We start from the raw sequence: 50,720 nt of genomic DNA, 5'->3' as shown, positions 1-50,720 counted from the left end.
CACCCCGGGGCCAATTGAACCCGAGACCCTGGAGCTGTAAGGCAGCAGTGCTAACCACTCTGCCACCCCGTAACCGTGTCTGCGTGGGTTTCCTCCTGTTTCCTCCCACAGTCCAAAGATGTGCAGGTTAGGTGGATGGGCCATGCTAAATTGCCCCTTAGTGTCCAAAAGGTTAGGTGGGGTGATGGGGGATTGGGTGGACCTGGGTAGGATGCTCTTTCAGAGGGTCGACGCAGACTGGATGGGCCGAATGGCCTCTTTCTGCGCTGTAGGGATTCTGTGACTGTGACAAATTGCTGTTTTCCTGGGACCCATGTTTTGTTTGAAATGTGGAAGTTCTCACTCCAAATCCTCTCGTGGGCTGGAATCCAGAACGTTCAACTCCCTCACTAACCCTGGCCAAAAAAAAACCAACATCCACTTCCAACCAACCCAAAGAAAATGTACCAGGAAAGTGAGAAGCGTCCATAAATCTGCGGAGAATACAGCTGGTGATGCAAATCAAGCGATTGGAGCTGCCATTGCAAGGACAATGATTTTTATCAGCTCTGGTTTTTAAAAATAGTTTGGGCTGGATGTGATTGAACTTTAACTCTGTCTGCAAGACGTCTGAATCTAGACTTGTTTTTACAGTTTGCTGTTCAGTATTTTCGCCTGGGATTTAAATGAAGCTTTATCGGTATAATCACTAAGTGTATTTATTGTGGGTCAGCCCCATTCTTAACGAAATGATCATTTGTAAATGCATGAGGCTAATTGGGGGGGAGAGCGGGGGAAGAACTTGTTTGACTGTAAAATTGGTCTGTATTAAAACCACTGGGGTTGCTTAATCAGCCACCAGAACCCAGTCTATATTCCCAAACCCTCAGTTGAGTCGGGTGCGCAGGTTCACAAAGCAGTGGTGAGGATTCAGAAACGCTCTTCTCGCTCCCGCTCGGGTATTGCCAGAAACTTTAGATGGAGGAGGGTTCCCGAGAGTCATGTTCTGAACAGATCCGAGCCTAGACTTCCCAGCCAGCAAGAACTAATCTTGTTGCGCGTTCTATTGCAAAGTTAGTTTTTGTTTCCCCTCTCGAGTCAATTGTCAGAGATTCAGAATTCGTTCTCACCCTGAAGGACATTCTGAAGCCCAAATCCTGAATTATTCGAATACTCGGCATTTCAATCAGAAATTTGCAGCAAAATGGGACGTGGGAAGCTTCTTTATCGACGTTTCCGTCTAACAATGGACCGGGAGACAGCGGGAGATATTGGAAATCTGTGTCGGGGAATAATCAAAAACCATAAAGTGGCTACAGGCAAATGTAACCGGGGGGATTTCCCACCCAGGCAGAGCCCAGTAACATATTCCAGATCTGATCATTTCCTAATTACTGGGGGCATTAAGATTCACTATCAACTCAGCCCCCAGTTTGTGTCAGTGTTTAGCAAGTGTGGCCTGTGCTGTAAACGGTTCGAGTTGTTCCAACTCAAACAACATGTATTACAACAGTAAAAATAACCAGTTTGATGGTAAGGAAATCCAGTCTGTGAGAACCCGGGTCAAGGAGAATAGCCGAATTGCAGTAATTGGTGGAATCGTTTGAATGAAGCAGAGTGGACAAAATAATTCGATTCTTTTCTGTTATTGGGGGTAACAGAAATTCGGTGGATAACATGTACTGTGTATATGGAACAGTGTGAAGTTGTTCAGTCAGATGTTGTCCTGCATGTAACGTGGGGATGTTACACAGCCAGGATTTCAGATTGTGTTCATGTCGAAAACTAGCAGTCCTGTGCCGACCATAGAGCATCAATCCGGATGACATTTGGTCTCAGTTAGACCGAGTAAATCAGGCTGCAGCTCAACTTACTGGCGCGCACAAACCCATTCTAATTCCCACCTTGCAGGTCTCCTAAATATCGATGTTGCTGCGGCTGAAGTTAATTCCTGATCGCTGTGAACCATCACAGAACCCAATAATTCACTCGTCCACCCCAGGAAGGTGGTCATTTCGATAGAGAAATAGCTCGATGCAGGATGAGGGGATCCAGGGTTTGCAGACATGAAATCCAAGTGTATTTGTTTAAAGGAAGTGTCCAGCGTTTCAATCCGGAGAACATTCTGGAAACTTCTGTGGAATAACTATGACTGTTTGACAAGCAAAGTGTGTAGGCTAATGACCCTAATCAGGCTGGGAATATTACAGGAATGTATATCTCAACAACATGAATCAATACAGCGACAGCACGGGCTTCACTTAATCAGTGAGTCCAATATTCAAACACTGAAAGTTGTCCCATTTTCGCGGGGAAGATACTGAAATCCAATAAGCCCTTTTTAAACTTGGTTGAACCCAAGAGAAAGCTCAAGCCCATCGAGGTTAGCCGCCTTTTCCCGCGGGTGTACGCTTTTCACTGAAGTGATATTAATGGAATATTAATTAAAAACAAATTACTGCGGATGCCGTAATATTATTACACTTACCTTTTCAAAATCTGATGGAATTATTGTGAAGGCGGCGACAGATACCTGGTCATCTGGAGCCGCTCCCTAATTGTAAAGTTTGCCCTTTCTAATAGCACTAGATTGTAGGATTCATTGTTTAGGATTCATTCACCTACAAATGGTCAGGAATCAGCGAATAACGAGTGACAACCAGTTTTGTAGATCCTGTAAATTGTAACTTTAGCAAAAATTACATAAATTTTCATCTAATTATGTGCTGGTCACGATAAATGTTCTCAAGACTTGCGTTGAATCGTTCTGAAATTATGTTATTCCACCATAGGAGGGGGATTGCAAATGCAGTTTGTCTTTAAAGGGTGGTCTCCACTAGAGCTGAACTGGGAATAGGACCTCGAAGCCCAGATATTCCCGCTCATATCAGCAAATAGGATTTGGAATGGAGTCAAACGATTCATAGGCGCACTTTGTGCAGAGGGTCGGAGTCACTCTAGCCAAGACACACACACGTTGCAGGTAAAGGTGAGTGAGAGGAGGCCAGATTACTCATATAAACAGACATTGCAAATTGGCCAGCGAGCCCCGAGTAAGTGACTGACCGGAGACTGAGGGTGTTCATTCATTCTTAAATTTCAGTTCTGGGGCACAAAATAAACTCCCCGGTAACTGCATACATTAATTTGGTTTATCTGGCTGAGTTTTAGTAAACGCGCTCAAACATATGCACACTCCAACAAAACATAACCCTGACCCAGAACCAATCGGGACTGGAAACATCCAGCCTCTCCCGGGCCTGCTGGGATTGAACTAAATCGGGCAACTGGGTGAGGATGGAACTTGTGCCTGGCGCTATGTTTGTCTCATTTAAAAGGAAACGGATGCCTGTGAATTGACTCCATTATTCCAGATAGGAAGCTATTGACCCATCTGTAGCGATGATGTGGAGATGCCGGCGTTGGACTGGGGTGAGCACAGTAAGAAGTCTAACAACACCAGGTTAAAGTCCAACAGGTTTGTTTGGAATCACCAGCTTTGGGAGCACTGCTCCTTCCTCAGGCGAATCCTCCTCACTCACCTGATGAAGGAGCAGTGCTCCGAAAGCTAGTGATTCGAAACAAACCTGTTGGACTTTAACCTGCTGTTGTAAGACTTCTATCTGTAGGGACACAGCGTTCCAGAATGTCTATATTCCTCATGCTAGATTCAAGTCCTCTATTCTTTCATGAGAGATGGCTGTCGCAGGCACAGTCAGCATTTGTTCCCTTCCCCAATTGCCCTGAATGGCTTTTTAAGAGTTAATCACATGGTCTGGAGTCACATGTAGGCCAGACCAGGTAAAGCCGACAGATTTCCTCCCTTAAAGGGCATTAGTGAACCAGATGGGTTTTAACGACAATCGGGAATGGTTTCATGGTCCTCATTAGACTTTTAATGACAGGTTTTTTTTATGAATTCAAATGTCACCATCTGCAATGCTGGGATGGGAACCTGGGTTTCCAGAGCGTTAGTCCAGGTCTCTGGGTCACTAGCCCAGTGACAATACCACTACAACACTGCCCCTCCCCATCGGGTAACATTAATACCCTTGAATGGGGGATTGATTGCACTGAAACTCCAGGACCGATATCAACGCTAAATGGGCGAGAGGAAAATGACAGATATTTGCTGGGAACACGAGATATCATAGAATTTACAGTGCAGAAGGAGGCCATTCGACCCATCGAGTCTGCACCGGCTCTTGGAAAGAGCACCCTACCCAAGGTCAACACCTCCCCCTATCCCAATAACCCAGTAACCCCACCCAACACTAAGGGCAATTTTGGACACTAAGGGCAATTTATCATGGCCAATCCACCTAACCTGCACATCTTTGGACTGTGGGAGGAAACCGGAGCACTCCGAGGAAACCCACGCACACACGGGGAGGATGTGCAGACTCCGCACAGAAAGTGACTCAAGCCGGAATCGAAGCTGGGACCCTGGAGCTGTGAAGCCATTGTGCTATCCACAATGCTACCATGATTAATATCAACACAAAAACAGTAATCCAGCCCAGCATTCTGGCTGAAACAACTTGGGATTCTGCACAAGTGCTGGTAAAGAAACATTTTCTGCTGTTGCAGGGATGGTTAACGTTACTGATCTACTATGACAAGGTATGTGGGTGGCAATGGATTTACTCAAGTCACGCTGCAGATTACGGCGTCCACTCTGTAGGTTTTGTTTGATTGGAAATAAGTGGACACTGATTAACCAGGCTGTTCATCGGGACTTGGCAACTGACCTATCCCCCCCCCCCCCCAACCACCACCACCCCCCACCTCCACCCCCAGAGCTGCATTCTCACAACCTCAATGTTGTCCATTCTCTCCAGAGCCCAGATCAAAGGCTGACCTAACGAGTTGTGACAAAACCTCAGGATATTCTTCAAGCTCAAAGGAGCTGACACCACAGGCACCGCCAGACAGCACCCCCCCCCCCCCCCCCCGCCCCCACTATATCTGAGGAAGATCAATAATATTAATATCTGGAGTTATGGAAAGGCAAGAATTCATTCATTGTCACCCTGCTCCTAGATGTGTCTGGTTTATTAATTCAATTATTGTGTACTCTCAACCATGGGATTTAATTTAGGGATTTTGATGCTCCCATTAATTCCAAAGCCACATTTTATCGGCAGTTGATGGGGGAATATCGTCCGAGTCTTTATTCAGATCAAAGGCTCCCTATGAACCTCGGCGGGGGTTTAACATTGTCTAGATTGCAGCTTATTCAATACTGTACAATATTGAAGACAAGCTGCTGGTTTTAGTTGGAAGGGGTTAACATGCTGTCCTCTGACCATGAGCAGCATTTGCTCCCTCCTATGAGAATGATGAACTGCTGACGCTTTGAATTAGAGTTTGTTTTTTCGCTGCTAAATAATTTCACCTCTAACCTGCATCCACAGGACCTGCCTGTCCCACCCCTCCTGTGACCACAGCCGAGAACTGCCCCCCTCCCCCCAAAAAAACCCATTGCTCTGTCCAACAAGGACACAGGACAGGACCGGGACTTGGAGCCAGTGCTGCTTGGAGAGGTGAAGAGGGAATGTCCCCTGCAGCAGGATCCGCTCCCAGTCCAATCCCAGGGAGCTGCTCCCTACACTCCGGGAAGATTTGGAGAGGAGCCCAGCCGCCCACTGGCCCCGGCATCCAGCGAATGGCGACCATGGCCCGGGGCCGGTTTGCAGCTTTTTAACATGAGCCCCTGGCTCCGGGAGCTGTGGCTGGCGCTGTTGGCCATCGCGGTGTGGCTCCCACCTCCAGCCCACTCGTCATGGTGGTAAGTGACTGAGAATAGCGAGAGATGCCCTGGCAGTGCCCAATGCCCCGGTCTGCCAGCTTGAGTGGGGGACAGTGGGCAGCCTGGATCTTTACACCTTAAGGGGGGGGGGGGGGGGTTGACCTCCTTCTGGCCCCTAACCCCGAACGCTCTCCCATCTGGACAGTGCTGAAAGATATCCAGAGTTTAGGAACAGCCAATGCCACCCACCCCGGGGCTCAGAGACACCCACCCTGGGGCTCAGAGACACCCACCCCGGGGCTCAGAGACACCCACCCTGGGGCTCAGAGACACCCACCCTGGGGCTCAGGGACACTCCCCGGGGGTCAGGGACACCCCCCTGGGGTCAGAGACACCCCCCCGGGGCTCAGGGACACCCCCCTGGGGTCAGAGACACCCCCCCCCCCCGGGGCTCAGAGATACCCCCCGGGGGTCAGAGATACCCCCCTGGGGTCAGAGACACCCCCCGGGGCTCAGGGACACCCCCCGGGGCTCAGAGACACCCCCTGGGGTCAGAGACACCCCCCGGGGTCACAGACATCCCCCGGGGTCACAGACACCCCCCGGGGCTCAGAGACACTCCCCGGGGGTCAGGGACACCCCCCCGGGGGTCAGGGACACCCCCCCCCCCGGGGGTCACAGACACCCCCCGGGGCTCAGAGACACCCCCCCCCCGGGGCTCAGAGACACCCCCCGGGGGTCAGGGACACCCCCCCCCCCCGGGTCAGAGACACCCCCCGGGGCTCAGAGACACCCCCCCCCCCCGGGGCTCAGGGACACCCCCGGGAGTCAGAGACACCCCATGGGGTCAGAGACACCCCCCCCCCGGGGGTCAGGGACACCCAGTTTACTGTCTGCTGCAAAATGCGCTGCAATCTGCCCAGACTTTATGTGAAAACTTTCCCAGTTTGTGCGATTTTAAACGCTGCCTCCAGCCCAGCGGGAATGTCAACTTGGGGGGGAATTCCGCTTCCACACACACAATCCGAAAAGACAGGAATGTCCAGGAACCCCTCCCCCCACACACACACACCAGACCCCGGGGGGGGGGGGGGGGGGACACAATCCAGAGGCTGCAGTTTGACCCGGGGCAGGGGCTCCTCCCGCAGGCTCCGCAAACCCCCTCCACACAACCGGCTGGTGTCCAATTGTGGCCGGACCCTGGACCCTGGACCCCATTAAACACTCTCCAGGCTGAATTCCGGGCTGCAATGTGTTGGATTTGGAATCTCAGTCAGTCTGGAGATTGTGTGAAGTGGGAGACAAGAGGGAAACTTCTAGATTCAGGCAACTCCTGGTCCCGCTTCTCTCATCTTCCTTGTCTCCCCCGGGACTGGATCAGTGTAGAGGGAGGTGTGACTATTAGACCTTCATCCCGGGCCTGAGGTTTTCCCTTTAATCTGTCAAATTCAATATACATCAACGAAATTCTGGATTAAAATGAAACTTAACCAATGCCTGCTGGTAGACAGAGCCTGTATTTCATAATAAATGTACAATGTGTGATCTGAATCTGCTGGAGCGCCAGGACTGGGAGCTGAGGGCAGGATCCAAACTCTCCTGGTTAATATCTGCCACCTTCAAACCGGTTAGAGAGAGGAGCCCCTCTCCAGACCCTCAAACCACAAACCCTCAACCCACACCCTCAACCCACACCCTCAATCCACACCCTCAACCCACACCCTCAACCCACACCCTCAACCCACACCCTCAACCCACACCCTCAACCCACACCCTCAACCCACACCCTCAACCCACAAACCCTCAACCCACAAACCCTCAACCGACACCCTCAACCCACACCCTCAACCCACACCGTCAACCCACAAACCCTCAACCCACACCCTCAACCCACACCCTCAATCCACACCCTCAACTCACACCCTCAATCCACACCCTCAACCCACAAACCCTCAACCCACAAACCCTCAACCCACACCCTCAACCCACACCCTCAACCCACACCGTCAACCCACAAACCCTCAACCCACACCCTCAAACCACACCCTCAATCCATACCCTCAACCCACACCCTCAACCAACACCATCAATCCACACCCTCAACCCACACCCTCAACCCACACCCTCAATCTACACCCTCAATCCACACCCTCAATCCACACCCTCAACCCACACCCTCAACCCACAAACCCTCAACCCACAAACCCTCAACCCACACCCTCAACCCACACCCTCAATCCACAAACCCTCAACCCACAAACCCTCAACCCACACCCTCAACCCACAAACCCTCAACCCACACCCTCAATCCACACCCTCAACCCACACCCTCACCCCACACCCTCAACCCACACCCTCAACCCACAAACCTTCAACCCACACCCTCAACCCAAACCCTCAACCCACAAACCCTCAACCACACCCTCAACCCACACCCTCAACCCACACCCTCAACCCACACCCTCAACCACACCCTCAACCCACACCCTCAATCCACACCCTCAACCCACACCCTCAACACACACCCTCAATCTACACCCTCAATCTGCACCCTCAACCCACACCCTCAACCCACACCCTCAATCCACACCCTCAATCTACACCCTCAACCCACACCCTCAACCCACACCCTCAACCACACCCTCAACCCACACCCTCAACCCACACCCTCAATCCACACCCTCAACCCACACCCTCAACCCACACCCTCAACCACACCCTCAACCCACACCCTCAACCCACACCCTCAACCCACACCGTCAACCCACAAACCCTCAACTCACACCCTCAACCCACACCCTCAATCCATACCCTCAACCCACACCCTCAACAAACACCCTCAATCCACACCCTCAACCCACACCCTCAACCCACACCCTCAATCTACACCCTCAATCCACACCCTCAATCCACACCCTCAACCCACACCCTCAACCCACAAACCCTCAACCCACCAACCCTCAACCCACACCCTCAACCCACATCCTCAATCCACACCCTCAACCCACACCCTCAACCCACAAACCCTCAACCCACACCCTCAACCCACACCCTCAACCCACAAACCCTCAACCCACACCCTCAACCCACACCCTCACCCCACACCCTCAACCCACACCCTCAACCCACAAACCCTCAACCCACACCCTCAACCCAAACCCTCAACCCACAAACCCTCAACCCACACCCTCAACCCACACCCTCAACCCACACCCTCAACCACACCCTCAACCCACACCCTCAATCCACACCCTCAACCCATACCCTCAACACACACCCTCAATCTACACCCTCAATCTGCACCCTCAACCCACACCCTCAACCCACACCCTCAACCCACACCCTCAATCCACACCCTCAATCTACACCCTCAACCCACACCCTCAACCCACACCCTCAACCACACCCTCAACCCACACCCTCAACCCACACCCTCAATCCACACCCTCAACCCACACCCTCAACCCACACCCTCAATCCACACCCTCAACCCACAAACCCTCAACCCACACCCTCAATGCAAACCCTCAACCCACACCCTCAATCCACACCCTCAATCCACACCCTCAATCTGCACCCTCAACCCACACCCTCAACCCACACCCTCAACCCACACCCTCAACCAACACCCTCAATCCACACCCTCAACCCACACCTTCAACCCACACCCTCAATCCACACCCTCAATCCACACCCTCAACCCACACCCTCAATCCACAAACCCTCAACCCACAAACCCTCAACCCACACCCTCAACCCACACCCTCAATCCACACCCTCAACCCACACCCTCAATCCACACCCTCAACCCACACCCTCAACCCACAAACCCTCAACCCACACCCTCAACCCACACCCTCACCCCACAAACCCTCAACCCACAAACCCTCAACCCACACCCTCAACCCACACCCTCACCCCACACCCTCAACCCACACCCTCAACCCACAAACCCTCAACCCACACCCTCAACCCAAATCCTCAACCCACACCCTCAATGCAACCCCTCAATCTACACCCTCAACCCACACCCTCAATCCACAGCCTCAACCCACACCCTCAATCCACACCCTCAATCCACACCCTCAACCCACACCCTCAACCCACACCCTCAATCCACACCCTCAACCCACACCCTCACCCCACACCCTCAACCCACACCCTCAACCCACACCCTCAACCGACACCCTCAACCACACCCTCAACCCACACCATCAACCCACAAACCCTCAACCCACACCCTCAACCCACACCCTCAATCCAAACCCTCAATCTACACCCTCAATCTGCACCCTCAACCCACACCCTCAACCCACACCCTCAATCCACACCCTCAACCCACACCCTCAACCCCCTCAACCCACAAACTTTCAGCAGCTCCAACTCGGTCAGTACTAAATGTCAATTTAAACACAAACGTGTCAGGAAACAAATCTTCGACCAAATTCGGCAAATGATACAAATTCTTCCCCAAGTCCCTGAAATTGAGGCGATGCTGTAATCTCCTGAAATGTGTCCCAAAAACCCTGGGTTGATCAGGAATGCTTTATCCCGCTGCAATTGCGTTTAACAACACTTCTGTTTTCGATGTCGCGAATAACCGACAGCAAAGCAGCCAACAGCAAGAGGAGCAAAACCGGGGTTAACACCGTTGGATAGGTCCCTGTATTAGGCACTTTCCACAGGTGTACCTGAAATACTGAGATATTTAAAATACATTATTACAGATATTGTATAGCATTACATAGGATAGCACTGCATATGATAGCATTGTATATGATAGATAGCATTGCATATGATAGCACTATGTAGCATTACATAGGATAACTACATTAGATGGGAAAAACGACGCAGAAAAAGGCCATTTGGCTCAACCAATCCGTACAGATATTTATGACCCTCTCACCTTCCCTGATCTAAATCTCTCATCATAATCCTCGATTCTCATCGCCCTCAAACATGTGTCGAACCTCTCCCTAAATGCATCCATACTATTCCCTTGCACAAGTCGCCTTGGCAGCAACTGCATGCTCACCACACTCTGGCTGGGTAAAGATGTTTCTTCTCTATTCCATAATGGATTTCTTGCCGATTATCTTATAATGAGGACCTCTAGCCATGCTCTTCCCCACATGAGGAAACTTTCTCCCTGTACCCACTCCATCAAAACCGTGAATAATGTTAAATACCTGAATGCGACCCAGCCTGGCAATGCTTTCCCGATACGTAAACCCGCGCATTTCTGGCATCATCCTTGTATGAAAATTAAAATGAATGGAAATCGCTTATTGTCACAAGTAGGCTTCAAATTAAGTTACTGTGAAAAGCCCCTAGTCGCCACGCCTGTTCGGGGAGGCTGGTAAGGGAATTGAACCGTGCTGCTGGCCTGCCTTGGGTTGCTGTCAAAGCCAGCGATTTAGCCCTGTGCTAAACCATCCCTCTCTGTAAACCCTCTCTGTACCCTCTCCAGTGCATCTATATGCTTTTTATAATATGGCAACCACCCAGGGCCAAGGTTTGACACATGTTGGGGGTAATTTCTATACCTTTTCACTCTATGCCTCTGGAAATAAAGTTCAGCATGTGGTTCAATACTTTAAAGGACTTGCTAACCTCTGATCAACCTTTACTGACTGGTATCTTTGTAATCCAAGATCGCTTTGTTCCATGCCCCACCTGGACTTGCACCATCCAAGTAATAAATTACCTCCCTCTTCCTCCATCAAAACGTACAACCTGAAATGTATCTTAACTTGTCAGCTGTTTACTCGTTAGCGTCCTCCTGCAATTTAGTAAAGTCCTCCTCAGTATTGACTATCCCACCACCCCCCCCCCCCCCCCCCCCACACACACACACACAATTTTGTGTTAGCTTTAAATTTAGAAATTGTGTTTTTGATGTCAGAATCCAAATCATTAATGTAAATTGTAGGGTGGGCATGGTGACACAGTGGTTAGCACTGCTGCCTCACCGCGCTGAGGACCCGGGTTTGATGCGGGCCACAGTCCGTGTGGAGTTTGCACATTCTTCCTACGTCTGCGTGGGTCTCACCCCCCTCCCCCCCCCCCCCAACAAATGATGTGCAGGGTAGGTGGATTGGCCATGCTAAATTGTCCCTTAATTGGAAGACAAATAATTGGGTACTCTAAAAAAAATTTTTTTATGTAAATTGGGAATGGCAGTGGTCCCAGCACCGACCCTGGAGAACATCTCTTCCCATCTTATGTCCACATTCTGGATAACTACCCTTTCTTCCCACTCCACTCTCTGCTTTCTGTCTTGAAGCCAGGTATCAAACCATTCTGCCACTTTCCCCCCGACTCCACATTCTCTGACCTGATTTATTAGTCTATTATGTGACATCTTATCAAAGGCCTTTGTGAGTATCCAGATACGGATTCTCCAGTCCCCCAGCCATGTGTTTCACAACGGCGCGCCGTCCGCTGGCGGCAGGATTCTCTCTTCTCACCGCTTGTCAATGGGATTTCCCATTGAAGCCATCCCACTCTGCCGGGAAACCACGGGCAGGGCTGCCCTGCCAGTGGGAAAAGAGAATCCCAAATGGACAGTGAATTCTGACCAATATCTACAGCATTAGCATTATCTGTTTACCTTGTTACTTCCTCAAATAAACACTAAAATTGTTGAGCAAGACTTTCCCTTTTGGAACACTTGCTGACTATTCATTGTTATCTTTTTAATTTTTAGGTGTTCTTCTATTCTTTTCATTAGATTTAATTCTATTATTTTACCTAATGTCGATATTAAGCTGACTGTGTTCCAATTCCCTGGACATGTTCTGTCCTCTTTCGTAAACAAAGGAATGATATTAACTATCTGCCAGTCTTCTGGCACTGCAGCTTTTTTAACGAATGACTAAATAGACAAAGTCACCTCTGCAGTAATGCTTCTGCAACCTTTTCGATAGATCCTTTTAAAATATGTGGTTGCATTGCAGGACCACGAGCATTATACTCTTTAATCCTTACATCCCCTTTTTATCTTAACTGCGTTTATTTAATTTTTCATCTCATCATTCGATATCATTTCTGTTCTCTCGCCCTGACATACACTGAAGTGAAATAATGAATTAATATTTCTGCCATCTCTCTATTGTTACCTGTGACATTATCCTGTCTGACCCCCTTAATGTTCCTATTCTCATCACAGTCTTCCTTTTTAAATTATATGCTTGCAAAGTATTTTAGGATTTTGTTTCATGTTCCTTGATAATTTAGTTTCGTAGTTGTTCCTTGCTTTCCTAATTGAATATTTTAAACTTGGCTCCAAATCTCTGTTACCATGTTCTCCTCGGCTGTCCACATACTTAACATACGCCATTTGCCTAACCCTCAATTATTTCCCTCTGTGTTCATTCATCCGCCGAGTCTCACTAGCTTAGCAACAGTTTGCCATTTCCTTTTCGTGGAATTTATTCTTTACCAATTCTGAATAATGGCATTTTGAAAACTCGAACAGGAAGAATGGAAGAAACAGGGAAATTGAACTTCACACCGTCGCAAATTGACATTCTGACATTGCTCATTCTCATTTCCTATCTTCTTTATGTCTTTAAGCTGCAACCAGTAACTTCAGGAATGTCCTTGTAAATGTCCCTTTCCAGGCGAGAGGGCTTTTCCTTCCTCAGCCACACAAGAATACACTCATGTGCTAGTTTTGTTTGTCTTCTGGCCAGCACCATCAATCACTTGTACACTAATCTCACGGCTGCAGGATGAAGCTTTTTTAATTGTGATATGTACTGTCTGATTTCAATAATTCAATTTGTAACATGTTCATTTCTCTAATTTTCAGTCTTTCATTCCGCGTGCTCTTCATTTACTCCTGGTTAGGTATTATCTTCCATCTGTTTCTTTTTAACAGCACGGTCATATGCCAGAATGAGCTAAGATTATTCACATTCTGATTCTTTCTCTTCCTCTGGGAAGGAGTGATATGATAATGTAATGGCCACATTCTCCACTTTGATTGGGACGGCATGGTGGTACAGTGGTTAGCACTGCTACCTCACAGCGCCAGGGACAATTCCGGCCTTAGGTCGCTGTCTGTGCGGAGTCTGAACGTTCTCCCTGTGTCTGCGTGGGTTTGCTCCGGATGCTCCGGTTTCCTCCCACAGTCCAAAGATGTGCAGGTTAGGTAAATTGGCTATGATAAATTGTCCCTTGGTGTCCAGGGATGTACAGGTTAGGTGGGATTACGGGGTAGGGCAGGAGAGTGGGCTTCTTTCTTTCAGAGGGTCTGTGCAGACCCGATGGGCCAAATAGCCTCCTTTTGCACTGTAGAGATTCTATGATCAAGTCACAAACTCACCCTACGATCTGGAAAAATGTAACAGAGCAGATTGCTGTCTGTCAATACATTTTCACTTTCTGTTTTTAAAATAAGCATACATTGTATTTATAATTACTTTTCATCTTTGGAGGACAGAATGGAATGGCATAGCCTGATGCAAAAATATAATTTAGTTGGTTCCAACAATGTGCTCTAGAATGAACAATCTGCTTTGAGAACTCAAACATTTCTGGGGCATTTTTATATTTTCTTTATTTGTCAAGGAGGTGAAAGTGAATATTGAAGAAGGGGTTAATTTTCAGCATCGCAGCAATGAGTGGAATCCCAAACACTTCAGATGCATCATAGCTGTGGAGCACAGCTTGAGTTTGAAGTACTGTCAACTGTGTGGATTTCTTGATAAGAGCAAGAAATCATTTGAACAGATTCTCCAAAAAAATTCAAAACAATAATTTGCAGCTACCAAAACATACTGGTAAACAAAAATATGGATTCCATTGACCTGATACCTTGAAGGAAAAATTATTTCTACTGAATTGTAGTCTGAATCGGGGAATGGCAGGAGCATCTCCATGTCCTCCAAGGAGGAAAATAGGACCTAATGCTGCTTCACCAATGATTGGTTCTATGTTTATTATCGCCATGCCCCACATCAACAGAGCACCCATAGGGCCATTTACTCATATTCACTTTTATCTGTAACTAAAGGATATATTAATTTTACTTAGGGCCATTGTACCTAACAGAACAAGAAATCTTTCAGCAATGTTGTATATTTACATTCTTACATGGGGGAGGTAAAATAACAATCTTTATTGTCACAAGTTGGCTTCCAGTAACACTGCAATGAAGTTACTGTGAAAAGCCCTTAGTCGCCACATTCCGGCACCTGTTCGGGTACACAGAGGGAGAATTCAGAATGTCCAAATTACTGACCAGCATGTCTTTTGGGACTTGTGGGAGGAAACTGGAGCACCCGGAGGAAACCCACACCGTTACCTGGTCTGGTCTACATGTGACTCCAGAAGATTCTTACCTGCCTTCTGAAATGGCCTCACAAGCCACTCAGTTCACGGGCAATTAGGGATGGGCAACAAATGCTAGCCTAGCCTGCAACGCCCACATCCCATAAAATATTTTTTAAAATCCTGTAGCCCCTTGTGCGGCAGGTGTGGGAAAGTCGTAACCTGCCTCGACACAAAGTCCCTGACCTGCAGATACCAGAACCCATTCCCACCTGGCAACTCAAACTCCTCCAAGTTGGGAAGCCCTCATCAACAAAGAGATTTCCAAATCTCTCGATCGCTGCCTGCTGCCGCCTCCGAAATCCCCCATCCAGCCCCCTCGGAGCGAACCGATGGTTTTCACGTATCGGTGCCCACACCAGTGCCCTCTCCAACCGCATGGGCTGCCGCCACTGTCCCCACACCCTCAGGGCTGTCACTACTACTGGGCTTGTGGAGTGCCTGGCCGGAGAGAATGGCCAAAGTGCCGTTAACAGTGCCTCCGAACTCATGTCCTTACCTGAGGCTGCCTCCACCCGCTCCCACACCAACCCCTCCCCCACTACCCGCTTCCTGACCATTGCTATATTTGCCGCCCAGAAATAATTTATAAAATTCTGAATCGCAAAGACCTCACTCTTGCCCATATTCAATTTATTCCCCGAAAACCAACCAAATTACTCTAATATCCCCATAATCCCTCTGGTTTTGAGATTTGTGTTAACTTTCTGGTGATTCACAAACGCAGGTTAGTATGTTTTCCTCGACTATGATTTTGCCTAGTGGAGCCAAAGAGAAAATGCTGGAAAATCTCAGCAGGTCTGGCAGCATCTGTAGGGAGAGAAAAGAGCTAACGTTTCGAGTCCAGATGACCCCTTTGTCAAAGCCAGAGGCAGAGAAAGTGGCAAATATTTATACTGTGGAGTGAGAATGAAAGATGAGTCATGGCCACAGAAACCCAGGGAAACCCATCTTTCATTCTTGCTGCCAGAGTTCTATCTAAGTAAGGCACCAATCATTGGTGAAGTACCATTCGGCCCAAACTTGCTTCATGGGATAGGAGGGGTCATTACCGTCAATCCTCAATCGAGACCAGAACTTAGTTGAAATTCATTCTCCTACACGGCAGCAGGTAAATGGAATTAATGTTTTAGTTTACCTGTAAGTTGTGATAACTGCAAAGTATTGTCAGGATTTTTTGGATGATCAGTTCAAATTATGTCGCGGCCTTATCAAAAATGCCACATAGATGACAATACCTCAGCTTCAATCGACGCACTTTCCATATGATATCAACAAGAAGTTCTCCAGTAAGTGGATTTCTGAGTCTGAGCTGAATGGATCCCATTAGATATTTACAACATGGGCCTTGGTGCTTTAGACTTGATTTTTGTTTATTTAGTGAATGCTGGAGGTTAGGGGAGGAGGAGGGATGGGAGGGGGAGGGATGGGAGGGGGGGAAGGGGTTGGATGGGACCAGGGATGGGTGGGATGGGACGGAGGAGGGGAAAGCAGCTAGGGATGAGCGATAGAGGACAGGAGAGTTGTACATGAGGTTTAATGCGGTGGAAGGCGGTATCAGGCTGATCAGCCATGATCATAATGAATGGTGGAGTAGGCTCGAAGGGCTGAATGGCCTCCCCCTGCTCCTATTTTCTATGTTTAGTGGCTTAAGATCATAACTAGCTGTAATGTGCAAAAAGGTTTAGCTCTCCAGCAGTGTTGGGTTTTTTTTGTACCTTGAATTTGAAGTCTTCGATTGTTTCTACTATTTCTGGCAGGTATATTGGTGCTCTTGGAAGCCGGGTGATCTGTGACAACATCCCAGGCTTAGTGAGCAGACAGCGACAGCTTTGTCACAAACATCCCGATACAATGCAGTCAATTGGAGATGGTGCCAAAGAGTGGATTGCGGAATGTCAGCATCAATTTCGCCATCACCGCTGGAACTGTCGCACCCTGAACAGAGACCACACGCTTTTTGGTAGAGTCATGCTCAAAAGTAAGCAAAATATGGAATCTAAAGCCAAACTTATTTCTGAGATTATCTTCACGACGACGATAGTCTTTGCAGGCTGCACTTCCATTGTGGGTGCTGGTTACAGGCAATGCAATGGTAGCTGAGAAATGGGACAGAAAGCTGGCAAGCCAGAGTTATACTGCTGGCTGCGCATCTGCCCAGGTCACAGGAAGGTCAGCCACAAAGAAACTCATGTTCACATACTTGGACAGATGAATAGTATTGGGCTGGCAATCTCTAATGCCAGAGGAGTGTGCCAAGTTGTTTGCCTGCATTCTTAAAAATAAAATCTACAGTGCAAGGTCTTCTTTTGCTCTCTTTACAAAATCCAGGCTTGCTTTACGTCCCAAATTATTTCTAAAGTTTTGGTAAAGTGTGGATGATGCAAAGGCGATAAAAACAGACACTAAAATTCTACCCTCTCCGAAGCAGTGAATTATGATTGCTTTCGATTGAGAAAGATGGATTCAAGTTATTTGAGAGACTCGGGAATTTACTTAAATAATAATGAAACACAAACCTGCAGACAGTACTAGTATTGGACGATCTTTAAAATCTTTAGCCCCCCTCCAAGTTTCTTAGCGTGCAGAATCATCTCAATTCCATTATGGAGTCAAGCTGGGAATGAGTTACAAATGAGGAAAATAAATGATGGTTCCAACAGTCAAAATAATGAGGGGTTTACAATCTGATGGTATTAAATGTAATCTCCGCAGTTTACCATAGAACCCCGACAGTGTAGAAGGAGGCCATTCAGCCCACTGGGTCTGCAGGGGCCCTCTGAAAGATTACCCGACCGAGGCCTACTCCCCCGCCCTATCCCCGTAACCATATGGAACTTTCCATATGGGAGAGGGCAGCACGGTAGCACAGTGGTTAGCACTGTTGCTTCACAGTGCCTGGGTCCCAGTTTCGATTCCCGGCTTGGGTCACTGTCTGTGCGGAGTCTGCATGTTCTCCCCGTGTCTGCGTGGGTTTCCTCCGGGTGCTCAAGTTTCCTCCCACAGTCCCAAAGATGTGCAGCTTAAGTGAATTAGCCATAATAAATTGTCCTTAGTGTCCAAAAAAGGTTAGGTGGGGTTTATGGGGATAGAGTGGAGGTGTGGTCTTAAGTGGGGTGCTCTTTCCAAGGGCCGGTGAAGACTCGATGGGCCGAACGGCCTCCTTCTGCACTGTAAATTCTATGATAACCTCAATTAACCTGCACACCTTTGGACACTAAGGGGCAATTCAGCATTGCCAATCCACCTAACCTGCCTAATCTTTGGACTGTGGGAGGAAACCGGAGCACCCGGAGGAAAAGCACCAAGACACGCACGGGGAGAACATGCAAACTCCACACCGTCACCGAAGGCTGGAATTAAACCAAGCTCCCTGGTGCTGTGAGGCAGCAGTGCTAACCACTGTATCACTATAACTCAGATTCCCATTAACATTTAGAAATGATTTTTTTCTGTATCTTCATTTGCAGAGTATTTCTAATCTTGATGACCATTGCAAGATTAATTTATACCAAGACATCTGGCATCAATTGTTTTCGAATCTGTAGTTCCTTTTATCATAATTTTTAAACTATTTATTTCCATTTTTGTGAAATCAATGCTTAACCAACAAAACTACTCTTGATATTTAAGTACGTTCAGTATTGTAATCTTGTTTGTTTCAGTGTCATACTACTGAAACGTAGAAAACCGTTCAGCTCAGGGAGAGTTGAATTTTCTTCGTTCTGTTGGAGCTCCCACCATTGAAGTTAATATTAGGCCATTGAAAAAATTAAACTTGAATGGATACTGGTTACAAGGGAGAAATGCGATGTCCACTGGCACCTTTGAGACCTCCCCTGCCTGTTGGGCTCTGCAGGGGGCTGGGGGTCACAGCACCATGGCTGGCTCTGCTGCACAGCAGGGCAGGAAGAAATGGCAGGGCTATAGTGATAGGGGACTCAATCGTAAGGGGAATAGACAGGCGGTTCTGCGGATGCAATTGAGACTCCAGGATGGTATGTTGCCTCCCTGGTGCAAGAGTCAAGGATGTATCGGAGCGGCTGAGCACATAGGCACCAACGATATAGGTAAAAAACGGGATGAGGTCCTACAAGCGGAATTCAGGGAGTTTGGAGTTAAAGAAAAAAGTAGGACTTCAAAGGCAGCAATCTCAGGATTGCTACCAGTGCCACGAGCTAGTCAGAGTAGGAATGTCAGGATAGATAGGGTGTATGCATGGCTCAAGAGATGGTGCAAGAGGGAGGGATTCAAACTCCTGGAGCATTAGAACTGGTTCTGGGATAGGTGGGACCAGTACAAACCGGACGGTCTGCACCTGGGCAGGACTGGAGCTAGAGCTGTCGGGGAGGGTTTAAACTAAAGTGGCAGGGGGATGGGAACCGATGCAGGAAGTTGGAGGGAAGTAAAAAGGGGCCAGAAACAAAAAGCAGTAAGGGGGAAAGGCAGAGAAGCAATAGTCAAACATCAAAAAGGGGTACAGTGACTGAGGAGAGTGCGAAAAGGGAGGTGGCCAATGCAGGATTGAGGGTGTTGTACCTAAATGCGCGCAGTATACGGAACAAGGTAAATGAGCTTGTTGCGCACATTGAAATTGGCCAGTACGATGTTGTGGGCATCACAGAGATGTGGCTGAAAGGGGATCAGGGCTGGGATCTAAATATATGTCCTATCGAAAGGACAGGCAGATGGGCAAAGGGGGTTGCATTGTTAGTAAGGAATGAAGTTACATCGATAGCAAGGAGCGATATAGGATCAGAAGGCATAGTGGGTAGAGTTGAAGAATCTCAAAGGTAAAAAGACCCTGATGGGAGTTATGTACAGGCCCTCAATATATAAAAGGTAAGAGAGAGGCAAAAATAGACATTGGACCACTAGAAAATGTGACTGGAGAAATAATAATAGGAAACAAAGAAATGGCAGACGAACTGAATAGTTACTTTGCATCAGTCTTTGCGGTGGAAGACACCAGTGGGATACCAGAACTCCAGGAGAACTTGGCGGCAGAAGTGAATGCAGTGACCATTACTAAGGAGAAGGTTCTGGGGAAAGTGAAAGGTCTGAAGGTGGATAAGTCACCTGGACCGGATGGAATACACCCAGGGTCCTAAAAGAGATAGCTGAGGAAATTGTGGAGGCATTAGTGATAATCTTTCAGGAATCACTGGAGGCAGGAAGGGTCCCAGGGGACTGGAAGGTGGCTAATGTAACACCACTGTTTAAGAAGGGAGAGAGGAGGAAGATGGGAAATTATAGGCCGGTTAGCCTGACTTCGGTCATTGGTAAGATTTTAGAGTCTGTTATTAAAGATGAGATCGCGAAGCACTTGGAAGTGCATGGTAAAATAGGACTGAGTCAGCACGGCTTTGTCAAAGGGAGGTCGTGTCTGACAAATCTGTTAGTGTTCTTTGAGGAGGTAACAAGCAAGTTAGACAAAGGAGAACCAGTGGTTTATTTAGATTTCCAGAAGGCCTTTGACAAGGTGCCACATAGGAGTCTCTTAAATAAGTTAAGAGCTCATAGTGTTCAAGGTAAGTTCCTGGCATAGATAGAGGATTGGCTGACTGGCAGAAGGCAGAGAGTGAGGATAAAGGGGTCTTTTTCAGGATGGCTGCCGGTGACTAGTGGTGTGCCTCAGGGGTCTGTGCTGGGACCACAACTTTTTACAATATTTATTAATGATCTGGGAGAAGGTACTGAAGGCACTGTTGCTAAGTTTGCAGATGATACAAAGATCTGTAGAGGGATAAGTAGTATTGAGGAAGCAAAGGGGCTGCAGAAGGACTTGGACAAGCTAGGAGAGTGGGCAATGAAGTGGCAAATGAAATACAATGTGGAAAAGTGTGAGGTTATGCACTTTGGAAGGAGGAATTTAGGCAGAGACTATTTTCTAAATGGGGAAATGCTTTGGAAAGCAGAAGCACAAAGGGACTTGGGAGTCCTTGTTCACGGTCCTCTTAAGGTTAATGTGTAGGTTCAGTCGGCAGTTTAGAAGGCAAATGCAATGTTAGCATTCATGTCGAGAGGGCTAGAATACAAGACCAGGGATGTACTTCTGAGGCTGTATAAGGCTCTGGTCAGACCCCATTTGGAGTATTGTGAGCAGTTTTGGGCCCCATATCTAAGGAAGGATGTGCTGGCCTTGGAAAGGGTTCAGAGGCGGTTCACAAGAATGATCCCTGGAATGAAGAACTTGTCGTATGAGGAAAGTTTGAGGACTCTGGGTCTGTACTTGTTGGAGTTTAGAAGGATGAGAGGGGATCTTATTGAAACGTACAAGAATACTGTGAGGCCTGGATAGAGTGGACGTGGAGAGGATGTTTCCACTTGTAGGAAAAACTAGAACCAGAGGACACCATCTCAGACTAAAGGGACGATCCTTTAAAACAGAGATGAGGAAGTTGCCTCACATCCTTTAAAAAGCAACTGGATGGTACCTGGCAGGTCTTAACATTCGAGACTATGGACCAAGTGCTGGCAAATGGGATTAGGTAGATAGGTCATGTGTCTTTCATGTGTCAGTGCAGACTCAATGAGTCACTGGGCCTCTTCTGCTCTGTAATTTCTGAAATCTGTGACACCCATTAATCACATTTTGGTTTGATGTTTCAAGTCTCATTTGCGATTTGCTTTTTGTTTTAGGCAGTTTAAGGCATGTGTGTGTTTGTGTGTGTGTTTGTTTGTGCTTGTGTTTGTTTGTGCTTGTGTGTGTGTGTGTTTGTGTGTGCGTGTGTGTTTGTGTCTGCGTGTGTGTGTGCATGTGTCTGTTTGTGTGTGCGTGCGTGTCTGTTTGTGTGTGCGCGTGTCTGTTTGTGTGTGCGTGTCTATGTGTGTGTGTCTGTTTGTGTGTGTCTGTTTGTGTGTGTGTGTCTGCATGTGTCTGTTTGTGTGTGCATGTCTGTGTGTGTTTATGTGTGTCTGTGTGTGTGCATGTGTTTGTTTGTGTGTGAGTATGTGTGTGGACCTGCCTTGTGTCAGTAGGCATTTTAACTAACCATCTTGTGCTTTCCTGGTCCAGGTAGCAGGGAAGCCTCCTTTGTTTACGCCATCTCCTCTGCTGGAGTTGTGTTCGCCATAACCAGAGCCTGTAGCCAGGGAGAACTCAGCTCCTGTACCTGCGACCCCCGGAAGAAAGGCACCTCCAAGGACAGCAAGGGAACCTTTGACTGGGGAGGATGCAGTGATAACATTGACTATGGTATTAGCTTCGCTAAAGCTTTTGTTGATGCCAAGGAAAAGAAAGGAAAAGATGCCAGGGCACTGATGAACCTACATAATAACCGGGCTGGTAGAAAGGTATGTTCACCCTTAATCTGCAGCTCCTTTGAAATATTGGATTGTGTGATTGTTACATATGTTTTGACAATGGAAAGTTTTCTTGTTGAAGAAAAACGTTGGCAAAACCTTTTGCTTTTACATCAGAAAAGATGCACAGCAGGTTGTTCCTGTGAAGTTACAGATGTGAAATGACAAGGATTTAAATGTTTTGGTGAGTTGTTGTGCTTAGTGATATTTTCCCATTTCAGGCAACTAGAGTCAACATCAAAGGAGCTACAGGTTTAATTGGTTGCATTCAAAGTAAAGCTCCCTCTATTTTATCCTAACGATGTATGTACTAACCTCTGCACCAGTCAGGGTGAGATGCCTAAAGATTGTCCATGCCTGTTGCTTCATGGTGTCAAGGTCCCGGGTTCGATTCCCATTTGGGTCACTATCGGTGCGAAGTTTGCACGTTCTCCCCATGCCTGCGTGGGTTTCCTCCGGTTGCTCTGGTTTCCTCCCACAAGTCCCGAAAGATGTGCTTGTTAGGTGAATTGGACATTCTGAATTCACCCTCAGTGTACTCGAACAGGCGCCGGAATGTGGCGACTAGGGGCTTTTCACAGTAACTTCATTGCAGTGTTAATGTAAGCCTACTTGTGGCAATAATAAATATTATTATTATGTATCCCCCTCAAGATGTACATTCGCTCACATTAGCCCCATTGACAGCAACATGTAAACTTTTGTGCTGGGCAAAAAGACACATTTGCTGCAGTAATCACCGTGTGTGCTGTGCCCAAAGACAGGCCCTTGGCTTAACGCAGTCTTTCCATGCCTCTCTATCCTTGCCAGTCTTTTCATTTGCCAATAACACCCTTCAATGTTCCATCTATCCAGCATTACAATTCGCTTCCTTCCTCTTTCCTGGAAACCGTCCCATTTCCTCTTAAGACGTGCCTGCCCAGCCTCTCTGCATTTTCCTAATTGCCTTCAGCACATGGCTTTGTTCGTCCAAACTTCTCAGCCCTCCATAATTTCTTCCCGTTTTCTGGCCATCTGATCCTTTCCATTTCTGTTCAAATTCCACGTGTGGATTTTCTATGGTAAAAGACATCCAAATACCATAAACTCAAAAAGATTGAAATTTTTAATCCAATTACCCCAGTTAGATTAGGGTCCAATTCATTTCCGTGCTGGAAGTGGGTTGGCATATCAACTGTGTGGGGTGGAGGGGGAGCCGGGGGGGGGGGGGGGGGGAGCGGGGGGGGGGGGGGAGAGCGGGGGGGAGCGGGGGGGGGGGGGGAGGAGGAGCAAACGTAAAATGCTATAAATCTGAAATGAAAACATTAAACCAAACCAACATCTGAAATGCAGAAAGCTCATCGTCAGTTTTGATGACGGGCCCAATCCTGAAAGGTTAACAGCTTTTCTCACGTTGATGGATCGACTTATGTGTTTCAGATATTATCAGGTTTTATCCAACATGTCAACTGTTCTGTTTCACACCCACGCAGTGTTAAAATCACACGGTGGTGCTCAGCTCAGAATTAGTGTGCTCTTGAGGATGAAGTGTGTGACCGAATTGTCAGGCCACTGGCCAAGTATAACAATCAATTAATTCTCCACCCATAGGTTAGCGAAGAGATCAGTCCCCTTGCAATAAATTATCTTCCAGCCCTGTGGCTAGAAATGTTGCTGACAACCCTGTGAACAGCGGCAGTGAGAATTCTTGGTGGTAACCATCCTGTTTCTTCTGCTCATTATTCCCAGGATTCCAGTGAAAACACAGACAGAAAAAACACATATTTTAAGTGCTTTATAAAAAGTAAATAAAACTATAATTCCAACACATGGGTTCACAAACAATAGGATTAGAAAACAGCGTTGTACCTATTTTTGGCATGAGTTACGACAAGAATTAAATAGCAAGTTTTCAACAATTAAGGAGTGTACTATTTAATTTGCAGTTGGTTTTGTTTAGTACTAGTTCCATTCCAATTCTCTTCAGGCACCTAGTGGTGCATTAAGGCAGACCATCGTCTGTTTGCATAGCTAGTAATTCCTGGGACAAGTTGCTGTTCTGCCGCCAGGGGGCTTATAGCTTGAGGGACACCACTCCACATCAAGGGTGGCTGACCAGGTGTCTTTCCTGCTCTTGCCGGCAGCCATTGTGTGTTTGTAAGGTATTAGAGGTTGACGCTCAATCTCTTTGGCCGGGTTATTGATGCCCCTTCCTTGGCCACTCAGTCCTGGGGTGGGACTTGAACCAGGAGATTCTGGCTCAGAGGTAGGGGTCGCTATCCACAAAACCGCCTCCGAGGGGGCAGCACAGTAGCATAGCGGTCAGCACAGTTGCTTCACAGCTCCAGGGTTCCAGGTTCGATTCCCGGCTTGGGTCACTGTCTGTGCGGACACTCCCCGTGTGCGCGTGGGTTTCCTCCGGTTGCTCCGGTTTCCTCCCACAGTCCCAAGATGTGCGGGTTAGGTGGATTGGCCATCCTAAATTGCCCTGAGTTAAGTGGGGTTACTGGGTTGCGGGGATAGGGTGGAGACGTGGGCTTGATTAGGGTGCTCTTTGTAAAGGCCGGTACAGACTCGATAGGCCAGATGGCCTCCTTCTGCACTGTAAATTCTATGATTCTATGATTCAATTGCCAGTTGGTTACTCATTAAACCACGAGTGTCGCTGCTAATGTCTCCGTGAATTGATGCTTCCTTCGGCGATATTATCATTGAGAACTGAAGACCCTGTTCTTCTTCTGGCAGGCTGTAAAGCGCTTCCTGAAGCTTGAATGCAAATGCCACGGAGTTAGCGGATCATGTACTTTGCGAACCTGCTGGCTTGCCATGGCAGACTTTCAAAAAACGGGTAACTACCTGCGGAGAAAATACAATGGTGCTATCCAGGTGATCATGAACCAAGATGGGACTGGTTTCACTGTGGCAAACAAAAACTTTAAAAAGCCAACAAAGAATGACCTGGTATATTTTGAGAACTCTCCAGATTATTGTGTCATGGACAGAGAAGCAGGTAATCGATCATTCCATTATTTGTTATATTTCACTGAACATAAACCCAATTTGGTTGCTGCTATCACAATGTAAGCCCAGACAGTACCATTCTATTGTACTTGCCCTGAAATTCTAACACTCTTTCTTTTAACCTTACAGTACGTGCCCTTCTTCAGATGTCTCCTACATAGTACTGGAATTTCTTTAAGTAAGAAGCACTGTAACGGAATGGTGGGATAGTCGAACTCTTAAAATTCGATTTCAATTAAATTGACAATATGGCTTTTACACTTTTCAATGTAACACTAATTCAGATTGTGTTGCAGTTTCCGTGCACCTATGGAGAAGTTGGTGCATTAGAAGGGTGTTCTCTGAGGTAGGAGCAACGAAGACGAGTCTATTGTCACAAAGCACAGGGAACTTCACACTGCATTCAAACCAGAGAACAGTAAAGCTATCAGAAAATACAAATAGTGAGAAGCTGCTCCTCAGCGCTAATATTCTTCCTGCCAGTGCAGCATTTACCAAACAAAAGATGGAAATAGCTCCTCGTTCTCGAATGATTTGCGTTCTGGACTTAATTGACAAATCTTTATATTTGAGGTTGCAGACAGAAATAATTTAGGAGCAGTGCTGATGTGTTTTTGCTTCAGTAAATGCCACTTTAGTCTTCCTCAATGGTGAAAAGCCAGGACGTTAATCTTCATGATATTCACATGAAAGAATTATGGCAGGAGACAGTCTTTATATATTATGCTTTCGATATAATTCTTGGACGTTGTTTAAGACAGGAAGTATTGAAATCTTCGAGTCTATTGGTATAAATGTTATTATGCCAATATGGGGCGTTTTAAGAACATTTTGGATAGACAGGAAAGAGTTACATTGAAAATGAAGATCAAATGATAACCCCAGCATTGTCCTTTTAATCTCAACATATTTTGCAAAATATTTGCCGTGCCAGTTTGGATTCAGCAATCACATTATGCCGTAATCAGTGTCAGTTGCAATTTTTCATGTATTCACTGTTGTGTTATGTTACTTCGAGTAACATGAACTGCTACTTGATGCAGGCTTTGCTGAAGGATGCTCCAGACTCTGAGATAAGTTCAACGTATTTATTGAGCGATTAACAATGCTCCTAAATGAGTTTGACACTCTGCTAATCTGACTCTGGTAACTCAGTCTATTCTGCTAACTATACAAGCTTGCTCTAGACCACGTGCTAGGGTGTGATGTTGCTGTTAATCAACCCTGTGTTGTTCTCTAGGTTTCTGGCGGTGGAAGAGGCAGAGCCTGTGTGCCTTGTCCTTTTTATAGTGGTCATGTAGTGCCCCCTTGTGCTAATGCCACCTCTGGGTGTCCTGATTACCCATTGGTTGTGTCCTGTTCTGATGACCCATTGGTTGCGTGCCTGCATATCATGACATCTCCCCTTTTTGTTATATATATACATGTGTATGTGCCTGTCTAATGTGGCAACGGGAGCTATGGCTGACAGTGTTAAGAATGACTGGTATATACAGTGGACATAAAAAAACAAATGTTCATCAGTCCAGTCTCTGGGCTTTCCGTCTGATCCTCGATGACCGCCGGAGAGGTGGTGGAGGGGGTGCCGGTGCCTTGATAGGTATGTGGGAGGCATGACTGGATTTGTGGTTTGTGGTGTCTGGAGGTGGCACTTCAACAGGTGGAAGTGGAGGGGGAATTGGTTGTGGGCGTATGATTTTCCGCAGTGCCCTTCGATTTCTGCCAACAATGGTGCTGTCAGACATTTTTAGCAGATGGGATCTGGGCGTGGCCTGCCGAACGATGACAGCCGGGGCAGACCACCCACCATCTCTTGATCCTGACAGTGTCTGCTGGGGATAGCACATCCAGATCACTGGCATGTGTGTCATAGTTCTGTTTCTGTCTGTTGCGCAGCTGTTGCATCTTTTGTATTACCGGTAAGTGATCTGGGTTGGGCAAGTGTAGGGCTGGAAGTGTTGTTCGCAGGTCCCTGTTCATCAGCAGTTGAGCTGATGACATGCCAGTTGATAAGGGAGTCACTCGGTACGCTAGTAGTGCAAGGTATATGTTGGAGGCGGAGTCCGAGGCCGTGTGGATGAGATGCTTGACGATGTGCACCCCCTTTTCGACTTTGCCGTTGGACTGCGGGTAGTGCGGACTGGAGATGACATGTCTGAAGTTATAGCTCTTAGCAAACGTGGACCATTCTCGACTGTGGAAACACGGGCCATTGTTGCTCATGACGGTATTCGGAATGTCTTGCTGCGAGAATGTCTCTTTGCACGCTTTGATGACGGTCCGTGAGGTGAGGTCAGACAGCTTCAGCACCTCCGGATAGTTTGAAAAGTAATCAATGAGTAGGATGTAGTCGCGACCATTCGCGTGGAATAGGTCAATGCGACCTTGGACCATGGAGAGGTTTCCAGGTTGTGTTGTTGGAACGTCTCCTTGCTATGTGCTGGTTGGAACCTCTGACAGGTTTCACAGTCCAGGACCATGTCTGTGATGTCCTGGTTGATGCCGGGCCAGTAGCCAGCTTGGCGGGCCCTGCGGCTGCACTTTTCTATGCTCAGGTGTCCCTCATAAATCTGCCACAGCACCATGCGCTGGAGATGCGGCACCATGCGCTGGAGACACAGCACCATGCGCTGGAGATGCGGCACCATGCGCTGGAGACACAGCACCATGCGCTGGAGACACAGCACCATGCGCTGGAGACACAGCACCATGCGCTGGAGACACAGCACCATGCGCTGGAGACGCAGCACCATGCGCTGGAGACGCAGCACCATGCGCTGGAGACGCAGCACCATGCGCTGGAGACACAGCACCATGCGCTGGAGACACAGCACCATACACTGGAGATGCAGCACCATGCGCTGGAGACACAGCACCATGCGCTGGAGACACAGCACCATGCGCTGGAGACGCAGCACCATGCGCTGGAGACGCAGCACCATGCGCTGGAGACACAGCACCATGCGCTGGAGACGCAGCACCATGCGCTGGAGACACAGCACCATGCGCTGGAGACGCAGCACCATGCGCTGGAGACGCAGCACCATGCGCTGGAGACGCAGCACCATGCGCTGGAGACGCAGCACCATGCGCTGGAGACGCAGCACCATGCGCTGGAGACGCAGCACCCATGCGAGACGCAGCACCATGCGCTGGAGACGCAGCACCATGCGCTGGAGACGCAGCACCATGCGCTGGAGACACAGCGGGATCGCTATTCTGTCCATCTGCAGCAGGATGCCGTTGATCAGTGTTAGGTCGTCCTTGACGTTGTAGAATTGAGGGCATTGCCCTTTCGGCCCATTGTTGAGGTTGCAGGGAGGGTGCTTGCGCTAATTTGCACCTGCGATTCAATGTGCTGGATGATCTCCAGTGGCTCACCCGGTAAGGGGATGGAGCGGGACAATGCATCGGCAATGATGAGCTCCTTGCCAGGTGTGTACACCAGATTGAAATCGTACCTCTGGAGTTTGAGCAGAATCCTCTGCAATCGGGGCGTCATGTCGTTCAGGTCCTTTTGGATGATGTGGAGCAGAGGTCTGTGATCCGTCTCAACGGTAAATGTCGGCAGGCCGTAGACGTAGTCATGGAATTTGAGGAAGCCGGTGAGAAGACCTAAAGACTCCTTTTCAATCTGCGCGTACCTGTGTCAGTTGGTGTCATTGCCCGTGACGCATATGCGGCTGGGACACGATTATGTGTTGTTTTTTTGTAGCAGCAGCGCCTCAATGCCATCCTGACTCATATCAGTCGATATCTTAGTTTCCCGGTCTGGATCAAAGAATGCAAGGACGGGTGCAGTGGTGAGCTTGGCATTCAGCTCCAACCACTCTGTCTGGTGTTCCCTCGTCCACTCGAAGGCGGTTGATTTCTTGATCAGTTTTCTGAGGTCCGTTGTGAGTGCGGCCAAATTCGGGATGAATTTGCCGGGGAAGTTTACCACTCCAAAGAAGCGCAGAACTGCTTTCTTGTCCTCGGGGACTTTCATTGCCTCGATGGCTTTTATTTTGTCCGCGTCCGGGCGCACACCGTGTTTCAATATCTGATCATCCAGAAACTTCAGCGTGGATGTCCCAAAACAGCACTTGCTTTGTTTTGTTTGAGGCCATGTTCATGTATGCGTCGGAATACCCTCTTTGGTCGCGACACATGTCCTTCTGGAGTTGAAGACCAGATTATGATATTGTCAACGTAGACACGAACCCCTTCTATTCCTTCCATCATCTGTTCCATGATGCGCTGGAAAATCCAGTTTTGTGAAGAAGCGCGCGTGTGCCATCTCGCTTGTGATTTCTTCCCTTTTTGGGATTGGGTAATGTTCCCGCATAATGTTTTTGTTTAGATCCTTGGGGTCGATGCAGATGGGTAGGTGCCCCGAAGGCTGTTTTACGCACACCATCGACCTGACCCAGTCGGTTGGTTCAGTGACCTGAGAGATGATACCTTTCTTTTGCAGGCTTGTGAGCTCTGCTTTCAGTCGCTCCCTCAGCGGAGCAGGGACTCTTCGTGGTGCGTGGACCACTGGTTTGGCATCAGGCCGCAGTAGAATCTTGTACTCGTATGGAAGTGTGCCCATCCCGCTGAAGACATCTGGGTACTGGGTCAGGATGTCGTTGATGCTGGTCTAAAGATCCGGATGGGACGGCGTTGTGGTGTCGACCCTTTGGATGAAGTTCAGTTGCTTGCAGGCGTGCGCACCTAGCAGGGGCGCCCTGTCTGGTTTAACAAACTCGAAGCATAGGCTTGTCTCTGTGTCGGTTGGACACTGTCAGGTGGCATGACCCCAGTGCCTTAATTATGTTGCCATTCTAGTCCTGGAGTTTGCAGGCAGCTGGAAGGATTTTGGGAGCCTCCTTGATTCTCGTGAAGTCCAACTGCGAGATCAGGTTGGCGGAGGCACCTGTGTCCAGTTTGAACAGGATGGGGCATTGGCTGACATCCATCACTGCATTCCATTTGTCCTCAGCATCCTCGGCAAGGATTGACCGGACTTTCGAAGGGCCCGGTGTGGCGTGTTCGCAATTCATGATGATGCCTACTCGGTATGTGTTATCCAGGTAGTCATCGGCTGGATCTGGAGCACTACCTTGATCAGAGTCATGCGTTCGGTGTTGCACACTTTTGATGCAATCCTGCCTGAATTGTGGTCGCTGACTCCTGACTTGTGGTGCAGATCTGCACAGGGCTGCATAGTGGTTAAGTTTCCCACAGTGTAAACAGCGTTTGCCTCTTGCAGGGCATTTTCTTTCTAAAGTGGGCGCTGCCGCAGTTTGCACACGTCATGATGTTGGCGTCATGACGCTCAGTGCATCGTCGCACATGTGTGGTGCGGTTCTTGGCTTCTTCGTATTCCCGGTCGTATTGCGCATGCGTCGGGCACTGGAGGAACGAGGAACGCGCCAAATGGCTGCCGTCGGAGATGTGGAGGTGCTGCATCCGGGAGATGGCCTGAACACTCTCCACCTCGTGGGAGGCTTGTTTTTCACTCTCATCATTTTTGTATTGTGAGTAGCGATTTTTTGAATTCTCATTCACAGTGCACGTTTCAATAGCTACTTTTAAGGTCATGTGCTTGATTTTCAGCAATTGCATCCTCTGCTTAAAGATGTAGCACTCAAATATTTTGTTCGTGTCCACCTCGCAGTAGCTGTCGAATTTTTCCAGGATGGTTTGGTATTTCGTTTTGTCCTACCCTTCTGTGTACTGAAAGGAGTTGAAGATCTCTATCGCGTGGTCACCCGCAGTGGTCAGTAGGAGAGCTATCTTCTGAGCATCGGTCGTGCCATTTAGGCCGGATGCTTCCACGTGTGGTTGGAATTTTTGTTTGAATGAACGCCGCTTAGCACTAAGATTACCGGTGGTCCTGAGTTGATGAGGAGCCTAAATCTTGTCCATTGTGTCTGGATTTGGTAGCTGGTTGTCTCTGACCTTACTGAGTTGAACTAGGGAGATTGAGCAGTCACTGCTGTACCATGTTGTGTTATGTTACTTCGAGTAACATAAGCTGCTACTTGATGCAGGCTTTGCTGAAGGATGCTCCAGACTCTGAGATAAGTTCAACGTATTTATTGAGTGATTACAAATGCTCCTAAATGAGTTTGACACTCTGCTAATCTGACTCTAGTAACTCAGTCTACTCTGCTAACTATACAAGCTTGCTCTAGACCACGTTCTAGGGTGTGATGTTGCTGTTAATCAACCCTGTCTTGCTCTATAGGTTTTTGCCGGTGGAAGAGGCAGAGCCTGTGAGCTTTGTCCTTTTTATAGTGGTCGTGTAGTGCCCCCTTGTGGTAATGCCACCTCTGGGTGTCCTGATTACCCATTGGTTGTGTCCTGTTCTGATGACCCATTGGTTGTGTGTCTGCATATCATGACATTCACTAATGAACATTTACTAGTGGACAAAATACACAGTCGTTAAACTTTGCACCAATTTTCCCCAAGTGCATTGTGTTACTCCATACAAAATCTCATCTTTTGAATATTTTTAATTGTGTTGATGGAAGGAAATTCGTTTGTATTTAAATACTCTTTTTTGTCTTGAATAACTGTGGGTGGCAGTCTTCTGTCAGTGGGAGCAGTATTTCTGACACTAGGTTACGTCCACTCAGCTCTTGGCAAAGATGCAATGCTCAATCATCTCTGCACATTGTACAGCCCTAAAGCAAACACCGGCGTGCCCTGGAAATGTTTGCATAACATCTTGCAAATTCGGGCCTTTGTTTTACTCAACACTTTTTGTTGGCGCATGCTTGCTTTCTTTAAAATCCATGTGGTAATCCATCAGAATATATTACAATCTCCTGTCGAGTGTGCCAGAATGGAACTGCAAGCTTATGAAAGGCAGGAAAGTATTACTTCATTTGAAAGTTTCTCACACAGCGTTTTTTTCCCTCTACTTCGTTCTCTGCAATGTTCTCTGTTGCTAAGGATAGCTGATACACTAGAGCCATAGGAACTGCAGCTATTTAATGATACAGGTAACACTTTGCCAAAAAGGTTAGGAATTTATAAGCAGTACATCATTTAATTTGAATGTTGATACATCAAGATTAGAGGGGAAATTGATGACATTCATGAAGACTTCACATTCTCGGTGTTCATGTTGAGTCTTGTGTCCGCTGTCAGCTTCATTCCGTATAAATAGCAGTAAATGTGTTGAGAGTGAAGAATGGCTGTGGAATATTTCCACAACATCTGCTGATGGCTTTCCTTTCCTTTATACCTTTGACCTAACAGAACTGTAACATGTCAAAGGCGAATATCACAGTCTGATCGGCTAGGCACCAACCCACTGAACCATGAAATGCAAAGAACTGTCAGGAGTTGGCCACAATGTCTTAGCGATATAAAGGTTCTGCTGTCACACCTAGAGATGGGCACGTCTAGAAAACTGTAATTGTAAAACGGAACATCATCCTAACCCCCATTAATATTTGTGAACCCTCATTAAAAATGATAGACTTAGAAATACATGGGCGATACAATATGAAGCAACCATTACCATCGAGAAGGGCAAGGGCAGTAGACACATGGGTACAGCACCAGCTGGAAACTCCCCTCCAAGTCAGGTCCCTCTATCCCAAGCAACCCATGTTGTCCTCCATCCAAGCAAATAGTTCTAATTAAATTTACACACTCATTCCACACTCCATCCACCACCAATTCAATGTAAACCTGAATGTTGACTCGTTCTGTTTCAAATACTAATACCGGAAGTGAATTCTACAGCCTCACAATTGACTGTGTGAAGAAGCTTCCTCTGTTTTCTGTTTTAAATCTCTTGTATTTAATCGTAAATCTTTGCCCCCTCATTCAAGATCCCTCATTTGCTCGGACACAGTCCACTTCTATCTATTTTGTCCCATTCTTCCATTAATTTTAAGAAGTTCTATCCTATTACTCCAGAATCTGATGAACGTTGTGAGCAATACTTTGGCTGGCATATTCCAGTGAAGAATTTCAGTGCATACCTGAACTCCTGAAACCTAGGAAAAGTTTACCATTCAGTATTACATTAAGTTCACTTGGAGATTTTATTAAAAATCTGATTGAAAATCGTGCTCAGAGTGAGAAATATCAGTGTTGGGAAATTCAATGCTTTCACTTTTTGAAATATTAGCACTTTGCATTGCGAATCAAGCGTGGAACAGGTTGCATACAGTTCAAAGCTTTCTCCTAAGAGTGAGAATGATTTTAATGCCAGTAATATATTACCAACAATTATATAGCATTCCATTTGATAATGGAAGCATCAGAAATCAACTGATTTTTGATCATATCTGAGCACTAATGGAAGACTGAGGGAATGTCTAACTGGTGCAGAGTGTGGTCAGTAGTGTTTACTTTAAGAATATGGTTACCGTCAGTGCAGAACATTCCAATGTTTCTGAAATATCTCCCCTGTTCCCCCACGTCACATTGTCATTAACCACCAGATAATAGAGGATAGATAAGTTTCAGAATCCTCCATTGGACAGATTACTCCCTCCAATAAGCAATACATTATCTGGCCACAGGAAGGTTCATTATGCTGCTTGCAGCTGGAGACTGAGAAATATCACCGGCAGACACTTGGACTTTCCATGACTGCGGAGCATGACAGGATGGGTTAAAATGGGGCCCAAAGAAGCCTTTCCAGGCAGTTTCAAGTTGGGAAACCTCCTGTGAAGATCCAGCCCAGACTAGTTTATCAATGATTCTTCATTAGAAATATAATTGTGAGTAAACAACTTTTCCTGCTCACTGGCACGATGGCGGGATTCTCTAGTTCCCTAGCTGCGTGTTTCTCAGTGAAGCGCCGTTCGCTGGCGGCGGGATTCTCTATTCCCGCTGCTTGACAATGGGATTTCCCATTGAAGCCATCCCGCGCCGCTGGGAAAACTCATGGCCTCCAGGCCACAATGGTTCAGCCAGCAGAAGGTGGTCGGGGAGGGAGAGGGGGAGGCCCAGCAGATTACCCAACCCCCCCCCCCCCCCCCCCCCCCCCCCCCCCCCCAGCCCGGAATGAAAAAGCAGTTTAGAACAGTACAGCACAGAACAGGCCCTTCGGCCCTCGATGTTGTGCCGAGCAATGACCATCCAATCAAGCCCACGTATCCACCCTATACCAGTAGCCCAACAACCCCCATTAACCTTATTTTTTAGGACACTACGGGCAATTTAGCATGGCCAATCCACCTAACCCGCACATCTTTGGACTGTGGGAGGAAACCGGAGCACCCGGAGGAAACCCACGCACACACGGGGAGGACGTGCAGACTCCGCACAGACAGTGACCCAGCCGGGAATCGAACCTGGGACCCTGGAGCTGTGAAGCATTTATGCTAACCACCATGCTACCGTGCTACCCTTTCAGGCCCGTATTTTCATTTTCCTGTTTTCAGTGGGTTTTTTTGTCCTTCTGGCCCTTTCCAGATCAAATGCCCCCAGATCGTCTGCTCCCTGGGTGATTCCTCCCCACATGGCTTTGCCAACACAACTTTTTTCCCCCCCTCTCCCCACCACACTTGGGCCTCCTCTTGCACCCCTGCCATGAGAACCTGGCCCAGTGGACTCCAGCAGTTAGACAGGGAGTGTGAAACGGCTGCAGGTTCCTGGGATCAGCAGGAATGTGTTTCCCGCTGACTCTCCGGGTGGTAGAGAGGAAACTCCAGATGGAAAGTCCTGCCCTCAAAAGTACTTTATTAGCTATAAAGCACTTGAGGCATTTGGAGGCTATGAAAGGTGTTGGGGGAGGTAGCGGCATAGTGGTATTGTCGCTGGCCTAGTAAACCAGGGACCCAGAATCATGCTTCTGGGTTTGAATCCTGCCAAAGGATTTTCAGTGAAAATCTGGAATTAAAAGTCTAAAGATGACCACGAACTGATTGTTGTAAAAACCCATCAGATTCACTATGGTCTTTAGGGAAGGAAATCTGTTATCCTTACCCGGTGTGGCCTACATGTGACTCCAGATTCTCAGCAATGTGGTTGACTCTTACATGGGCAATAAATGCTGGCCCAGCCAGCGACGCCCACATCCCATGAACAAATAAAAAAATTAAAGTCTTTCTTTTTCTTCCTTTTTTCCATTTTCTCATTTGCTGCAATCAGCAAATCATCGCTGTTTCAATACTGTGAACAGCTGGTAGGAACATGATTCCGGCTAGATCGGTCAGAAGATGTCAAGTTTCCTTTCTCCATTCCAACATTACGTGTGGTTCTCTCTTTGATCCAACCAAAATATCACTGACGTTCGCCCATGTGAGGAGGAGGAGCAGTCTCCTTGCAACTCAAACTTGCAATGTTTTTGTTGAGTGCCAAGCACTCACCTGCTGGTGCTGCCATTGACATCCTTTGCATCACCTGAGCACCCTTCATGCAATATTGACTGGACATCCTTTCCATTGACTGAGCAACATTGACATTGTTCTTTGTACTAAAATCGAGAACTCATTCACTTGGCAGAACAAATTCCACATGGGTTATATTTACAAGCCTCTTGTTGTAAAGGTGAGTGATGGAACCATCAATTCAGCGAACACGTGTAGTTGGATCTGAACAGAGGCTTTAATACACTTACAACGGAGCCAGCCTATTCGTCGTTGAACTTCAGATGAACTGGCAGGCTGGCTCTAAGGCACTGATCTTTATACATCGGTCCCAGGGGGAGGGGTCCTGGGCGGAGCCAAGGGAGGAGCCCAGTACAAACCCTCGCGTACTCCCAGAGCGACTCCTCCTGGTGGTCGGATAGTACAACTGCACTTACAATGGTGGATAGCGAACATATATACATGGAGTTATATTGGCAACTTTTTACAGCATTGATCTTACAACGGGTAGATAACGAACATATATACATGGAGTGATATTGGCAACTATATATAGTGTGAATCACATTCACCACAGTGAGATTTAAGAAAAGTTGGTGTTGTGGACTGAAATGTTTGCAGTTAATACAGTGAGTTAACAGAATATTCCAACTCAGTCATAGCCCATTGTTTAGTATTCTGATTTCTGCCGAGCTGACACTTGGAGTGATGATGTCGTTAGTGGTAATGTTACTGGACTCGTAATATCGACGAATGAGCCAATGGTCTGGGAGCATCGGGCTCACCTCACACAGCGGTGGAATGTGAAATTCCAAATTCATGCATTTTTAAATAATTTGAGCTGGATTCTCTGCACCTGGATGGCAAAATCGCGATCGGCGAAGGGGCGGAGAATCTGTTTTCCCGCACGAAATCGGGACCAACGCCGATTCCGCAATTCTCCGCCCCCTCCCCCCCCCCGAAACCCGCCGTACTCTTGGAGTACGCCGCACCGAGTAGCCACTGCCCATCCCGCTATTCCCGATGACGTGGACCACTCATGGTCCCACCATCCGTGATACTCGTGCGGTGGCTGCGGACTCAGTCTGGGGCCGCACAGTTGCGACACCATCTTCTTGTTGAGGCGCAGTCTCCTGCGGCACACGCTGTCCGACATCTCTTTGAACGGCCAGCAACAGCCTGTACACGCTGTTCCGCCATGGGCCTCCCCCTCTGGGTCCCTCCCTGCCCTGATGGGCGGCCAGGCCCCTGCACATGGGCTGCCACCTCGAGCCTCTGCCAACACTGCTGCCCACGCCTTCTCCGGTGTCTGGCTGCCTGGACTGCCACTGCCACCGCGAGGGTAGCTGCTGTGGGGTCCACAATATCATCCATACAGTGATAGAGGCCAGCACAGTGGTAGCACTGCAGCCTCACGGCGCCGAGGTCCCAGGTTCGATCCCGGCTCTGGGTCACTGTCCATGTGGAGTTTGCACATTCTCCCCATGTTTGCGTGGGTTCCTCCCCCACAACCCAAAGATGTGCAATGTAGGATTGAACATGCTAAATTGCCCCTTAATTGGAAAAAATGAATTGGGTACTCTAAATTTATTTTTAAAAATCCATACAGTGATATCTGCAAGGAATTGGACAATCATTTCGGCTTCCACCGCGATACTCTCTAAACCCCCAAACCTCCACCACCCTTGGATTCCGTGCTACCTCGCAGGGTGACATCCAACGAGCCGGTTGTGCTGGAGGCTCCGCCCTGCACACCCAGCCCTGGCCACTGTAGTGGGCCCTGGGCAATAATCCCTGGACCCAGACCCCCGCCAGGAATGGAACTGGGGCCGGGCCCAAATACCCACCCTCCAGTCGCAGGGATGTCCCCAGTGCTCTGGCCCAGCTCTCGGGTAAATAAAAGCAAATTACTGCAGATGCTGGAATCTGAAACGGAACAGAAAATGCTGGACAATCTCTGCAGGTCTGACAGCATCTGTGGAGAGAGAAGGGAGCGAACGTTTCGAGTCTGGGTGACTCCTTGTCAAAGCTGGAGGACAGAACTGGATATAGGGTCAGATTGGTTGTTGGCTGCCGCCCTGTGGTTGTGCAGCCTCCAGTGTTCAGGCAACGTGTCTGCGTCGCAGCGTCTGATCAGGGTGCCGGCAATAACACCCACCTGCGACATGGCACGTCTAGCCCCTGCGTATCCACTTGGGAGCTGTGTAGTGCTCCCATTACTAACATTGCCTATTCCTGACCAACGATCGTCTTCCGTGGCCGTCTGCATGGCTGCAGGCGGCCACGGTCAGTGGGGGTTTAAGTGACCTGCACCATATTACCCACCAGTGACGTCTGACACACCCAAACCCCCCTCCCCTCCCCTCCCCCCACCCCGAGCACTAGGGCAGCAGCCCCCAATGCCCTGGGCTGACTGCACATTTACGAACATGGCTACTGAACTCCTCCGATCCCCACAGAAGCCATTTCACTAGCTTCACGTTTTTAATAGCTGTGTGAAACGGCACCCGTGTGACCGCTTGCTGGGGAGCCGATTAGATCACGGGAGGCCGTTAGATAGGGGGGTCAGTCCCGTTAATGGGATGGAGATTGGCCGTACTTGGTGATTATTGATTTCTCGCCACGCCGGGATCCTGATCTCGCTAACGGGAACGGGCCAGTCAGATCGGAAACCAATCGGTGCCGGACTGCTTCCCGATTTCGGATTCTCCCACAATCTAACCGGCCCCCTCGGATTTGCGCCTGGCACAGCGCAGCTGTTAGATCACACCCCTCGTCTTGGTAACGGTGCCATGAATCTGTCATTGATTTCCACAAAACCCACCTGATTCACTTATGCCCTTTCGAAGAGGGTATTTGCGCTCCTTATCTGTGACATGTGAGTCTGGACCCACAGCAATGTGGTTGACTCTGAACTGTCCTCAGGAATGGATCAGCAAACTATTCAAGTTGTACCAGATCCTACATGGATGGCAGTGGTTCAAGATTAAATGTTGAGATCGGTATATGTGCCTAGCGTTTCAGCAATTGTTGTTTGCCAATAATCGTCATGGAAATATAATCCAGTTATCATTTTTAATGGTGCTAACTCTTCACAGAGTATCCACAGTGCCCTCTGACCAAATGATGAAACATTGTTTTAAATTCTTTTTCAAAAAGCCCACACATGTAAGCATTTAGCAGACCTCAAAGACTACGACTGACTTTGATATTTAAGATTTATGAATGTAATGGTAATATTATCTCGAGCGTATGGCCATTTCGAAACCGGTTACATTGCAGTACCATCCCTGGTCGTTACCCTCAAATAGCAACTTTGTACAGCTGGTTCCCAAGTAAGTTGTACCCTGCCTAAAGACATCACTGTTCAGTCATTTTATTGTCCAGGCAGAACAGGGGAGTCTCTTGACTCCCCATTAGTGGCAAAACTTTAGAAAAAAAACATATCATGGGTTAAAGTTCTAAACCATCCAAATTCGTAAGATGTCCGGTTCCAGAATAGGTCAGCACTCAGGTAGCTAAGTTCTGGCAGGGGGACAGTTGACCACCACCTCTACGAATCACCAGGCTGATTCTCCAGGCACACAACAATTTTAACTGGACGCACGTCTGAAACTTGGCAGTGTAACCTGCTTTTTAGACATTAATCATTTCTTGAAACACCCTTTTCCTGACCTCTTATTTTTCTGGATTCCAATGGAGTGTGTATCATTGGTCAGCCTTTTGCTACATTCCTGAAATCACTGTGGACAAGAAGATGACAGCCCTTTCCACCAATGCCCGAGCTCCCACCCCCTGTATTTTCCATTGATTCTTTTATTCCACAAACATCCCGAAAAGGCCCAGCAGTAAATTTGTACAGTTCCCGCAGCTGTGCATTCATTTTGGAATCTGAGAATAATGCTGTGGTCGGAAGGCACAAGCGATGATGATTAACCGTCCAGTGACGGTAGCGCAGTTGCTAATTCTGTGACATGTTATGACAACACAAATACAGAAACTGCAGCCACACAGGCACCACGCTCTCTCAGCTATTGCCAACACACTCGTTACTGGCAGATTTACGGAGGAATAAAATGTTGTGGCTGCTTGTATCGAGGGCTTTAATCAAAATTGTAAGAGTTATAATCCATGTTTCCATTCTGTAATTTGATCAAAATATTCCAATTTTCAAAGCATGAGTTTAATCCTCCATTTCTAACTGCTTCAGAATTCAGCTCCCTGTAGGTGCCGTTGTTCCCTATTATCTGTAAAAGCTGAAACTCTGGCTTGGTGAGACCTCTATGGGCAGCCAGTACTCACACAGGTCTAGAAGGTTCCACAGCTTCCTCAGTTTATTTACTCTAGCCTCGGGCATTTATAGATTTTTTTTTGTTTTGCTTGGTTGAATTATTGCATTTTGGCGGCGTGGCTATATATTTTTTAGTACCCTTCTGTCTCCCAGTGCAGGAAAGCCACGACAAAGCTTGGTGCCACAATGATTGTTTTTGTTTGCAATCTGTTAAAACGATGCCTCATCTGTTCAGAACAGACCGGATCCCAACCAAGAATACCGAACATCGCACTGGGATCTTTGCTAAAGAACAGGAAATCAGAACTCCAACAATGCTTTGTTCAGCCTCCGATAGTCATTTTGTACCAGAACCAGCTTAAAACCTCCTCTGTCCAAGTTCAGCGACACCATTTACCAATTTTAATAGATTGAATTTCTCTGGCCGTACAGCCAAAACGTATCTGCAAAAGGATACTTAACACCTGAACAGCTATCCTGGACAGGGCCGGTGCTAGGAATTGTGGGCCCAATTAGAAAAGTGATGGCGGGGCCCCTACTCTACAAAAGTAAAAATTGATGTATGTTTATATTTCGTGTAGTATGCTCGTCTTTAACCAAAAAAAAACATTAAATGCTTGATATACTAAAATGTTGAAACTTACTTACCCGGGCGGAAGGATTTGGCGGCGCAGGGCTGAAGGATTTGTCGACAGTAATGCGGTGCATTCCCCAAAAGTAAAAACTACCCTATAGTTCCTCTCAGAATACAGAAAAGGCTTCAAACGGTAACTCTGTCGCCGCTGGCGCGGGGCCCCCTTAAGGTGCGGGGCCCAATTTGATGAAATTGGTCAAATAGGCTTAAAACCGGCCCTGATCCTGGCCATACCTTGCGTTCCATCAACAACTTGCATAAAACCTCTCTAGTCGGAAGAATCATACAATCCTTACAGTGCAGAAGGAGGCCATTCGGCCCATCGGGTCTGCACCGACCCCCCCCCCCCCCACCCAATCAAGGCCCAATGCCCCACCCTATTCCCGTAACCCCACCTAACCTTTGGACACTAAGGGGTCATTTTAGCCCTGGCCAATCCACCTAACCTGCACACCATTGGACTGTGGGAGGAAACCGGAGCACCCGGAGGAAACAGGTGCAGACACGGGGAGAAAGTGCAAACTCCACACAGTCACCTGAGGTCGGAATTCGGCGCTGTGAGGCAGCAGTGCTAACCACTGTGCCGCCCAAGAATCCATAGTTCTTATCAAGGGATTATTGCTTCTATGTTATGCTGACTGACAAGCCTGATTGATCATTTCGGGGTACTCCACATGGGCGCCTTTACCAATGATACATGCCTTCATATACGAATCCCAATTAGCATCTTATTTTTTGGTGCGCACCTAAGTTCCCTCCATCATTTTATTGATGGCGGTGTGCAAGATCATTAAAATATGATTTTAAATATTGCATTTTTATAATAGAAAGTACGTTTTTTTTTAAATGAGTAACATGGACATTAAACTGGGAATGTGGCCAAAATAAACTGTGGAATCAGTAATATAATTATTTTCTAAAATCAGTTTACAATTTCATTGTTCTCTTACACATTCTATCTTCACTTGTTGACTTATTTTCAATTCTGACGAGCATGCAGTGTCCTGGCTAGCGTGCAGTGTAAATCCCAAGTATCTGATTCTCTGTGCTCGGAGCTCCGCGCATTTAAAAAAAATTATTATTACATATTTTTCCACTTAAGGGGCAATTTAGTGAGGCCAATCCACCTACCCTGCACATCTTGGGGGTTGTGGGGGCGAGACCCATGCAGGACATGGGGAGAATGTGCAAACTCCACGCGGACAGGATGGAACCCGGGTCCTCGGCGGCGTGAGGCAGCAGTGCTAACCACTGCACCACCGTGCCGCCCTAGCTCTGCGCATTTTAAGTTGTTTGTATCACTCATTGTCATTTATGCCTCCTGTGTGGTCAGAAACAGCACAAAATGCCACCATGACCAGATTACATTGAGCTGGTATGGATTAGAAACACAATGCTTTGCAAAAGGTCCATTTTCATGGATCATTTCTCTGTTGACTGACGGCACATTCCATTAGATTAATGCACGCCAGCCTCCAGAAGTGCTGTAGATATGGGCAAAGCTGGAGGTCGCTATCTGCTCCTACAGCAATGTTTGAGATATTAGCGGGCTAATCGAAAAGGTGAGGCGATGAAAAGGCACACATAGAGGTGGAACGTGGATATTTTCGGGAAGATTGTCATTGGACGCGGCCACATGACAATCGGTTAAGAAATCAGCCCCAAACAGAGGGGTTTACAATCTAATTTTAATACGAAGGTTCCAATGGAATGTTTTGTGTCCCTTTTTTCCAGCTCCCTGTGAATAGGAGTCAGTGAATCGATACTGCCTTTGTAATTAACAGCTGGCATCTAAAACAGTTGGCATCTGGGAAGCACGGTGGCACAGTGGTTAGCAATGCTGCCTCACAGCACCAGGGACCTGGGTTCAATTCCAGCCTTGGGTGACTGTGTGAAGTTTGCACGCTCTCCCTGGGTTTCCTCCGGGTGCTCTGGTTTCCTCCCACAGTCCAAAGATGTGCAGGTTAGGTGGAGAGGCCATGCTAAATTGCCACTTAGCGTTCAAGAGGTTAGGTGGCGGTTACGGAGATAGGTTGGCGTCTTGGGCCTAAGTAGGGTGCTCTTTCAGCGGGTCAGTGGAGACACGGTGGGCCAAATGGGCTCCTTCTGAAGTGTATGGGTTTGATGAAAATATTATTACAGAATTTTACAATGAACCAATCCCCTTTCAGAGATATGACATGATTATATTCCGAATCCTTTATAAGATGATTTTCGCTACTTTATCAGACGTCAGAGTTGTGAAGTATGGATTCATCATGAAATGAATGTAGTAAATGTAAGCTTACCTGTTGTGTTGTAATGTTAGCACTAGGTTCCCCCGTGCCTGCCATGAGGTAATGCAGACCTAAGAATCAGGAGTAGGCCATTCGGCCCCTCGAGTCTGTTCCATTCAACTAGACCATGGCTGAACTTATACCTGAATGCCATTTTCCTGCACTGTCCCTTGATTTTTTAACGTCTGGAAATCTAGCGCTCTCTGTCTTAAATATACTCATGATTGAGCCTTCACGGCCCTCTGGGATAGAGAATTGCAAAGAGTCACCATGCTCCTAAATGGCCACGCCTCTTCTTTTGAAACTGTGTACCCTGGTTCTAGACACCACAACCCCCCCCCCCCCCCCCCCCCCCCCCCCCCCATCCCCGCTCCGAACCCTATATCAGCTGGGGAATAAGCCCCTCCAGTATCTACCCCTGTAAGAATGGTATGCGGTTCAGTGAGATTACATCTCATCCTTTTCAATTCTAGAGAAAATACGGCTCCTTAATCTCCTTAATCTCTCCTCACCGGACAATCCTGCCATCCCGGGGTTCAGTCTGGTGAACCTTCCTTGCACTCTTTATGGCCAGTGTATCTTTCCTTGGGTAAGGAGAGCAGAACTGTTTACAATATTCCAGGTGTGATCTCACTAAGGTTCTACGCAATTGCAGCGAAACATCTTTACTCCTCTACCCAAATTCTCTAAAAGGCCAACCTATGACTCACCTGCAAATTTCAGTAATTTATAAACATTCAAGGCCATTTGGACACCAACAGTTCTCAATCTCTCACTCTGCATTTCTGCTTTTCCTACCAAAAGTGGATGACTTCACATTTTTCCACATTATATTCCATCTGCCATGTTCTCGCCCACTCCGTCTGTTTAAATCTTCTTGAGGCCCCTTTGCATCCCCTTCGTAACTCACATCCCACCTAGGTTTGTGCACTAGCAAACCTGAGCCAGAATTGTACCTTCACCTTCCCTGCCCAACCCCCCCCCCCCCCCCCCCCCCAGTGGAGTCCGAAGTATTGGGAGCTTAAAACTGCAGGAATAGGATTCCCTCCGCGCTCCAGCCCACCCAAACCCAGATGGGTGGGGAAGGGGTGGCAGGCCTCTGATGGGGAAACCTGCCGTTGCCCCTATTTAAGGCCCTTAAGTTGGCTAATGTTCACTTCAGGGCCTTTTCCTACCGGCTTCAATTTTTACGCTGGTGGGCGCCAGTTGGACCAAACTGAAAATGTTTTCACACTCGATCTTGGGCAAAAGGTGCGGGGAGATTGGTGGGGGGGGGGGGGGGGGGGGAGAGCTGCCTTAATCAGAAGGCCACCAGACTGGAGATTGCCTTCACCTCATTGACCTGGGAGGAGATCTGGCCAACTTGATTGGACGGCGGCCCTCCGAGGTGGGAATTCCATCAGGGGGCACAGAGTCCTCACCATCCTGAAACTTGAAGCCTTGTAACTATTACATTTGGCCCCCACATCAATATCATTGATATAGATTGTAAAGAGCTGAGTCCCAATCACTGAGCTTTGCCGTCTCCCACTAGTCATATCCTGCCAACCTGGCAATGATCTGCTGGATCACCTTTTGTGCTAGATTTTTGTCTCTAAAAGGAATGTGTATTTGTTGTAAACCATGTACTAATTGTTTGAATGCTAACTATTGCGTGACTATGGACACACGTTTAAAAAAATAAATTTAGAGTATCCAAATTGTTTTCCACTTAAGGGGCAATTTAGCGTGGCCAGTCCACCTAACCTGCACATCTTTTGAGTTTATAGATTCATAGAATCTACAATACAGAAGGAGGCCATTCGACTCCCCACCCAGACAGTGACCCAAGCGGGAATCGAACCTGGGACGCTGGAGCTGTGAAGCAATTGTGCTAACCACTATGCTACCCTGCTGCTCACTATATCTTTTTCTTTTTTTTGTGGGAGTGAGACCGCCGCAGAGATGGGGAAAATGTGAAAACTCCACACGGACAGTGACAGAAGGCTGGGATCGAACCTTGGACCGCAGCACTGTGAAGCAGCAGTGCTAACCACTGCGCCACCATGCCGCCATGGTCACACGTTTAAATGCAATTTCCCCAATTTAGCAAAGTCAATTTTCCACTCATACCCTCGTAGTTTCCTTTGTGCAGGTTTAGTACCCATATTATGGTCACTCTTTCCTTGAGGCTCCTTTGTAATTAGATTATTAATTAGACCATTCTCACTTCACAATCTAAAATACCCCCTTCCCTGGTTAGTTCCTCAACATACTGTTCTAGAAATAATGTTGTTTATATTCCAGGAATTCGTTCTCCATAACATTAGGTTTACCCAGTCTTTATGTAAATTGAAGTACCCTATGATTCTTTATTACCTTTGTTAATTGCACCTCTAATTTCCTGATTTATATCATGCCCTACTACTGTTTGGTGGGCTATAAACAATTCCTATCAATGCTTACTGCCCCTTGCTGTTACTTAGTTCCACTCATATGTATTCTATATCTTCCAAACTAAGATCCTCTCTCACTAATGTACTGATCTCATACTTTATTAACAGTGCTACCCCATCTCCTTTTCCTCAAAGAACCTTGAATATTCAGTTCCCAGCTCTGGTCACCCTGCAGCCATGTCTCTATGTTGCCAATTAGATTATGCCCGTTTACTTCCATTTGTGTTGTCAGTTCATCTACCTTGTTACCAATGCTGTGTGTATTGAGATAGAGTGCCTTTAATTCTGTCTTTTCATTATGTTTACAGCCTCAAGCCTTATCTTCTGGTCCAATCTTAAGTTTATACGATCTGTTCCTTCCCGGTAATAGGATTTTGGCGGCGAGATTGGTCTATACCAGCGCAAAATGGGCTCGCAGTCGACTTTTCGCCCTGTCTGATTTCTTTCCTCTGAAGTTCACTACAGTTCTACCTCTTACTGGCCACTCGATTCCTAGTTTTATTTTAATCTTTACACGGCTAGGCATCAAAAATATTCTCCAAATTAATGAAAAATAAGAACTGTCAGTGTGGAAAATTGGCTGGCAATTCACTCTGAACCCATTTCACAGTGCAATTTCACACCCAATCCATTATCTTGAACAAGACACGATTGAACGGCAAAGCTACAGCTTTATGAGTGAAGTCACAAATATTTAATATTATTCTACGTATTTAACTTTAAATGATGAATTAGGGTGAGCTCTCACCGTAATGTGGCTGTACTTTTAGTCCAGTTACATAGAACATACAGTGCGGAAGGAGGCCATTTGGCCCATCGAGTCTGTACTGACTCACTTCAGCCCTCACTTCCATCCTATCCCCATAACCCAATAACCCCTCCTAACCTTTTTGAACATTAAGGGTGATTTAGCATGGCCAATCCACCTAACCTGCATGTCTTTGGACTATGGGAGGAAACCGGAGCACCCGGAGGAAACCCACGCAGACACGGGGAGAACATGCAGACTCCGCATAGACAGTGACCCAGCGGGGAATCGAACCTGGGACCCTGGCGCTGTGAAGCCACAGTGCTAACCACGTGTGCTACCGTGCTGCCCCAGTTAATAAAGCTTTCCCAGTTTGTGCTAAATTCAAGGCCATGTAATCCAGGGATTGTGGCTCAACCTTCAGTTTGCCTTCCATTTGTAAATCCCAGCCTGAGGGTTCAGAGAAACTCCAGGCTGAGCTGGAGGACTATCCAGTGATCATTGCTGGAAAGTGCATGTGATAGGACCATTGGGGTGAGGAAAACTGGCACTTAGCCGTGGTGTTTGTATTGGTTAATGAACTTATTGTGACCCACTGTCCAGCTTCCTGGTTGAAGAATAACCAGATGAGCGAGGTTACAGAGGACTCTGATGAACACAGATGTGCTGCCTAGCAAGAAGCAATGACTTCAGGGCAGGAGGGAAACAATTAAGGGAGTAAAATATATATATACGTATTCAAGAAAATGTTGAAGCAGATTTAGCGAAGCTGTTCTCTCTGCTTTCCATGAACATTGTTTCAAACCATGTCAAAGCTTTCCTGGTCACTGTCTGTGCGGAGTCTGCACGTTCTCCCCGTGTCTGCATGGGTTTCCTCCGGGTGCTCCGGTTTCCTCCCACAGTCCAAAGATGTGTGGGTTAGGTGGATTGCCCATGATAAATTGCCCTTAGTGACCAAAATTGCCCTCAGTGTTGGGTGGGGTTACTGTGTTATGAAGATAGGGTGGAGGTGTGGGCTTGGGCAGGGTACGCTTTCCAAGAGCCGCTACAGACTCGATGCGCCGAATGGCCTCTTTCTGCACTAAAATTCTATTGGACAATCAAATCATGTTCTGTTTTACTTTATAATAGGTCAGTAAATGTTCGGTTATTAAAATGGATCACCTGTCAACTTTAACGTGACAATGCAAAGTGGAGATAAATTGCCTCATTTATCATTCACAGTCAAGCAGAATGGCAGGCCACTGTTTGATATCTTTGTGCGCTATCATATATCAGACAGCTGCCTGCAGATACTGAAAACTGGACTCAGAAACAGTAGAAATATAATCTTTATCATGGTTCATATAACTCAGAGTTCTTAAACACAGTGCAGATTCTTTATGTGTTACAAATTATTCTTTGGTGTTCAAGGGAAATTTTTGTGTCAGCTATCAGTTACTTGCTCTCAGTGTTGTAAAGAGCTGTGATTTTTTTCCCCTTACTTGCCAGGTTCTTTGGGTACCACGGGCAGAGTGTGCAACAGGACCTCTCGCGGAATGGACGGATGCGAAGTGATGTGCTGCGGACGGGGCTACGACACCTCCCGTGTCATGCGAGTGACAAAATGTGAATGCAAATTTCACTGGTGTTGTGTGGTCCGCTGTAAGGAATGCCATGAAATGACAGACGTGCACACCTGCAAAGCTCCTAAGAATGCTGATTGGCTAGATCAGACATGACCGGCAAGAGCAAGCTCGAATATTGGTCATGGGGAACACCTGTTTGCCTACCTGTTCTCTCAACGTTGACCAAACAAAAACTGTCTCCAGTTTCCATGCCATCTTCTGAATTTACAGCAGTGTCTGCTTTTATTGGCATCCTAAATTATTTATATACTGAAGACTGACATTATTTTCAATACAAACGGGGTACGTGTTTTGGAGTAATTGAAGCAGAGCTATTGTGGAAAAAAAGATGTGGCTATTTCCTTACTGGAAATGCAGAATATTGTTCTTGGTAACTGATGTACAGTCGCCTATCACTGTTCAGTTTTGACAAATTGTTGTAAGGCTATTAAGTTAGGGTGAAGTCAAAAGATTTTGAAACCAGCAAACTGCTCCAGCTTTGGAAATTATAAATGGAGAATTCGTGGAATCAAAATGTGCTAAATTTTATTTTATTTTGATAGTATCTCAACGCAGGTAAATGTTCTGGGCGTCATCCACAAGATATTGCAGTCCTGTTTTAGAATGATCAGTTTTCCTGCCATTATCTGCTTTCCACAAATCTGGCCTGAAATAAAAAAGTTCCCCAACCATTCACTCAGTTGACTAAATCACAGTAAAATTTTTGTAACATCAGTTAAGGAAGATCTCGGGTAACAAATAAATTCAAAACCAAGTTCTACATATCCTGCGGCAGCCCCTTCACAGTCCCTTATATCCTGGAGCAGCCTCTTTGCAGTCACTTGTATCCTGCAGCGGCCTCTTCACAGTCCCTTATGATAGGCAACAACACCTCCTCCACGATCATCCTCAACAACGGTGCCCCACAATGCTGTGGCCTCAGCCCCCTACTATTCTTTGTACACCTATGACTGTGTGGCCAAATTGCCCTCCAACTCGATTTTCAAATTTGCTGATGACACCACAGCAGTGGGTCGGATTTCAAACAATGACGAGACAGAGTACCCGAATGAGATAGAGAATCTGGTGAACTGGTGCGACGACAATAATCTCTCCCTCAATGTCAACAAAACGAAGGAGATTGTCATCGACTTCAGGAAGCATAGTGGAGATCATGCCCCTCTCTACATCAATGGGAACGAAGTAGAAAGGGTCGAGAGCTTCACGTTTTTAGGTGTCCAGATCACCAACAATCTGTCCTGGTCCCCCCATGCCGACACTATAGTTAAGAAAGCCCACCACCGACTCTACTTTCTCAGAAGGCTCAGGAAATTTGGCATGTCACCGAAGACACTCACCAACTTCTACAGATGCACCATAGAAAGCATTCTTCCTGGTTGTATCACAGCTTGGTATGGATCCTGCTCTGCCCAAGACCGCAGGAATTACAAAAGGTTGTGAATGTAGCCCAGTCCATCACGCAAACCAGCCTTCCATCCATCGACTGTCTACAATTCCCGCTGCCTCAGAAAGGCAGTCAGCAAAATTAAGGACCCCACGGACCCCGGACATACTCTCTTCCACTTTCTTCTGTCAGGAAAAAGATACCAAAGTTTGAGGTCACGTACCAACCGACTCAAGAACAGCTTCTTCCCTACTGCCATTAGACTTTTGAATGGACCTACCTCGTATTAAGTTGATCTTTTCTCTACACCTTGCTATGACTGTAACATTATATTCTGCAGTCTCTCCTTCCTTCCCTATGTACGGTATGCATTGTTTGTACAGCATGCAAGAAACAATACTTTTCACGGTGTACCAATACATGTGACAATAATAAATCAAATCAAATTATATCCTGCAGCAGCCTCTTCACAGTCCCTTATATACTGCAGCATAGAGTCATTGATATATACAGCATGGAAACAGGCCCATTGGTCCATGACGCCCAGTTTCTATCACTAAGCTAGTCCCACTTGCCTCTTCGCAGTACCAGGTATCCTGCAGCGGCCTTGTCACAGTCCTTTGTATCCTGCAGCAGCCTTTTCATAGTCCTGCACTCCAACGAGACTCAAGAAGCTTGACACAGAGGGCGGCGCAGTGGTTAGCACTGCTGCCTCACGGGAGGCATGTGGCGCAGTGGTTAGCACTGCTGCCTCACGCCGCCGAGGACCTGGGTTTGATCCTGGCCCCGGGTCACTGTCCATGTAGAGTTTGTACATTCTCCCCGTGTCTGCGTGGGTCTCACCCCCACAACCCAAAAGATGTGCAGGGTAGGTAGATTGGCCACGCTTAATTGCCTCTTAATTGGATAAAAAATTGGGTACTCTAAATTTTGGAAAAAAAGAAGCTTGACGCCATTCATCAAAGCAGCCCACTTGATCAGCAACCCAGCCACCACCTTCAACATTCTCTTCATCACTGATGTGACAGCAGTATGTACTGCCTATGCTGTGGCACTCACTGAGGCTCTTTCAACAGCACCTCCCAAGCCAACGACCGCTACCATCTAGAAGAACAAGGGCAGCGGATAAATGGGATCACCACCACCTGCAGTTCCCCTCGAAGCCACGCACCATTCTGACTTGGAAATATATCGGCCGTTCATACACCGCCGCTGGGTCAAAATCCTAGAACCCCCTCCCTAACAGCACCGTGGCTGCACCTGCGCCACCGGGACTGCAGTGGTTCAAGGCACCGCACCACTGCCTTCTCAAAGGCAATTCGGGTTGGGCAACAAAGCTGGCTGATGCCCACATCCAGTAAAATCCTACAGCAGCCTCTTCACATTCCAGGAGCCCTGGTGATTAATTTATTTGAAATGTTTTATTGCCATGTCATGTTTTGTGAGATTCGAGTTACACCTTTCACATCTGGAGTAATCCACACCATCTGCATCGTTCATGGATTTCAGTCAGGGTTTTTTCCCACAATGCGCTCTCACCTTTGTGTCGTTCAACATTGTGTGTCAGGTAGATATGGTTTTTATGTTAAAGCTCCAATCATTAAGTCTCCCAGTAACTCATGGGATAAATATACCA

General features: G+C 47.4%; 1 protein-coding gene across 1 annotated transcript; it reads left to right on the top strand.

Annotated features, from left to right (window-relative positions):
• The first annotated feature begins 5,514 nt into the window (after positions 1-5,514).
• wnt2 (wingless-type MMTV integration site family member 2) lies at positions 5,515-48,671 on the top strand. Its single transcript, XM_038781275.1, has 5 exons — positions 5,515-5,770; positions 16,831-17,051; positions 22,089-22,366; positions 25,100-25,364; positions 47,564-48,671. The coding sequence occupies exons 1-5, from the start codon at positions 5,688-5,690 to the stop codon at positions 47,791-47,793; spliced, it is 1,077 nt and encodes a 358-aa protein (XP_038637203.1). The 5' UTR covers positions 5,515-5,687; the 3' UTR covers positions 47,794-48,671.
• The last annotated feature ends 2,049 nt before the right edge of the window (positions 48,672-50,720 follow it).

Source organism: Scyliorhinus canicula, chromosome 20 (genome assembly GCF_902713615.1).
Source record: "Scyliorhinus canicula chromosome 20, sScyCan1.1, whole genome shotgun sequence".
NCBI lineage: Eukaryota > Metazoa > Chordata > Chondrichthyes > Carcharhiniformes > Scyliorhinidae > Scyliorhinus > Scyliorhinus canicula.
The sequence above is the reverse complement of the archived record's forward strand: the minus strand, read 5'-3'. Positions and strand labels throughout refer to the sequence as shown.

What these genes read in the sequence shown, in the direction of transcription:
- wnt2 (XM_038781275.1), top strand. Translation starts at nt 5,688, where the DNA reads ATGAGCCCCTGGCTCCGGGAGCTGTGGCTGGCGCTGTTGGCCATCGCG. An exon ending in CCAGCCCACTCGTCATGGTG is followed by an intron (nt 5,771 to 16,830) that starts GTAAGTGACTGA and finishes TATTTCTGGCAG; the next exon opens with GTATATTGGTGCTCTTGGAA. An exon ending in ATAACCGGGCTGGTAGAAAG is followed by an intron (nt 22,367 to 25,099) that starts GTATGTTCACCC and finishes TTCTTCTGGCAG; the next exon opens with GCTGTAAAGCGCTTCCTGAA.